General features: G+C 37.9%; 1 protein-coding gene across 1 annotated transcript; it reads right to left on the bottom strand.

The window, feature by feature from the left end:
• Positions 1–14,237: 14,237 nt before the first annotated feature.
• ARHGAP12 (Rho GTPase activating protein 12) lies at positions 14,238–70,926 on the bottom strand. Its single transcript, XM_087712552.1, has 18 exons — positions 70,823–70,926; positions 63,987–64,714; positions 50,083–50,346; positions 47,061–47,192; positions 44,318–44,398; positions 43,031–43,156; positions 41,573–41,647; positions 40,702–40,767; positions 39,978–40,055; positions 31,603–31,707; positions 31,306–31,404; positions 30,159–30,261; positions 28,130–28,249; positions 21,618–21,716; positions 20,582–20,659; positions 19,391–19,525; positions 18,326–18,428; positions 14,238–17,951 (listed from the first exon to the last, which is right to left on the bottom strand). The coding sequence occupies exons 2-18, from the start codon at positions 64,638–64,640 to the stop codon at positions 17,777–17,779; spliced, it is 2,493 nt and encodes an 830-aa protein (XP_087568678.1). The 5' UTR covers positions 64,641–64,714; positions 70,823–70,926; the 3' UTR covers positions 14,238–17,776.
• Between the last annotated feature and the right edge of the window lie 1,163 nt (positions 70,927–72,089).

The following is a 72,089-nucleotide window of genomic DNA, read 5'->3' as shown; positions in this document are numbered from 1 at the left end:
TCTTAAATGCTTGTGTTTACAGCTTGGAAAAGGTCTCGTTTTTAAAGCGATGGGGTTGTTTTTTCTGTTAAGATAACAGTACTTTAAGCAGCACCATAGTAGGGGCATAATTAATGTTTATTTATAATCAGCATCTTCCTTTGCCAGCAATCATGGCAGGTTGAAAAGAAGCCAGGAAAGCTGAAACCCTGCTGTGTTCAGCTGTCTGGAGCAATAATTACGCAGTGCCACCGCAGCTCTAGAAGTCTGGAACCATTTATCCTCCTTGCCATTCCTCATTGGCCGCTCACCGCAAGGCAATCGCTCAAGCAGCCAATCCGGGCCATTGTTCTCACACAAAAGATAGAGAGAATCGCTTGGGGGGAAGAGAAAATCTCTTGTCTTGGGGTTAGAAAAAGCTTCCTATCTTAAGTGAGCTTAAAATGGGCTCTAATCAGAATCCTTTAAAAACACAAGAAGGCTACTTAATGGAATCTAAATAAAGAGGCAATGTAAATGGAGGAGAGACAATGATACTTTCTCTGACTGAATTTCTCTAGACAATAATTATTAGCCAGACACAGAGCAGAGTGAACTGGAAGCCTGCTTAGCATTCATGCCCAAGTGAGTCAGGCACAGAATATCCTGGTAATTTAAATCTACAAGTGGACTTCTCCTGTTTCGTCTTGGTCTGCATCCCATTCATTCTTCCTTTGGATAGTGATGAATAAAATCAGTAGCCTTCTTTTATGCAACTAGTTTAGGCTCCAAGGGATGTATTACTGAGCAGTGATATTGCTTTAAGCTGCTGTTTAAAAATCAACTCAGGAAAACACAGCAGATTTTGAATATATTTTTTTGGTATTTTTTGGGGGGGTATTTTATTAGGATTTATAGGCCACCCCTTTCCCTGAGGGGACTCAAGGCGGCTTACAATCATTAGGGAGAGGGTGCAATTCAAAATAAACAATATGTGAACAAAATAAAATAATAAAAACACAACTTGCATTCAACATTCAACACTCGGGTGGGGCAAATTAGAGGCTTATCCCCAGGCCTGTTGGGATAGCCAGGTCTTGAGGGCTGCGCGGAAGGCCTGGACGGTGGTGAGGGTGCGTATCTCGACGGGGAGATCGTTCCACAGGGTCGGAGCTGCAACAGAAAAGGCTCTCCTCCGTGTAGTCACCAGTCGACATTGACTGGCGGATGGGATTCGGAGGAGGCCCAGTCTGTGCGATCTTATCGGTCGGAGGGAGGTAATCGGCAGAAGGCGGTCTCTCAAGTACTCAGATCCACTACCATGAAGGGCTTTAAAGATGGTCAATAGCACCCTGAAGCGCACCCGGAGATCAACAGGTAGCCAGTGCAGCTCGCGGAGGATGGGTGTTATGTGGGCGAACCGCGGTGCGCCCACTATCACTTGCGCGGCCGCGGTAAAATACAGAATCCTAAATACACTTTCTAGGAAGTAAATTTATTTCCAAATAGATTTGCTTAGAGTTATGCTAGAATGCTTTAAGAAGAATAGCAGAACTATCAAGAGTATTATTGAGTAGGGCATGCCCAGATATTGTATGATACTTCAACTGCTTCATCTCCAAGTTTAGTGCAGAATCTTCAGGCGAATCAGGAATCAATGTTGTGCTACGTATTCTAGCACTCTCTATCATGAAGCAGAAATGATGTTTTCCTATACAACAGCAAGCCATCAAAGGGCTTACAAAGTTACACTCAGGGGTAAAATTCAACAGGTTCTTGAGAACCGGTAGCAGAAAATTGAGTAGTTCGGAAAACCAGCAAATACCACCTCTAGCTGGCCCCAGAGTGGGGTGGGAATGGAAATTTTGCATTATCCTTCCCCTGGAGTGAAGAGGAAATGGAGATTTTGCAGTATCCTTCCCCTGGTGGTAATGAAGATTTTGCAGTATTCTTCCCTTGCCACGCCTACCAAGCCACCCCCATAGAACTGGTAGTAAAAAAAATTTGAATTTCACCACTGGTTACACTAATAATACAAAGGTTCTTACAAGACTGCAGTAGGCAAGCATAGCATTCACATTCATGTATATGATTCCTAATTACAGACTTTCTTAGACAGTGAGCAAAACTATGAAATAAAACTTCTTAGCTCCTCATTCATAGCAAGAAGTCATATTTGTGATTGCCATAAACAATTCAAAATTGATGGATTATTTTTAAAGGCAGTACTATCTTCTCTCACCAACAAGTATCAGCAAAAAGGTTTGCAATGTTTTTGATTCAATTCTTAATTTTAATTCTGATTCTCCCCCACCGCTCCAGCTTTTCTGTCTCTGTAGTGTATGTCCCTATGTTTGCGTGGCTGCCTCTGAGTATGTTATCCTTTAGTACAGGTGGATAAATCCTTTCATTCTTATACAGAAACAGATACCTTGCAGAAAATCATCAAATACTGAATAGTGGTTGAAAGACTGTTAGATGTGCTAGCCTTTCAAAAAAACCACAGTTTTTATTTGGCTTTGTTGTTATTGTTGGAAAAGGAAGAAAGAAAAGAAAAACTTGATTAAAATATTGCAATATTAGCTTTATTAGCAATTCTCTGGTATGTTAATTTGTTTAGAGAGATACAGGACCATTCTCATTTCTTCTTCTATAAAGCCTTAGTAAGACCACACCTAGAATACTGCTTGTTTTGGTCACCACACTATAAAAAAAATGTTGAGACACTGGAAAGAGTGCAGAGAAGAGCAACCAGGTTGATTAGGGAACTGGAGGCTAAAACATAGGAAGAACGATTACAGGAACTGGGCATGGTTAGTCTAGTGAAGAGAAGAACCAGGGGAGACATGATAGCAGTGTTCCAATATTTGAAGGGCTGCCACAGAGAGTAGGGGGGGGGGGTCAAGCTATTTTCCAAAGCATCTGAAGGCCAGATAAGGAATAATGGATGGAAACTGAACAAGGAGAGATTCAACCTGGAAATAAAGAAACTTTTCTGACAATGAGAGCAATCAATCAATGAACAGAGGTTGTGGGAGCTTCATCACCGGAAGCTTTTAAGAAAAGTCTAGATTGCCATCTGTGTAGGGTCTGTTGGATGGGGGGGGGGGGGGGTTGGACTAGATGACGTACAAGATTCCTTCCAGTTATACCTAACCATACACCAAACATGCCTTAGCAAATTCTTTTTTTCTGCAGTTCTCATGACATTGCTTTTCTTTATTTTTCTTTATTCGTCTTTATCTCACCAAGTATACATATTTCTTCCTCCTTCTGTTTTCCCCACAACAACAATAACCCTATGAGATAAGTTGGGCTGAGAGAGAGAGAGAGTCACTGGCCCAAAGTCACCCAGCTAACTTTCATACCTAAGACAGGACTAGAACTCCCACCGTCCTGATTCCTAGCCAGGTGTCTTAACCACTAGACCAGTGATGGTCATTTATGACACAAATGCCAAAAGTGACCTGCCATGGCATTTTTAGTGATACATCAGCATTCACCAAGACCTATTCTTAAAAGAAAACAATTCTCGGAGGCTGGAGAGACGTCTGGAAGGTCTGTGAAAGAGCCTCTGGAATCCCCAAAAATGAGACCCAAATGTGACACTGTCAATGCCTACCAATGTTGCTGATGCTGCAGGCCAAACTGGGACCATCCGCAGGCCATCTGTAGCCTATGGGCTATAAAAATCTCATGTCTGATTAAGGACACTTTCCAGGTGCATACAATATTTTAGGTCTCGGGTATAAAATGTGCCATGTCATATTGCTCTCATGTGATGTATCATAATATTTTTCCCTTTGCAGAATTGAGGTGGGTGTGGCCTGTGTGTGACATATCTGGCCCACAGGCTGCCAGTTTGACACCTCTACTTTAGGTCCTGTCACCAAGGAAAGAAATCAAACAATTACACTGCAGTACCATAAGTAGGAAAATAGGCAAACCTAGGACTAGTAAAAGAGACAAAAAATTTCAAGCCAATGTAGATTTTGTTGCTCTCTGAAGGATGGCTGCACAGTACTTCAAATAAGTAGTGACAAAAAACTCACTGAGTATGGTGGGGATATGGTTGTAGTTAATTGTAATCACACCGTAGTCTATGAAAAGTTGGAAGATTATTTGTGATTTACTGGTATTTCTAGGTAGTCTTAAGTAAGTCAATATATTTTATTTTCCTGTTGCTCTAAAATGAAGCCTTTTACTTTATTTTAGCACAGTCCTTGGAACTAAGGAAAGAGGATATCAGATGCTTACAGAGTAGCTCGAAAGAAATCATTGGCTTAAATCCAGCCAGGATACTTTTCTCTTTAAAAATTCTCAGAGCAATCTACAGTTAATCCTTGACTTATGACAGTCACAGTGGACCACCCAAAAGATACTTATGACCCAGATTCAAAGTCTTGATGGCCAGGCCCCCTATGGTCATGTGATCACTGTCAACTCACGAAGCTTTCCTCACCTGTTCCCAACTTGCCATAGGCAGGGGGATGGGAAATCGCGTCTAGCTGCTGCACCGACAATTTCACACTTCAGTCAAAAAAAAAATAGATCTTCACCAGCCGAAGTCAAGGCCATCTCCACGGAGATCTGCAACAGCTGGAGTTGACTTCTATGATGTGCAAAATTGCTTCGTCGGGGAATGTGACTGGTGACATACCTTGGGTGGAGTGGGAAACAGGATCAGAGGCAAGGAGCGAACTGGGTGAAGGCAGAGCTGGCTTCACTTAGGTCGTTTAGCGCTCCTAATAAAGAACTGGATTTTTCTTGCAAAATTGCTCGAGGCTCCTGATTTTATTAAAGTGTTGGTCGGAATGCAGACAATCACATTTTGGATTCTTGACAACTAGTTTACATTTATGGCAAATTGCAGCATCTGTGACTGGAGTTTATGATCTTTTTTTTCCAGGAAACGTAACACAACATGAAATATAACATAAAATATTCATTTTGTACAACAATCTGGCCGGTTAGATTATGGTGGTAAACTTGCTATGGACATTGTATTCCCTTCACAACTATGGTATTTTGCTTGAATATTGCAAAATCAGGCCAGCCACATAACAACCACTACGACATACAATTACAGACATTAACTCAAGGACTACTACAAGAATGCCATACAGAGCTGTTTTATTGGCATTAGCATGAATAGACATGGTGAATGCTTTGCAGAAGGCTTTGTGTTCAAAGAATTCAAGATGTTCAAAACAATACCCATTTAACTCAAATATTACATTATGTTCAATGCATTCATACAATTCTATGGTTTGGATTCTATCATATTGGTCAACAATATAAAAGGAGAAAGAACTCTAAATTCTATCATAAAATACAGGTATAAATATTCACCAATTCTATCACAATGTGTGTGTGTGTGTGTGTGTGTGTGTGTGTGTGTGTGTGTGTGTGTGTGTATGTATGTATGTATGTTCTCACAGTTTCCCATTCTTTAGCAGAAGCAAACAATTATGGAAGTGCATTTCTGGTTAATAGAACTGTTCGATCACATGTGAATCTGAAACAAAAAGTTCTACCAGAAATTTGTAACTTTTCTGGTCATCCCTAGATATGATTAAGTGGAATAATGATGTGAACAACAGCATGGCATTAACAATGTCATTATAACCTCATCATATAATTTTATTATTATTATTTTTCTTAGCAATAGTAGGTTTGAGAATTGTGCAACAAGATCTCTAGAACTTTTTGATATGGTCCCGAGGCAGGAAAATACTAGCAATAGAAATATATTCAAACAGAAATCAGAATAACAGATAAATTACTTTATTAAGTAGAACATGGAGAGCAATCCCATTGCTGAAAGTTATTCACAATTTTGAAAATAACAATATTGTATCAAGTTCATGTATGTTTTGGATTAAAGGTCTTGTCTTTGAATAAACAAAACAAGTCTTAAGTAGTAATGCCATTTTTGAGCAAAATGTACATGTAAAATTGTTAAAATGCAAAATCAGATATTTTCAAAGTGTATTAATTAATGTAGTGGGAATTGTCATTCACAGAATATAAAATTTCAAATTCAGAGTGTAAAAAAATCCCTGTAGTAATTGTTTTTGGCTGCTTGAGAATTATTTACTTAGATACTAATAAAAAAACAGAGTTAGGAGATAGCATATTAGATATTTCCGTGACTTATAAAGGAATGCAGTTGGTTATTCAAAGGGAAAATTCAATATCTATTTATTAGACTCTTACAGTCAGATATCAGAGTTAGATGGCTTATGTCCAATTTCATATAAATTGGATATAAGCAGCATTGACAAAAGAGAGTTTAGGAAAACAATAAAGCGTCAACAAAAAATAATAACTTCAAAACTCAGACACAATGCTAACAAAAATAATATTTGTAGAACCAGAAAGTAATTTGCTTCCACTTCAAAAACCTCTTGCAACAATTACCTTTTTAATTGCTTTTGTAAATCCAAATAGGATGTGAGTTAATTAACTGTCTGGGGGATGCTATTCCAGCAAAATGTATTAGCAGTTTAGTCATAAACAAGGAAAAGGCAGATGGTTATTGATATAAATTGACTTTTTAAAAGCAAATGCTACAGGTAAAGGTAGTTATTCTCAGATTCCATCAAAATAGAAGGTGTTGGTAAAGATTTGGTACAGTCTGTCCTAACTTTGGCAATCCTTGGGTGCTTTGCAGATTTAAGGAATTCTGAGAATTGTGATCCATGCATTTTAAAGTTCCCAAGGTTGGGAATCACTCATTTAATAGTGTCTCCTGGATGTCCTCAGAAAGCAAATGACAAATGTCCCATTGTGGTGTTACGTTGCATTACAAACTCTCTCTCAGTGAAATAACTTGCCTCCTGAAACTGGAGTGTTCCAACACAGGAAGATTTCAAGAAGAAACCATTTGTATATAATTGCCCTATATATGGTGTAAAATGGTATAAGATCTCTTGCTCGAGTAGGCGATTGGACCAGAAGGTTTCCCAACATGGTTATTCTATGTTCTTTTGCATTACCATGAACAGGCATGTAACGGTGGAGCCTGATCGACATGATATATGCTGATCTTGTTTATAGTAACTTTTTTTTTGCAGATGCCCCTTGAAATCAGATTTCTATGCAGACTTGTGGACCAGCAGTATTAGTAATTGTTTTAGATCCATGCTCTTCCCTTTGAACTTCACTAGGTGTCAGCAGAATCTGACCTTACTTGGGTTTAAAAGTTAAGCAGGATCGTTTTCCTGAGGGAGGAGTGATGTCACAATGACACGTGCAATCTTGGAGCTCCAAGATCGCGGTTGATATTTCTGCTGCTGGATGGTCCTTCTGGATCTAAACCATCCCATAGAGATGGTGAGTGAGAAGAATACATCCTGCTGATCTCAGGGTCACTGGAAAGTTCCTGATTGATCCAGGAGAAGCTCTTATTTTCGACAAAAGAAATCCAGCCATTGAAGCTGCTGAAGTTGGGACAACTCCGGAAGGGAAGGAAAGCAGAAAGAGTAAGAGTAATAATAATTTTATTATTAGAAAAGACACTACCGAAAAAAAATCAAAGCTAAATTAAAATTAAAGATAGAAGAGAGTAAGCGGCAAAATTAAGCCACATTAAACTTAGTATGTTATCTTATTTTTTAATTTTTCTTTTTATGGATGGAATTTTTGCAAATGTTTCCTATTTTTTAAATTGAATGGATTAGTTTTTCTTCTTCTATTTTTTATTTTTCATACCTATGGGTTAAAAATTGCTTTTTCTTTTTTTTACAATGCTTGATTGGACTGTTTTTCTCTCCACTTAAGAACTTTTTTCTTTAAGTTTAGAATATAAAGAAGATATAAACAGGAATATAAAGAGGGATGTAACAACAGAGGGAAAAGAAGTAACACACCCACTTAGAGGCTGGATGCTTGGATACATTTTTTTCTTTTTTCGCTTGGATCATTTGATTTACATTTCAAGCTTTTCAGCTCCTTTACTGAGAGTGATAGTAGGAAGAGCACAGGTTGTTTACACAGGTGTTCTTTGGGAGTTCTATCAGCAGCTGGATTGCAGTGAAGACAAAGCCTTGACTTGAAAGATTATAATGAACTTGCTTGAAATCTAACAAAAAGCCTTGACTGCTATAGTGGCAGTGTTTATAAGTTGGAAGAATGGTGCAACATGAAAAAGAAATCTTAACATTGCAAACAATTATGTTTGAAATTCAAAAAATATTAGCAGTAACAGAGAAAATTGAGAAGAGAATGGGGAATATAGAACACAGAAGAGCAAAATTTGATGGAAAAATCAAGGATGTTTATCAAATGATCGGCTGGGTCTTCTTCTGTTGCCCTGCACAAGACAACGGAGCTGGAAAGCAGGTTAGTGAGGTAGGGAAGGAATGGGGATTTTACAACATCCTTCCGCTGCCATGCCCACCAAGTCAAGCCAAGCCCACCAAGCCATGCCCACAGAACTAGTAGTAAAAAAAAGATGAATCCCACGACTGGATAATAACCCTAAGCATTGCAACCTTTTGATATGATTATAAGTGGAATGGTGACAGACAAAAATCCAATATTAAATTATTTGTCTTGGATCTCCCCCAATTAAAATAAGAACTGACCCTTAGTCTCTTGTTGTATAAAATAGGTTTATTTTACCTGAAAGTAAACTCCAGTGTAGACAGTAAGGATAACTCTGAATAAACATGCATGCATTTGCACCATTTGTGAAAGGCATCATGTATAATTTTATGAGCTATAAAACAGGAAGGAAGAATTATCCTGTCTCCAAGTACATTTGATTAAATTGTGTTTCTCATTTCCAATCCAGACTCATTAGGAGGCAAATGCAGAACTTGTTCAGTCTCTATTTTTTAATGCTGTCTATAGGCAAAGTGGCCAACTCAGAGTCCCTGCCAGGCAAAGCACATTCCTGCTGACATTCTCCATGAACAACATTGTACAAATAAGGAAGCAAACAATATCCAGTCACACTGACTTTCAGTGTAGGAAAGGAGCAGGTGGGAGGGAGACGAGAGAAAGAAAAAAAAACTGTGTTACCAAAAAGGGAGAAGGAATGACTTGCAACATAACAAGGGATTTTGAAACAAAAACAAGAGATGAAAAAAGAAATTCGAAAACCATATCAAAGTCCTCAGAAAAGCAACTTTAAATCAGCATATACAGTGGGGTATGAAACCCAGTTTCCAAAGTATTGCTTGAATTCAATTGATTCTCCAAATTTTTTAAAAAATATTAATATTATATGGCAAAGGTTTTTTTTTAATGTTGGCTCCATAAAGGAACAACTCTAACTTTCTCTTTCTACTTTCTGTCTATGCTTCCTGTTGCACATACATAATTTAAATAATTGCATTTGAATGACAAAAAAATAGAGGAAATACACAGGAGGCATATTAAAGTCTATGCATATTAATGAAACTGAGTTTTGCATTTTTCTTCAGCAACCACAGAACTTGAAATGTCCTAATCTATTTAGCCAATAATACTGTATCTTTTATAAAGGACGTGGTGGCTCTGTGCTAATACGCTGAGCTTATTGATCAGAAAGGTCAGCAGTTTGGCAGTTCGTATCCCTAGGGCCGCGTAATGGAGTGGGCTCCCATTACTTGTCCCAGCTTCTGCCAATCTAGCAGTTCGAAAGCATGTAAAAATAGAAGAAAAATAGGAACCACCTTTGGTGGGAAGGTAACAGTGCTCCGTGCATCTTTGGCATTTAGTCATGCCGGCCACATGACCACAGAGACATCTTTGGACAGTGTTGGCTCTTCGGCTTTGAAACGGAGATGAGCACTGCACCCTAGAGTTTGGAACGACTAGAATATATGTGTGAGGGGAACTTTTGCTTTTACTGTATCTTTACCTTGGAACTGAACTGAGAGGAATTACCTGAGTAGAATTTGTATAGAATTGCACTATGTAGATGCCTTTCTTGGCTAATCTTATGGTCTGTGTCGTGGATTGCTTCCCTTAAAAACAAGTTTTTGAACAGGAAGGATAGAGGATTTTCAGAAGGTCACTTCCCCTCGACTAAACTTCAGTCAAAATAACCTTTTGAAGTGCTTTTATGAAATTAATGTCCAAACATCACAGTGAAACAGCCACCATACTTCATCCTGACTAAAATGTGCATGCCATGATACCAAAGTGGAATGCATTTTATTGCATCCCTGCTCTTAGGGTACTTTTTTTTAATCTCTAAGAAAAACAAAACAATTAAACCAATTTTATTTTCAATTTAATAAATGTATTAAAGCATGGGTTTTATACCATTTTCCCATACAATCATAGGGTTTCATATAATGTTGAGTAAGAGCTGAAGCAGCTTCTTGGGTGAGAAGTGAAATGTCTTCAAAGAAAAACCAGAAAGTCCATTGCCTCTTGCAAAAAGCACCTTTGGGAAAACCATGATCTGGATGACTGAGAATCTCCATAGACAAAGAAATTGCTGGAAATTCATAAGAAATTGATGGAATGCTGTAAAACCTTAAGAGTGGACAAAAAGGCTGAAAATTCCTCTATCTGCATCTAGCAGAAAGTTCAGTAAGGGTTCATTACAAATCTCCTTGCAATTAAGTATGCAATTCAGGAATTGGAACATGAATTCATATAGTTTAGGCTTGTCCTATTATAAATAGTCCTTGAATTTCAACTTTAACTGAGCCTCGCAATTAAGGTTATAAACAGTGGTGGTCATAAAGCAGGTCATTATGTGTCTGGATCTGATTTTATTGCCTTTTTCTGCCATGGTCATTAAGCAAATGTGAGGTTGTAAACTAAACCACTAATGCAGTGGTTAAGCAGCAAATCCATTATTTGCTGTGGGAGTTTGTCGGAACTTGAAGTAAATGTGCTTTCCAGCAAACGATTGTAAATATGTGGCTTTGAGGCACATCAAACAGCCATAAATACTGGCTGGTTGCCAAGCATCCAAAAAGTGTTTCTATAACCACGAGTGATTGGAGGGGGAAGTTGGCATGAGAACTTTAAAGCTCAGTCCTAAGTATATTTTTGAGGTGTCCATTGTAACTTTGAATAATTGCTAAGAAACTAATTATAAGTCAAGTACTATCTGTATTACTTTGGTTTAATATGTATATTTTTGCTTTTATAATCTTGAATTATTTTTCTTTGTTTTTATATACAATTAATAAAACTAATAAGTATTTTTTTTGTTGGAAAAAAATATCATCAGTTCAGAGCTACAAACATTTAGATGACCACTAGATGGTAGCAAAATCTAAGATATATATATTCTGTCTTTTCTCCTTGCCATGGTCACGTGATTTTTTTGCAGTTCTGATAGTTAAAAGTCTACTCCGATTGCACTCTGCCACTTTGGCTCTAGTCCCTATATTGGCAATTTGACAATGCATCATATAAATGCATTGGAGAATAGATGCTAAAAAAAGAATTAATAAAAGAACATTGGTAGAATATATATATATACTTGATCTGCAGCAATTAATAAGATGTGATTACCGTAATAGCTTGTGTTTGTCAACTCTTCAAAAAGTGTTTTTTGACAGAGCAAAAAAAGGGTTTTTTAACTATTTGGTAAAATGTTCTTAAGTCTTTGATTCAAATTTCCAACTATTGTTTCTTTCAAAATTCAGAATTTAATCTCTTTATCAACATAATTAATTATAGGTTGTAGACTGTATTAGACATCTGTGGCCTTTTTTAAGGGTTAATACTGTTAAGTATCATATTCATTTTATGATACTTTCACCATTGTTACCAATATTTTATTAAAAAGAAAGAATTCATATTTTAAGTAGATGCTGTAGGGACATCTTCCATTTATGAGCCGTGGATGCTTCAAAATTTCTTCCTGAATAATTTCTTTATACAAACATTAACTTTGTAGAAATCTTAAGTCAGCCGAACATTCCAATACAGGTAGTATTCAGCTTACATAAGTTCATTTAATGACTATTTGACGTTACAATGGTACAGAAAGTGATTTATAACCATTTTTCATACTTGCAACCATCGTAGTATCCCCTTGGTCATGTGATAATTCAGACACTTGGCAATAGTCTAATACTTCTGGCAGTCTCAATGGAGAAACCAGATTAACAGTCATGTTACTAAATTAACTGCGGTGATTCACTTAACAACCGTGGCAAGAATGGTTGCAAAATGGGGCAAAATTCACTAAACAAATCTCTTGCTTAGCAATAGAAATGTTGGGCTCCACTCAAGGACTACTGTACTGTCTCTAGAACAGGCAATCTTCCAAATTTGGGGATTATTTGTATTGTGTGTGTGTGCACGTTATAGCCAGAATAATGCTCATCCACCTTATTTCAGGTCACTTTTATATCTTAATAGAAACCTTTCAACAAGACACCTAAAACAATATTGGTGCCTGAAGTTAAATTGAAGTAGATCTCTTCAAGCATTATTTAATTTTATCTAAAACCCAGCCACCCTCTTGCTCAAAAAGTTTTATTAGCTCCTTGGTAGTAATTTTCCAGACCTGCTTGGTCTAAGGAAAGAACATTAAATTGACTCAGAACTTGCAGAAACCTAATGATTTAAATGGAAGCTTCTAGCTTGATCATTCTTGACCAAGAGAAGGTATGAATAGTTGTGGAGATTTCTCACTCCATATTCCCATTAAAATCTTTTTTTTTTCTGGCTAGAATGCACTAAATGTATTTCTTGACTTATATGCATGTGTAAGAGTATAACCACAGACATGCCCTTGTCCGTATATCTTATATGGATAAAGAAAAACTAAAATGGCTGTCTCTGCATTCACACAAAACAGTTGTGTAAGGATGTGAAGAATACTCATAAGTTCACAAATACTGTTACGAATAATTTCATGGAAAAAGCTTTTAACAAGGCTTCTATTTGTCACTTTGCCTATGACGATTAAGAGATGGCTATTAGCTCTTCCTAAAATTTACTTACCGTATTTTTTCCAACTATAAAATGCACCCAACTATAAGATGCACTTAGATTTACAGGAGGGGGGAAAGTTTTTGCCTCTGCACATTGTGTTTTTTCCCTCCCCAGTCCCCACAAGCACTCTACAGTGCTCCACATGGCCCATTTTAGCTGAAAATAAGTCAGTTGTTGGGCTCCCAAACCTCTGCCCGTTGCATTTTCACTCTTCCCAGCCCCCCAAAACACTCTGCAGGCCAAAAGGGTGCATTTTTGGCGAAAACAGGCCATGCCAAGCACAGCAGTGCTTCTGGGGACAGGCGAGGGCAAAAACGTGACACACGGACAGTTTGGGAACCCAAAAATGCCCGTATTCAGTCTATAAGACGCACCTATAAGGGGAGGCAAAGTGTGTCTTATATTCCGAAACTTTATATAAGAAGCACTAAAATTCTATGTATTTCTTATGTAAAGGAAGTAATATAATGTATAATTTTTCTAGGAAGTAGTCCTTCTAATGCTCATTTCTCGTTTCTTGAAGAAAATAATTTCAATTCTGGAAGATGTTATATTGAGTAAGGTGTTTTTCACCAGAACAAGTTTAAACAGAGTCACCCACAGTATACAAGCTGAACTGGTTGACTGCAATCATGTTTTGCTTTTGCAGTATTTGAAAGAATGGAAGTTGTTTATGATTTTTAAAAAAATGTAATTGGTGGTCAACACCAAATACCTTTTAAAACCAACTTTCACTAAGCAATTAAATCTATCAAAATTCTAATAAAAGGCTGGATATAAAAGGGTAGTGAATGACCCTTCTAAATGGAAATGATGTAAAAAATATTCACTTAAGCTCCATTATAGGACAGGCTATTTTATAAAGGACTGATCTGGCAAAATACAGCCTCAGCAGCTGCTCACTCACATAGTCTTGCAATTGTGAGAGCTCATTAAGATTCTTTGGAGCAGCTCCCTTTCCTTGCTAAGCTTTGCTATGCCTCATTAGACATTCAGGAACTGGCCCCTTCCTCCATGCATTGGTCCTAGCCAACATTTATGGTGGGTAAATTAACAAGTCCAACAACTGCTGCTCTTTTCTGGCTGAGATGCAGCTATTCTTAGAGAAATTATTTACTGCTAATCATGTTTCACTTTGCCTATGACGACTAAGAGATGGCTGTGGGAAACTGAATCAAATCTGAATGAAGTCGGTTTTTTGCTCACCTGCTTCCATCCTTAAAAGTCAACAGGGACCCCACACACCGCTACAATACCAGAAAGAGGAATTGAATTTAAAAAATTTCCCTGTGCTACAGGTGGTTGGAGAACAAAGAAATGTCAAGAGCTGGTTATGTATTTCAAATGACTGTTTTAGACAATGCAAACACAGGTTGAGAGTTAAATGTTTATTTGTGTCAAAAAGAGCATCAAACTCATTGCCAGTAATGAGTAAAACTCATTTCACAGTAATCCAGTTTCTTAATTTAAAAAGTACAAGATAACTTGAATGCCACTAATTGTCTCCCTGCATCCCAGAGAAAACACAAACCATTTCCAACAAAGCAAATCCTGAATTAGCACAACTTATTTGTTCTGAAACACAGGCACACTTCTGGTAAATACATACTGATGTATTACAGCCAATGGCTTTGATATGTTAATTGCAGCATTATGTTGGCTCCAAATTCTTTTAAAATGTTAATTTATGCCAACATTTCATAAATTCAGTTTGGGACTTTTTTCACTAATTATTAATTTTTATTCATGTAATTTTAAACAATCAAATAGAAATATTTAAATAACAATTTATTTCTGGCACAAAACTTAAAGAACATTTAATACACAGTAAGAGATTTAGGAAGCAACAGTCATGGAAATAACACTATCATATATCAAAGCCAATTAATTCATTAACCATCTACCAAGGCAAATATAGTCAACTGCAAAAAGCAGAATACTTTCTCATTACACAACATCATTTCGAAATGACAATAATAAATTGGTCTATCTTCTTTGTAACATAAATGTGATTTACCAAACCTTCATAATCTTTGGAGATAGGCTGTTTTATATATATTATTGAAACAGATTCAAAACTAGGAATATTTACTGCACCTGTTTTGAGACATATTCCAATTAATGCAGTTCAGAATATTTACAGGATGCTTGAAGAAGTTTAAGAAGGTGATCCTTGCTTATCTTGACAAACTAAGATGCACCTTTAAAGGATGAGCTAATATCTATTATAGAGTGTTTCAGCTACATGACTTAAGAAAATTTCTAGCTATTAACAACTTATTTGGAGATGAATTATAAGAATATATGTTGGGTGATTAGCTTCCAGAAATATATTTGCAAAAGCCATTTATCACAAAGTTTGCTTGAAAACTATGTTAAATTTTCTCAATATCTGGCTAAGAAAGAAGAAGTAAAGCATGTTCTAGCAATTTTGATATTTGATACAAAGAAATAGTCTTTAATTTATTCTAATGATAATTTGCTAAGAGAACTGGGATGGGAGCTAATCTTCCATCAGATTTTTTTCCCAGCAATACTTTTTTTTAGTTTTATAACCAGTTACACAAGATAAATCAGAATATAGAAAATAAACAAAGTTTTATCCAATAAGCTACTATTTCTGGTCAGGAAGATTCTCTTCTGAAAGACAGATACAGGAAGAAAATAAATTCTATGATCATTTTTATGACTGAAACTAGTAAAGGAACATATTATATAGTTTCATTCTCAAGAAGTACATACAGTTTCCAGATGCCTTAATGGACATTTGATCTGCATGTTGTTTCTTCCACAAAAACCTCTATGGCCAATAATAAAACTGGGCCTTTTCCTACATTGAGGTCAATACTACAGAGTTTTTCTTCTCAAGAAAGCATTTTATAACAGTGCTTTTAAATAATGCCTTAATGTTGTTAAATTAATCAAATAAAATGATGAGGGCAATTGTCCCATCAATCCTGTAGAGAGAATTATTATCCATTAAGTCCTTTCCACTTCTTTTCTGGCCATCGGGACTGTTTGCCAACAATGAATTCATTGAGTCCTTGTAAGTCAAAGATAATTAATGCATTATAAAACCAGCAACCAAGAAATGATTAGTTGGTTTGTATTTATAGTTTCAATATGGCACAACTTGCATTTCAAATCTGAAGCACCACATTCCAAACAGCTAGCAGTTTTATTTCATTACCACGTAGCAAATGTCAGATACAGCAGTTAGTCTAGAAAAATACAATTTAAAAAAATCTTCTGCAGACCATGTATCCTGTAACAAAATCTTCTGAAATTATTTTACAAATCAATCTACATCATTAAAATCAAAAGGAATCCTTAAGTTCAGCATCTTCATTACATCCAGACATCCATCTATTCAAATATAAGTTTCTGCAATATATAGATGTTAGAATTTGCAATATATTTATCTAATATAGCTCCTGTACATATTAAATAACATCAGAGGTTCTGCTTGTAGTGCATTAACCATGTAAAGCAAGCAGTATTTTTCCAGTACCATTTTCATTAAAATTATTGGCGTGCAGATGTTAGCATCTAAAAAGTGCACACAGTTTTCCAAGTAACCCATTTTTCTGTAGGAACAAAATATCCACTGGAGGTACACCAAAATATCAGTTATTAATCTACACATTCAAAGTGTAGAAATAGAAAGTATACAACAGTGTATACACATAATAATAAAAAAATAAAACATCCAGTTAGGACTTCAGTGTATATTTACATTTGATTTCACTACCACAGATTCATACAAGAATTCACTACAATATCAACCTCCAGTTAGATTTGCTAAATATGATTTAATGTCAAATAACACATACACACACACACACACACACACCCCTTGAAAAAATGTTGAATACTCCAGCCCATCACAGATGTATCCTCCACTGGTTATATGCACCAATTCAGTGTCTGAAGCAATAATAATATGTGATTTAAAAAAATCTGAGCAAGTCCAGCAATATCAATGGCAAGTAAAATTGGTGTAGTGAAGGAATTTACACTGATTGCTGCTAGCACTTGTTTAATTTGTCAAATTAATACAGAAACCTGTAAATGAATAACGGGAATTCTATTGTACATTTTAATTTGTGAACTTGCACTGCATTGTTTCACTAAAAAAAGCTCACAAAGTTTTTCAAAGTCAGTTGATAAAGAGTTTATTTTCTCCAAAGCAAGTGTTAAGTCTAAGGCTACAGAATTTTTGATTTATGACCATCATTGGTACAGAACCTCTGTCAGTAAGCAATCATGCCCAATTTTACAACTTTTTGCCATAATTGTTAAATTTATTACGCAGTTTGTCAAGCAAATCCAGCTTGCCACATTGGCTTTGTTTTTGGAGGGTTGCAAATGTGATCATGCTATGCTGGGCCACTGCAACTGCTAGTTGGCAAGCATATAAACCATGATCATGTGACTGGGGGGGGTATTAAAACAGTCATAAGTGCTAGAGATGTTCAAGAGTCTCTTTTTCCAGCACTGTTACAAATTTGAGTGATCATTAAATAATGGTTATAAGCTAAGGACAACCTGTATTTAAAAATAAAGATTAAAATGCCATTCTAGATAATCCTGACTGAAATTAGCTTCTTCCACAAAAAAAAATAAAAATCCAGTGTGTACATCTATATAAAATCTTCCGTTTAAGTGTCACTAGAATCATATAAACTTTGTAATATTTCATAACATTTATTGTAAAAAAAATCAAAGTTAATAGTTTCCAAAACCCAGCAAAAATAAATCACACTCTTCTCTCCCCCCCATCCCAAAAGTGCAATACCATCAAGTGGCTGCTTGGTCCACGAAGACATAATATATATATATATATATTGAGATGCTGTTTCTGTCAGAGCTGAGTTTTTGTCCTTCAAAGGCTAGTCTGCCTTAGCAAATTTCAACGTCCAAAGACTGAGTTCAATTCTAGTAGGATTAATTCTACAATCTGGTTCTGATACACCGTGTGGATTGCTATATTACCAGTCTCTTTCTCGGGTTTTAATAAAGTTGGGCCAAAGACTATGGCTATACTTTGATAAGTCATTCGATTCTTCTCTCCATTTTCTATAATTCTGAGAAAGATAGAAAAATAATCATTCAAACCTGTTAACATCATGTTATTATCAAAACTATGTAGTATCTGATGTGCATATATGTGCCTCGTACATATCTTCCTCAAGGCACAATCCTGGGTCTTAGTACTACTTTATTAGTTCTGATGTTAACATTACTGTAGAGTTTTGCGTAACAAGAATTCTAGAGTCACAATTTCTCACTTTTGAGTAATGGTGTGACATTTATTAAGATACTGTACTGTGTTGATATTCTTTCCTTTCATAATGCTGGTTTCTTTGCCAAAATCACAGGCTTAGTTATACTCTAGTGGGTCTTAAAAGCTATACACTTATATACACTAAGTTACATTTCTTTTCTATTATTTACTTACTTCTTGAGGTGTCTGAACAGCACCTGCATCGTATCGTGATTTGGCTTTGGCAACTGTTTAATCAGCTCTTTTACAGCTTGAACACGTTGCCGAGGCTCTTGTTCTAGAGACAGAAGAGACAAATTCTGGCACAATGCAGCTTTTCATATATTGGGAGGACATTAGCTAATACCTAGCACCATCTAGTGGCGAACATAAACATTGCTGACACTGTTGATCTATTGCAAGTACAACTAAAAAGGGTCCTACAGCATCCAGAAGGCTGGTAAGATAAAACGAGCCATAATCCATTTTATTGGGTTAATATATACAATACAATAGCATGGACATTAATCTCCTTTTTTCCATCTAATAAGTATTTGGTTGTAATTCTATTTAATAGAATTTCATAACTTTTATCTCACTATGAAATTACAATTACCATATTTTTCAGCGCATAAGACTCACCTTTTTCCTCTTAAAAGGAGGGTGAAAATCTGGGTGCATCTTATACATTGAATACAAAATTTTTTGCCTCCCGAGATCCTGCTCCCTTCATGAAAATGGCCGTGCAGAGCCTCTAGGAAGCTTTCAGAGAGCTCCTGGGGGCAGGGGAAGGCAGAAATGAGCAAAAAAAACCTTAATTCCCCAGGCCGCAGGAGTACTCTATAAGCTTCCTAAAGGCTATCCATGCCCTTTGTTTTACGAAAAACAGGCTCATTTTTGCAAAAAACGCACGGTTTTTTGCTCATTCCCTCCCTCCCCGGAGCACTCTGCAAGCCCATGCCTTTTTGAGGAGGAAAAACATGTCAATTTCCATGAAAAATTGTGCATTTTTGGGAAGTTTGCAGAGTGCAAAAACTTTTTTAAAAATTTTGCCTCTTCAAAACCTTGGTGCGTCTTATACTCCAGTGCGTCTTATACTCCGAAAAATACGGTAATAATTGTCTTCCTATTTAAGGAAATCTAGTGACTGTTAAAAACTTTATATTTCATTTTGATAACAGTCTTGCGTGCAATGAGGACGCTGTTAAGAATTGCTGTGAAGTTCTTTTAGGATGAGCATATTTTCAAAGAAATACTTACTAATGGCATTGACAAAATCATTGAAATGGCTGAAAGTGAATAATGGTTCTGGCAATTCTCTAAAAAACATTTTCAAAGCCCCCGTGATGACATGGATATCTTCCCATTTGCTGTCATTCAAGTCCAGTTTTTCATCTGAAAGAAGCAAACACACAACCACTCGCTATGTCATAATAAACTTTTGGTGCTGTTGTTTATCCACATAGAAGAATATTCAGATAAAAAGGCAATTCTAACAACTATATCAATAAATCTAACTAATTGCAAAAAATATAGACTTCTATGTCATATCCCTAGTGCCGTGTAACGGCGTGAGCTCCGGTTACTGTATTTTTAGGACTATAAGATGCACCTTTTTTCCTCAAAAAAGAGGCTGAAAATCTGGGTGCGTCTTATACACTGGATACAGCATTTTTTTGCCTCCCAAAACCCCACCTCCTTCACCAAAATGGCCATGCAGAGCCTTTAGAAGACTTTCAGAGAGCTCCTGGGGGCTGGGGAGGGCAGAAATGAGTAAAAAAACAGGCCTTTTTTGCTCAATTTCCCCCCCCCCCAGCCCTCAGGAGTACTCTATAAGCTTCCTAAAGGCTATCCATGCAACTGTTTTGACATAAAACGGGCCCGTTTTTGCAAAAAATGAGCTGTATTTTTGCTTGTTTTGGAGGGGCCCCATCCCCCAGGAGCACTCTGCAAGGCCCCTAGAGGCTATTCATACCTTTTTGTTTCAATTTTTTTGGAAGAAAAACGGGCCGTTTTTGGGAGATTTGCAGAGTGCAAAAACCTTTTTAAAAAAAAAAAAAATTGCCTCTTCAAAACCTTGGTGCGTCTTATACTCCGAAAAATATGGTACTTGTCCCAGCTTCTGCCAACCTAGCAGTTCGAAAGCACATAAAAATGCAAGTAGAAAAATAGGAACCCTCTTTGATGGGAAGGTAACGTGTTCTGTGCATCTTTGGCGTTTAGTCATGCCGTCCACATGACCACAGAGATATCTTTGGACAATGCTGGCTCTTCGGCTTTGAGACAGAGATGAGCACCGCCCCCTAGAGTCAGGAACGACTATCACATATGTGTGAGGGGAACCTATACCTTTACCAATGTCATATTAAATATATAATCTGTTCAAACCTGTTACGATGAGCACTTATAAAGGAGCTTAATTGCAAATAAATTTTATGTATAAGAACATACCATGATTAACTGCAAATCTTAGCTTCTGTATTACTGCAAGATTACCACTAACTCTGTACAATCCATCAATGTCCAATCCTAGAAAAAAATTATTTTTTTTGTTCAGCAAACATTCTTACAACTTACATTAAATCTTACATTATACATGCATGCAATTTCCTAACAGCAAAAATAGAAAGCAAAAAAGTGAAAATTATAGGTATAACAAGCAATTTAAGAAGTAGAGTATTTCATTAAACTCTGCTATTCCGTTATTATTTAGAGAGTAACTGAAACATTTCGCCAATCTAAGAACTATTATTTTTGGGTCCATTTGGGAATGGGAATTTTTGTAGAAAACACCTAATAGAAAACTAGGTTTCTCATTCCTTTCACTCCTGAGATCTTCTGCCATCTGGGGAGAATACTGTTTCTACTTGGAATGTAGAACGTAACCACACTATGCTGAAACTGGGACACTGGAACAGACATTCTCACATGTCTGTCACCTAACATGAGGACAGACGGGTAAATCAATATAATATTGTTTCTTCACTGGATTAGTCAAAGTTTCTTCTTCAATAGACTATCTTCAGCAGCATTTATCTCCAGTCAGAACTGGCAATATAGAAAGTGAGAAAGCACAATGAACATCAATCCTAGAAAAAAATACTAAAACAAGCTATACGAAATTTAAAAAAAACAGAATTAAGTCTTTCACACTCCTCAGGAGAATTTACTTTGTACTACACTATCTAATATTAAAACAAAAGCTGTCTATTTCTCTCAGGAGCATTTTCTTTTTGGATTTATCATTATAGAGTGGAAACAGTTTTCAAACTTTTTCAAGCTTTTCTAGAAAAGTGTTTTTATAACTTTTTTATGTAAGAGGTTTCCAGCAATCAATAGAAAACTTGGGGTTATTGTTGTATTTTCTTTTTTTTTAAATGCAACCATATCTGTATCTTGGGACATATTTCATTTGTGAATACTAAGACTTTTGTTAACAAAAAACAAAAAAAATTAATCCTAAAATCAGTAAGTAGATTCTTCCTACCATGTTCTTCAACATGTTCAATGCACAGCTTCACAAATTTTGGCACAGTGTTATTTTCTCTTTGACACAAACTGCTTAGATTGCAGCCAAATACCTGATCTGAAGAGCAGAAAAATAAAAATGTATAGATGAGTGTGATGAATTTCTTAGCATACAGAATAAAAACTGATATATACATATATATACATATACATACATACATGCATACATGTATATATAAAATCATGAATTTGGACATATAACATTTACAATATCTCAGTCTTAGCATTGAACTATATTAGATCCAATAAATTCTTAGAAATTTTACAAGTTGATTTTTTAAAATCTCTAAATCAGTAGATAAACCTTTGGGGGCTCAAGGCATGTATCTGGTTTTTCTCTCTCTCTCTCAGAGAAATGGCAGTGTTCTGGATTTGTGGGAGATTTTGCCTGCTCTCCTGAGATGGACAGATTACTCACTGGCAAGACTCAATTTCTCAGTCCTAGCTTCCTGTGCAGAGAACCTGGGCCTATTGGATCAGCCCATCCCAGGCAACTAATGGACCCAATTGGGTTCCAGAGAAAACTTGGGAGTTATTCCAGAAAGCCTACTATGTGGTCCGATTGAAGCCTTGGTGACTGCGTGGAATAACAAAGCAGAAATGCCTTTAGATTGGATAGTGGAGAGCACCGGAAACCTTTCGGTACACGGGAGTTCCCAATGCGCTCCGTTGTACAGGTTGGAGTTAGGGGAACTTAAACAGAGAGTGTCGCCTAGAGTGTTGCTGGTGAAAGACAAGGAACGAAGACGATCAGACATGAGCGAGAGCCGCTATGAAGGTCTACCTCATGGCAATAAGGGTGATGAAACAACTATTTGTGCAGATAAATAGTTAGTGCATCTGCCGATAGTCACCCAGTGGCCCTGTTCTGGTGCTCAATCATTCCTTGGAGGAAGCAATGCCAAAACCTAGCTAAAGGATAGCTGTGAAGAATATGCTACACATCTGCAGATAAAATTGGCACATTTGTTCTATCTGCACATCTGCAGATAAAATTGGCACATTTGGACTCCAGTCTTAAGACCAGACTATGGAGGTGGTAGGGTGCTATATCTTTCAAGTTGACCTTGGAAGAGTTTGATCCCAATAAACCTGAGGGAATGAACAGGGCTCTCTCAGCTGGGTTGGCCATGTGTTTAAATCTTAATATAACTTATTAAGTCTTCATAGGAGGGAAGCATGTGTGATTCTGGGCAATAGTTAATTCCATCTTGAGAAAGGGAGTGGTCCTGTCAGTTCTTAAAGAGGAAGTGGCTCACTCCCTTCTCTCGTTAAAATGTTTTTATTTTCCATTTTCCATTTTCATACATATGTACTGTGCATAGCCGGGGCCATACAACATTAATCAATAATCACAGCAATTCCTCTTGTCTGCAATGTGCTCTACATGGGGCTGCCCTTGAAGAGCATCCGGCGACTTCAGCTAGTCCAAAATGCAGCCGCGCGAGTGATTGTGGGCGCACCATGGTTCGCCCACATAACACCGATCCTCCGTGAGCTGCGCTGGCTACCTGTTGGTCCCCGGGTGCACTTCAAGGTCCTTCTTACCATCTATAAAGCGCTCCATGGTAGTGGATCTGGCTATTTGAGAGACCGCCTTCTGCCGATTACCTCCCTCCGTCCCATCAGATTGCATAGAGTAGGCCTCCTCCGAATTCCATCCGCCAGTCAGTGCCGACTGGCGACTACGCGGAGGAGAGCCTTCTCAGTTGCAGCTCCGACGCTATGGAACAATCTCCCCGTGGAGATTCGCACCCTCACCACCGTCCAGGCCTTCCGCACAGCCCTCAAGATCTGGCTATCCCGTCAGGCCTGGGGATAAGACTTTACTCTCGCCCCTCCTGAATGTTGAATGAATGTTGGGTTTTTTATTGCAAATTATTTCTATTCACATTTTCTTTTTGCGTTTTGTCCCGCACTCCCCTCCCCTATTATTGTAAGCCACCCTGAGTCCCCTCAGGGAAAAGGGCGGTCTATAAATGCTTAATAAATGAAAAAAATTGTCAACAGTACCCCCCAAAATAGAAACCCAATATACCTCTTCCACTCTCCATACACCTCTTTCTTCCGCCCCACTCCAACTTTCTATCTTCCCTCCATCATTCCCCTCTACCCTACTTCCCCTCCCCCTCTACCACTCCTCTCTCCCAGTCCACTCCCTCCCTTCCTTCTCACCCCCCCTCCCATCCTCTCTCCCGCCCTCTCTACCCATCTTTCTTCTATCACACTCCTCCTCCCCTTGGTGTATTTCTACTATATGTCAATATACTCAACTTGTCCTATTTTTACAGAGAAATTAAAGAGAAACAGTATACATGTGAAGTCGCATTACATTGAAGTCTAACACATGGTATATATCCCCCCTCCCCCACCCTCCCCCCAACACCCCACCTCCCTCCCCCCCGACTTCCCAGAGCCCGTACACGGTATAGATTTTTAACAAACAGTCTAAAATATATTGGAAAAAAAGAAATAGAAAAAAAGAGGTTAATAACATCTCTACATTGATCTTAGCTTCTTCTTGCTACACTAACTTTGAACAGTTTAAATCATTCCTGATCTTAAGCATAAGCTATCTGGAATTTCTTAGTCCCTTATTTATTTTGTATATAGTCAATCCATTTTTTCCAGTCTCGTTTATATCTCTCATTTGAATGATCTTTGAGATATGCCGATATTTTAGCCATCTCGGCTAAGTTTGTAACTTTCAATGTCCATTCTTGAGTTGTAGGCAAGTCTTCCTTCTTTCAGTATTGGCTCACTCCCTTCTCAAAGGACCATTGCCCGATTCAGTTAGTCTGGACAATTTTGTCTGGTCTCCAACCTTTTCTTTATAGAGAAGGTGGAGTGTTCACATGGAAATTTCACAGAACTCTGGATGAAACAGCATTTCTCTTTGGATGATACACCCTTTCTGGCAGGAGTGGGATAGAGGTAGTGCATCCATCCTGGCTTTTCTTGATTCCTCAGCGGCATTCAATTCCATTGATCATGGTATCCTTCTCGGCCAGCTCTGGGAACTGCACTGTGGTGATTCTCCTTCCTTTCTCCAGGGCTGGTTCCAAACATTGACAGAGGGAGAGAGGTCTAGCCTGAAGCACCTTATGGCTCTATTCTCGATTGCCTCCTATTTAACAGGCCACAGCACGAGTTGATCCGTTGGTTTGGGTGAGCTATCATTAGCATTCAGGTGACACCCAGTTTCATATCGTTACCCCACGCTCCTTGAGTGATGCTGTGGATGCCATATCCCAGTGTTTGGAGCCCTGGATGGGGCAAATGGGCTCCAACTCAACCCTCCCAAGATGGTGTGGCTGTCCCTGGAGAAAAGGTTCTTTCATCTCTGGTTCTGGATGATGCCCCAAACAGACTCAATGCACAACGGGGGCCTGCGGCTCCTGCTCAAAGAACTGGTGGCAGCTGTGGCTAGGAGGCCCTTTGCACACCTTCAAGTGGTGCACCAGTTGCGCCATTACCTGGATCAAGAGGCCCTGCTCACATTAATTTGCACCCTTGTAACTTCAAGATTAGACTACTGTAACATGCTATATTGCAACACTGATCTTGGACTATTCAGAAACTCCAACTGATGCTGAACGCAGCTAAGCAGGTTAGAAAATGGTGGCAGATATATGGCACACTAACAATCACTCCTGCATGAACTGCACTGGTTACTGGTGTGTTTCTGAGTGCAATTCAAGGAGCGGGGGGGGGAGGGGAGGGAGGACCTATAAAGCCTTATCTGGCTTAAGACCGGGATACCTAAAGGATTGCCTTTTTTTTCAAAAATCTTTACCCGTCCAACTAGATCTGTGATGGTGAACCTATGGCATACGTGCCCGAAGTGGCATGTGGAGCCATGTTGCCTGGCTCACACAGCATCGGCTGTTCCTCTTCTGGGTTTCTGGTGTGCATGCGCACATGATGATCAGCTGAGCTTTGTGTGTGCGGCAGTACCAGAAACTGCTGGCTGGAATGCATGTGTGCGCTGGAAACCAAAAGTACATTTTTGGCCCGGGCATGCCTTGGGCAAGTCTTCTTCCTGGTCACAGCCCAGACAAGTGTGTTCGTGCGCACATGCAAAGTTCTCCTTTTTCAGCACTCAGTGCTTCCCTCACATGCATACTCCCTTTTTGGCACTAGGCGCAAAAAGGTTTGTCATCACTGAACTAGGTCAAGAAAAATGGCTATGCTGCAGATCTCATCAGACAAAGAATGTAGCTGGCGGAGACCAGAAGATGACCTTTTTTTCCTGGTGGCCCCTTCTGTATGGAAAACTCTCACTTTGGGGTTTAGAATGGCCTCAACCCCGTTATCCTTTCATACAGCCCAAAAACCTGACTATATTCCTGAGCCTGGGGCCCTGTTTTATGACTATATTGCTAATTGGTCAAATAATTTTAAAAAAATAGATTTTATGTATATTTATTTATTTATTAAATTTCTTTGCTGCCTATCTCACTATGAGATGAATTAGGTGTAATGTTTTTACTGTTTTAAAAAGAAATTTCAATTTTTAAAATTGCAATATATTTTTTGAATTAAGTTGTCCAGAGTCACTGACTGAGATGGGCAGCCGTGGGAATTGAACAAACAAATAAAAAAATAAACATGTGCTGAGAGGGTCACTTTCAGAGGGCACATCTGCCCAATATCCACATCCACACATACCCAGAAAACACTTTTCTGTACAATTTGTACATGGAAGAGATGTAACAGATATTGTAAAATTAATGCTGTACACTATCCTTCCTAGCTTGCTTACTTGTTTATTTAAGTATGGATCATTCTCCTCAATCAGGTGTCAAACTCTAGCCCTGCAGGCCAGATCCGGTCCGTGTGTTGCTTAGACACGGGGCCACCCTGAAAACAGCAAAGGACCAGTCTGTGGTGCCTCTGCCTGCAAAAATAGAGCTTGGAAGAGCTGCACACGGCCCTCCCGAGATCCATTTTCGCTCCCAGGGGGTTGCAGGAAGCCACTGCAGTCGAAAAAGGAGCTCAGGAGGCCACGCATGACCTTCCCAGTGTCTGTTTCCCTGGCAGAGAGTTGCAGGTGCCTGTTGCAGCCAGAATGGACTGTTCCGCTGGCAGAAGTTTTCAGGAAGCTGTTGCAGCTGGAAATGGCGATCGCAAGGGCCGCATGTGGCCCTCTCGGACTGTTTTGCTAGCAGAGGGTTTCAAGAGACCATTGCAGACAGAAATGGAGCTTGTGAGGGCAGTGCATGGCCCTCCTGGGCTCAGTTTTTGCTGGCAGAGCGTTGTAGGAGGCCATTGCAAGCCAGAAACGCTTGGGAGCCTGTTTTCGCTGGCAGAGCAGTCGGGCCACCACAGGCACCCCCAACACGAGTGACACCAAGCTAGCCATGCCCATCCTGCCCATACACACCCTGCCCCCCCCCCCAAGGTCAAGTACAAGCCTAATGCAGCCCTCAACAACACTCCTGCCCTCAATCCAATTTTGAAGGACAGACATTCCATTTTGGCTCTTTAGTTCATTTCAGTAGACAGAAACATCTGAACTTAAAAATGCCAATGGAGCAAACAGTGTAGATTTCTTTTTACTCTATTTTTAAAGAATTAATTTTATAACTGTTTTATGTTCTAAGTAGATCTTAATGATCTACTCTTTTTCAAAAGCCCTTCTATTATCCTGATGAAAACAAGAAAGTAAATGTCCCCCAAAACTTTTTTTCCAAAAGGCAACCAGACTTTCTTGATGTTTTCTTTCAAAATGTTTCGCTTCTTATGCAAGTAGCTTCTTGGATTAGAAGCAAAACATTTTGAAAGAAAACATCAAGAAAGCCTGGTTGCCTTTTGGAAAAAAATACCTTAGGGACAACCATGACATGGTTAATTGAGAATCTGCATAGACATTTATAAAGTAGCTGGATGATCTACGAAATTCCTGAATTTTGATCAAGTTTGATACCTGCAATGAAAAGTTTCCAAAGTGACAGGGAAATAAGTGACCCAACGAAATTAATTTTGTAGTGTTATTTTACCTGCAAATCTTAAAATTCAACATTCTTAATTTAACTTTCTCTATACTACAAAAATGTGAACAACTGAATTTTTTACAAGAAACAAATTACCATAATGTCCAATATCTTACTGTTGCATACTGATGGAAAACAACCATAATATTTTTGATAGTGAGGTCTATTATTTTTTTAAATTTCTCTTTGACAAATGTAACACTTAGATGGGAAATATTATTTTCTTTAAGTTTAATAGAAGCCTCTTGTTTGTTCTTTTATGAAATATAATATATATAATCAGCTTCTAACAGATATACTGAAATTCTGACTACGTTTCCTGTACTTAAGAGTAGCAGAAGGCTTAAATATATGCAGCTTTGAAGTCACAACGTTTCCACCATTTCCTAAGGAAATGGCTATTTCCTCATACAGAAGTAATCAGCAGGGATCACTATTTCCTAATTTTCTTGATTAACAATTAAAAAAGCCTTACCCTTAATGTAGCCCTTTTCACGGACTGCTTGTAAAGTAGGCCTGCGGATTAAAAACTTCTTCAATTTCGTTTTAGTCTTCTTTTGTTCTGAAGAATCAATACTGCTAGATATTTTTAGTGCTGAAAGACAAGAGCAATATTTCAAATAACGTTCAACAATCATTAAGCTAAATATTTTCTAATTTATAAAAGCAAGTTAATAATGAATTCCACAGGGACAGAATAGTGTGATCATTTGGAAGATGTTTATGGGAAAATATTGAAATGAAACATAATGATTAACAGAAGTACAATAGCATACTTGACTTTTTAAAATTTCTATTTATATTAACAATTATTTTCTTTGTATAACAATTCAAGCATCATGTGGCCCTCTTCCTAAAATGTTTACATAAAAAACAAGTATTTTAAAAGATATGTTTACATTCTGTCAGAAGGACTTTCGACCAACCTCTATTAAACACCCATATCACCATTGGCATATGGTGAAGACAGAACAGGAATGAACCAGTAATGAACTGACATGTGGCCAATCAAGCAATGAAGTAAAAGTTCTATCCTGATATCCAGAGACTGTTAGAACTAGGACAGTGATGGTTAACCTTTTCGGCACTGAGTGCCGAAATTGGATTGCACACACACACATATGCTGGAGCGCTGAAACCCAGAAGAGACCAGCTGGCCAGCGCGCTTGCGTGCAACGGAACTTGGAAGAGCAATTGGCGATGGCGCACGTGCCCAGAGAGGGCTCTGTGTGCTACCAGGGCTCACACATGCCATAGGTTCGCCATCATGGATCTAAGAAGAAACAGGCTTAGACTGAATCCTAGCAAGATGGCATGGCTAGCTTTTAAAAGCTGATTGATACTGAAGAAAATATGTCTCTGGATGAGCCACAGCTTCTGCAGTCAGAGCTGTTTCATTCAGGAGAGCCTCTGGACAATTACATATTCTGTGTCAATTTCACTGTTCCTGGAATGAGGAACACTTTGCTGGTTATCATTCATGCCCTTGATGTGTGACTCAGTTTACATGAGGCTGTCCCAAAGGGCCATCTGGAAGTGGTAGCTGATTCAGTTGCATTATGGAAAGGATTTGTGGCATAAGGGTTTGCTTATGTGACATCTCTACATTGGGAGCTGCACTGGTTGATTGTTGTTAGTTTCCAGGTTCAACCAAAGATGTTATATTTCAAGCCATACATGACTTAGGGCCTAGGTTGCTTCAAGATGATCTTATCCAGGTGGAATCCAGCTGTCCAGTATGACTGGAAAGAGAAACAAATGAATATTTCCATTTTTGAAAGTGTGTTGTCATCAGACTCCATGTGTGAATCTTCTGAGGGATGGCCACTCCACTTTGAAAAACGTTTCCCCAAATATAAGATGCACACTTTCAGTAATAGGACAGAAAAGTTATTCTGTTTCCAAAGATGTAGGCACTATTAATAACCGAGTTTATAATTTATTTTATTACTTTTGGTTTTTGAACTGTTTTATCTTATTTCCTCAGATATAATTATTTTGGAAATAAGATTTCCATACAAAACAATTTCTCAAGTTCTTTGCCTTTAGAAGCTGCATTGCAGTCAGTGAAAATTGATTTTATTCTGTGTTGAAAAAGGCATATTTCTAAATATAACAATGGTTAATTCATGTTACCCACTCTGGGTAAAAGAAAAGCATTGGTGTTTTGTCTCTACAGTTTCAGTTTTTGGAATAAAATATTTATTAAGGGTAAAAAATCTCATTATATTCATTTCAAACCTCATAGTGTATGATGATAATAATATTTCCTGAACTTCTGAAACAAGCACAGGCTGATTAGACAAGCTGCAATACTACATCAAGTGTTAACGACTGAAATTTATCCTATAAAAATCTGACTAAAATGAGACTTGGTATTTCTTTTAAAACTGCTGCAATAATGAAAAAATGTCTAATTTTTTATTGTGTTCAAGAGCTAAAATATTTTTTACGGTGATAATGAACTAGAAGCATGTCCACTTATCTATGGAAATGAAACTTACAACGAAGTTTTTTAGAATCTTTATGGTCCTTTTCTTTATCTTGTTTTTCCAATCCAGGCGAATCTGGTATTTCATCATCCAATGCTTCTTCAGACTCTACTGTCTAGTGTAATTCCACAACAAGAATTAATAAGTTGTCTTCCTACAGAATTATGTTACAAGGTATGTTTTATAAAGTGTATTTCTTCAAACAAGATTGCAAAGTTGAACATCACTTTATGAAACTGGGTATATTGATGTTAAAATTGATAACAGCAATTTATATAATGCAAAAGTCACTAATCTGAGAAGAGAGATCTGAGAAAAGATTATCAATGTTGTTGCCAAGAGTCAACAGTGAGTTAATGATAATAATACTATCTGTCAATATAATTTAAGATTTCTTTCAGATCATTTTAAGTTCAAATCTTTATTTTCCTTGATTCCATAGGCAAAAATAATATGAAATTATAGAAGAATAAGTCTAATAAATAAGCTACATAAAATAAATCCTTCCAAATTTAACAAACTTACTCTGGTCATGAATGACTTCGTTATTAAAGGAGCTTGCCCAACACCTCATGTCTTATAATATCACATACCATGGAACGGAAGCAAAATACAACTTTACAGGCTTTACAACTTCATAGTATAGTAGAGGTCATTCCACTTCGTCTAGTGAACCTTTTATTACAATCATTTGCATATAATGAGTACTCTGTCCCTGATTCTCATCTATCAAAAAGTTCACATGTGCACAGGTCTTCAATCCTTTCGAAGAGCTAGCAACTCTTCTGCTCCTAATTCTTCCTCCATCATTCAATTAATCTAGCAAAAAGCATTCTAAATAAAGCCAATACAATGTAAATGCAGTTGCTTCATAATATTCATTTGGGTCTTAAATAGAGGGTTTTCTAAATATATATATTGCCCTTTGGTTTTAGTTAAATCATCATTGGACACCCATGGCCCTAATGTATATATTTATTCAAAATGGGTGTAGTCTTCATTTACCATGCATAAAGGCATCTCACCTTTTTCCTCTTTGAATGTTCTAGAGCAGAGGGTGGTTCAGTTCTATTATCCTGGTTTTTAAAAAATTCTTTACATTGATTCAAACATTAGGCTATAATTCTGGATGAAAAAATGTTTACATTTAAGAATTTACCTGGTTACTGGTTACTGATTCAAGAATTCTAAACCATTCCATAATAGATATGTCATTGTCTGATTGAATTAATAGTTCAGTTCCCTGGCGTGTTTTCATCTTTAAAATAAAAGAAATCATGACGTTAAAATCAAGATTCATATTTTATGTGTTTCCCCAAAATAGCCTGATAACCACAAAAACAACATATTTCATATATTCTGAAATGATCCAAACTTGCTTTTTGCCTCTATATGTTCTTCTATAATTTATAGTAATAATGGCTGACTCAGAATCTCACTTTCCTATAAAGTTTACCTCAATCACATTTTTCTTGCTTGATTTCTCCTTTGAAGCCCAGTCGATAGATGCACCTCTGAGATCCACTGTGAACTCTGGTTTAGACTGATTGACCCCAAACTTCTGAAATATTAACAAAAATGCATTAAAGACATAGATATAAGTGATATTAGAAAAGACTCTTGCACAATATATTTTAAAAGACATGAAATAAATAGGATGTTGCCATTTCAGTTAATCTTTGACTTATAATTAAGCTCAGCATTACGGCCACAAGTCATGCTGTTTATTAAGCAGATCACCATGTGACTGTGCCGGATTTTACTACCTTTTTTTGCAGTGTTTGTTAAGTAAATATTGTCATTATTAAACTAGTACCACTGTCTTTAAGCAAGTACAGTGAATGATGAGCAAATCCATTGTACCTAAATAGTTCTGAGTAGATCTTTTGAAACTTTGAACAGTGATAAATCAAGGACTACTTGTACTTAAAATAACTTGTTCGCTAGGTTTCCAATTTTAATGTCAGTGGATTGTTCTCCTCTTCCTCCCTTTCTTTAAGACCTATAATATGTTTGTATTGGCTAGAAGAATAAGGTGGGGGTCTTGTTTTTTTTTGCAAATTTCACAAAATGAATAATCTTATTGCCATTGAAATATCTCTGGACCGTCGGAGATATCAAAATGCAGAAATCAAGATATCTGGAAAGTTTTCAGTAGTTGGACAGATTACTAGAGATATGATTAAATCTAGGGGATAACAGCCACGGCTTTAAAACAAAACATTTTGAAATATACAAAATTGTCCAATGATACATAGAAGAAAAATAGGTTTACCTATACTAACACTTATTAAATATACTGGAACCATCAGTGACACTACAATAAATGACTGTACTAACATTTTAAATTAAATTATATTTATATATCGTAGTGATTTTGGATATATAATTGAAAATCAGCAAGGAAACTGGCTGAGAAACAGGTTAGGTGGAAAACCCCTTCACACATATTTTCAAAAGAAGCTTGCATGATGCTTTCAAAAGGAAATCTTTTACTACCAACATTAATTCAGAAAAAGCATACAGGAAACATTATCAGCTTATAATATGATATTGTTAACATTCTTGTATTCAGATAGAAAAACTCTGCAAGGCTGTCAATTATTCAGTCCAAAATGTGAGACAAAATGCTAGACAAGGAACTTTTTATTTTGCCTTAATCAAAATTAGAAGTTGGATACTTATCAAGATTTAAGACAATCATTAGGTCACATCTGAGTTCCATTGATTTAAAGTACACCTTGGCAATTTGAATTGAAAAATGGCTTCTCCTTTAATGAGATAATTTACATTCAATTAACTACTAAACTGATAAAGGAACAGCCATTTCCATGAGTGCAAATATTTTTTAACCCATGAGTCACTTCTGCATTATTGCAGCTTATACCAACTGCATTGTTGCAGTTTATACCAGCTACATACAATGTAGCTATGTATAATTGTACTATCGTATTTCCCCATAAATAAGATCGGGTCGTATATTCATTTTTGCTCAAAAGATGCATTAGGTCTTATTTTCCAGGGTTAGGTCTTATTTTGGGGGAAATACAATACTAAAATATCTGAATGAATACGATGGGACTGCCCTGGAGGCTGAGGAACACTCTGGGGGTTTTTTGAAGTCAAAGCAGGGACTAGAGATGCCTGTTGGTCACCAAATGGTGTCTGAGTCAGGGAGCAGTGAGGAAGAACAAAGGGAGGCTGTCCCTGACGTTCGTATGTGTAGGGCTGAGAGGAGAAGGGAACAGCTTTGGAAAAAGGCTCATAGAAAGAAATAGGAACAGGTGGCTACTGATTGGCCCTTCCTGGAGACCTTATAGGTAAGGCAATGGGAGGGGAGTTTTGCAGGAAACAACAGTGAAAGATTGGGAGAATTTCGTGAGTTCAAGTCTTGTTTTCATAGATAATTTTGTGGGCTCCTAGCCAAGGGATTGCTTATCTCCCTCTTTAGTTGTGGCAGACAGCCAAGTCTGCGTCAGTATATATTAGAGGCTTGGGCCAGAATAGTTTGTTTCCTGCCTTCTAAAACAGATTTACATATAATCTACAATGGAGCAGCTTCGTGCCAAAAATGCACAGCTCATGCAACAGGTAGCTGTGCTGGCTGCCCAGGTGGCTCAGCTCCAAGTTCACACTGCTCCACCACCAACTCAGAGGAAATGCTCGATTGCAGTGCCTGATAAAATTGATGGCAACCAAGCCATGTTTCTGGCTTTTTTGGGACAATGCCAGCTGTTTATCAGTTTGAGAGCAGAGGATTTCCCCACTTACCGAGATAAAGTGGGGTTTATGATTAGCCTTCTCTCCAGCTCCGCAGCTTGTTGGGCTACTCCACTGCTGGTCCAGGCTAGCCCTTTGCTGGATGACTTCATGGGGTTCTGTGACCACCTCAGGTTAATGCAGTGTTTTTCAACCTTTTTTGTGCAAAGGCACACTTTTTTCATGAAAAAAATCACGAGGCACACAACCATTAGAAAATGTTAAAAAAATTTAACTCTGTGCCTATATTGACTATATATAAAGTAATTCTCTTGAATAGGAATCAAATAAATATGTAGTGGAAAATGGGAGCAATGTCAAAATAGCTTTGTTTGCCGGAACGGGGAACACCTTGGGTGCTGCAACGGTCGCTAAGTGTGAAAAATGGTCATCAGTCACTTTTTTCAATGCCATTGTAACTTTGGTCACTAAATGTTTTCCCCCTCCTCGAGACTCCTCACTTCTTCCTTCATTCCCCCTGCTTATCTACCTTCACCTTATCTGTCTTCTGTTCTTTCCCTCTCTTCCTTCCTTTCTCCTTCCATCATCTCTTCTTTCCTCACTCACTCCCTTCCTCCTTTTTTCTCTTCCTTCCTCCTTCCATTCTTTCATCTTCATTTCTTTTGCCTATCTACCTTCTCTGTCTTTCTGCTCTTTCCATTTCTCTCTTCCTCTTCGCTTCTGTTCCTTCCTCCTTCCCTCCTTTCCTATTTCTTCCTTCTTCCTTCCTTCTGCCTATCTACCTTCACCTTCTGTCTTTCTGCTCTTTCCCTGTCTTCCCCTTTCCTCCCTCCCTCCCTTCTTTTCTTTCTAGTTCCATCTTTTCTTCTTTCCTCTCTCCCTCTTTTTCTTTTTTCCTTCCTTCCCCCTTCCTCTTGCCTATCAACTTCATCCTCTTTGTCTTTCTCTTTCCCTCTCTTCCCCTTTTCTTCCTACCTCCTTCCCTCTTTTCTCCCTCCCTTCTTCTTTTTCTTCCTTTCTTCTTCCATCTTCCTCCTCCTTCCATTCTTTCTCCTTCCATCCATCTTTTCTCCTTCCATCTTCTTCTCCCCTCCCTTCTTCTTTTCCTCCCCCCCTCCCTCCTTCCTTCCTCTCCTTCCCTTTCTCGCACACAGGAAGGGGAGGGGGGCTTTCTAGTCGCTTTCACAGCATAATTTCTTTATCTAACTTTTTAAAAACTGTGCAAATCAAACGAGATTTTTGTAACTTGCGAAGCACCAAGTTATATTATGTTGTTACAAATTCGCAGCTACTCCATTCTTTCCGATAGGGAACTGCATTTCCCAAGATGCCTCAGGTCCTCAAAGCGCTGAACGCGGTTTTGCAATTGACTCCAGCGAGGCCCGGTAGCTGCCGGCTGGGGTGGCTGTCAGGGCGCTGCGGAGCGGACACGCCGTTTGTTACTGCTTCCAGCAATCGAGACGGACAAGGGAAGTGACTGAAACGGCCGCAGGAGAGCGAGGCTTCTGCCGGGCGCCACAACTGGGTGTTTTTCCCACGGCACACCTTACACTATGTCACGGCACACTAGTGTGCCGCGGCACAGTGGTTGAAAAACACTGGGTTAATGTATGAGGATCCCATTAAAACCGAGATGGCTACCCGACATCTGAAGACTCTGAAGCAGGGCCGGCGTTCCTTGCAGGAATACATCAGCAAGTTTAGACTACTTAGCCAGGATTCAGCTTGGAATGAGGCAGCCCTCATGGGCACATTTCAAGATGGGTTGTCGGAAGAATTGCAGGATGAGCTGGTACCTGTGGATAGGCCACTGAATTTCAACACACTGGCCCATCTGTGTCTCCAGACTGATACTCGGTTGCAGAGGCAGGGAAGTCACCACACATCCCAGGAGAACAGAATGGTTCCGGCCATGCGTGAGACTTCAACTCCATGGGAGAAGCCCATGGAATTAGGTGCAGCCAAACCCCACTTGTCGATAACGGAGAAAAACAGGCAGCGCTCAGGGGGGTTGTGTTTTTATTATGGGGAACCTGGGCACATGGCAGCCTTTTGCCCCAGGAAGAGACGAGGGGCATCAGTTACTGGACCTATCCCAGAGCCCCAGAACATTTTGTCGGGAAATGTCCCAAGCCCGATCTAAGGGAGACCTTGGGTTGGGCGCACACCGATTCAGAGCCAGACTCGGAGACAGTGACTTGCGGGCCTCCCCAAAATCTGATACTAGTATCATGAATAGTCCTGTCCAGTAGTCCACAGGGGATTCCAACGCACGCTCTGGTCGACTCCGGGACTACAACAAACTTCATGGATGAGGCGTTTGCGACCAAGTATGCAGTCTTTGTGTCCGGTAGATCCTCCTATGCTTGTGGAGACTATTGATGGCAGGGTGCTACGGTCTGGGCCTATCAAGGCTGTCCCACAACCCTTGCACTCGATCGTCAGAGCTCATGAGAAAGCCATCCAGTTCTACATTACCTCTGGCCTGCATTTCCCCGTGGTCTTGGGCTTGGCTTGGCCAGAACTTTGTCACTTTTCCAGCCTTGCAATGTGTGGACCACACCCATCAAATCTGTGCAGGCCAGTTGCTGAGTCCACCCAGGGTGTTCTTGCCTTCCGACATAGCAGATTTTGCAGATGTGTTCAGTGAACAAGAAGCAGACCAACTGCCACTGCAACGGCCATATGATTGCCCCATCAATTTTATTCCGGATGTGCCGCTCCCCGTGGACCGTTTGATGTCAGACCCAGAGTTGGCTGCATTGCGGGACTTTTTGAACAAAAACCTAGTTCGGGGTTTTATCCGACTCTTTTCTTCGCCACTGTCTGCCCCGGTCTTGTTCGTCAAAAAGAAGACCAGAGATTTGAGACTATGTTATGATTACTGTAAACTTAATTCTATCACGGTGCGCAATCAATATCATCTGCCTCTTATTCCTGAACTGTTGGAGTGGCTCAGAGAGGCTACGGTTTTCACGAAATTGGGATTTTCTATAAGCCTATAATTTTGTCCGTATCCGGCCCAGGTTGAATGGAAAACAGTATTCAGCACCAGGTACAAGCATTTTGAGTATACGGTCATGCCCTTTGGGCTGATCAATGACCCTGCCGTCTTCCAACATTTCATGAACGATATTTTCCAAAACCTTTTGGACCAGTTTGTCGTTATTTATCTAGATGACATTCTAATTTACTCGTCCTCCCAAGAGAGCCATCGGCAGCATCTACACCTGGTCCTACAATGGCTCCGTGAGAATCACTTGTATGGGAAACTGGAAAAGTGCCAGTTTTGGCAGTCCACTATTGAGTTCCTGGGGTATCATCTCTCTCCCGAAGGCATTGCGATGGAGTCGGGCAAGATTTGCATAGTTGGCAACCTCCTCGGTGAGTAAAGGATGTCCAGCGATTCCTCGGGTTTGCCAACTACTATCGGACCTTCATCTCTGGCTTTGCTTCCCTGACTGTGCCCCTCACTCGGCTCCTTCAGAAAAAAGTTCCATTTCACTGGAATGCCCCTGAGCAACAAGCGTTCCAGGCCTTGAAGCAGGCCTTCATAAAAGAGCCCATTTTGAAGCATCCTGAGCCCCACCGTCCATTTGTAGTGGAGGTGGATGCATCAGATATCGCTGTTGGAGTGGTATTACTTCAGGCTCACGCCTCCGGTGGTACCCTTTTCCCTTGCGCTTATTATTCGCAGAAACTCAATTCTTCTGAGCGCAATTATACCGTTTGGGAGGAGTTACTAGCCATTAAGGTGGCGTTTGAGGAATCATTTAGAGAGGGCCTGACATCAAATTGAAGTCTGGACAGACCATAGAAATTTGGAAATTTTGAAGACCGTGAGAAAATTAAACCAGCGTCAGATCCAGTGGTCCCTTTCCTTTTCACAATTCGATTTCCATGTGACATGCATCCCCAGTGCACGCAACCAAAAGGCGGATGCACTATCGTGGAAACCTGAGTATTCTTGTACCAAAGACCAGATTCCATCCAGTTTTACCCGTAGAGTCCTTCTCCACAGTTCATGAGCCTGTAGACTTACGGCCTCAGATATGGGAAGTGCAATGGCATGACGATTGGGTGGAACAACGGAAGGCAGAGGTGGGGCCTGCCTCCCTATGGACATTCACCGATGAACTCTTGCAGTACCAAGACAGACTCTATGTGCCAGTGGGGCCAGTTCGGGGACTAATTCTATCCCAGTGCCATGACAATCCTGTGGCGGGGTACTTTGGCCTCTTCAAGACCTTGAACCTGGTCTCCCATACCTTCTGGTGGTCCCGATTACGACATGATGTACAATCTTATGCCACGTCTTGTGTACGGTGTCAGCAGGCCAAGTCAGCGATGGGAAACACCCCCCCCCAGGGCTGCTCCAGCCATTGCAGACACCGGAGAGACCCTGGGGGGGGGGGGGGCATTTCTATGGATTTTCTGACAGAGTTGCCTCCATCTTCTGGATTTACCAAGGTGTTCGTAGTAGTAGACATGCTGAAGATGGTGCATTTTATCCTGTGTTGGAGATTACCGACAGCCTGCGCCAATGCCCACATGTTTATCCAACATGTTTTTAGGCTGCACGGCCTACCTGACAGGTAGGACAGAGAAATGCAATTTATAACCCAGTTTTGGAAAGGGCTGATGAAGGCCTTGGATGTAAAAATCTGTTTGTCCTCAGCGCACCATCCAGAAACCGACTGAGGGACGGAGAAAGTGATCAGGATCTTGGAGCAGTACCTGCGCTGTTTTGTGAACCATCAGCAAAATAATTGGGCGGACTACCTGGCAGCGGAGGAGTTTGCATTCAATAACTCACAGCACACATCCACGCAAACGATGTCATTCTTGGCCAATGTAGAGTATCATCCTCAGTTCTTTTCCCTCACACCAATCAACTTATCGGTCCCCCAGCTAAGGACTTTTTGTCAGAACTACAGGCGGTCCATCAAGTGGTGCGACAATATCTGGATAAAGCCAAGGAGGAATATATGAGAGTCGCAGACAGGTTTCGGCATGCGACGCCAGCATTGACTGTGGGGGATTGAGTGTAGCTGTCCGCTAGACACCTTCCGTCAGACCGGCCGGTCAAGAAGTTAGACCACCATTACCTTGGCCCATTTCCTGTTGAAGCAGTCATCAATCCGGTCGCCTATCACCTCACCTTGCCACGTTCGATGCGAGTCCATCTGGTCTTTCATCAATCTCTCCTTGTCCTCTTCGCCAACCAGATCATCTCCAGCCAGAACCTCGTGACAACGAGGAGCCACCCGAGGACAAAGTTGCCAGTATCTGGGATTCCCGATGGCTGAAAGGACGGTTTCAATACCTGATTGAATGGAAGGGTTATGGGCCAGAGGATTTTACCTGGGAGGATGTGACCTCCGTGCACGCACCTGCTTTGGTGCAGGCCTTCCATGAGAAATTCCCATCTAAGCCACACCCTGAGCATCAGACCCAGGGGAAGGGCCTTGCGGTGAGGGATAGTGTTGTGGCCCAACAGCGGCTGGCTGAGCTGTTGCTGGAATCTGACAACGATGAACACTATGGGACTGCCCTGGAGGCTGAGGAAGACTTTGGGGGGTGTTCAGAGTCAGAGCAGGTACTAGAGAGGCCGCCAGATGGTGTCTGAGTCAGGGAGCAGTGAGGGAGAACAGAGGGAGGCTATCCCTGACGTATGTATGCGTAGGGCTGAGAGCAGAAGGGACCAGCTTTGGAAAAAGGCTCACAGAAAGAAATAGGAACAGGTGGCTACCAATTGGCCCTCCCGGAGAGCTTATAGGTGAGGCAACAGGAGGGGAATTTTGCAGGAAACAACAGTTTACTAATCCAGGCGTAGTGAAAGATTAGGAGAATTTCAGGAGTTAAAGCCTTGTTTTCATAGAGATAATTTTCTGGGCTCCTAGCCAAGGTGTTGCTTATCTTCCTCCTTAGTTGTGGCTGACTGCCAAGTCTGCATCAGACTTGGGACAGAACAGGCTTAATATGGCAATCCTAAAAAATTATGCTAGGGCTTATTTTCTGATTGGATCTTATTTTCAGGAAAACACAGAAGAGGAAAAGTGATTTGCAAAATGCATTCTTAGAAAATCTGACAATCTTTTTAGTACTTACCCAACCAGTTCCACTTCCTTGAGTCTTGGTAAACAGTAATGAGGAACCTTGCAATACTGCCCAAGATGACATCCAATTCTTTCTATAAAGGAGGTAAATATTTGTACATAGTTAAGAATGCAGTGCCAAAATTAGCCAATGGTAACTCAGCAAACAGTATTGTTGTGTTTACAGACATACCTCTTACTGACAATGTAGACACTTGTACAAATCATAGAAATATGAAGGTTGCAGAAAAATATTTATACATTTATTAGACAAACTCATCACACAAGGTCTTACAAAATATATTGGGCAATATATTGGGTATTATATTCACATGTGTAACTTAGTCTATAGTCCAAAAAGATGTAAATAAAATGGTTCCGTATCTATGAAATTCACAATGAAAAAAAATTGGAATTTAATGAAAATTATTACATTTAAGGCTGAAGACTGTTCATTATACTTCTTATAGTAAATTTTAATCATCTCTTTAATTTCCACTGGAATCAATAGAATTTGCTTTGATAAAGATGTGTTAATAATGTTCTGTCACATTGACTAGTTCATACATTAGTGTCACACTCGAACAAATCAAAACTATTGCTTCAAACGCCTTGAATTCCTACAAAATATTTAATATGCAGCCTGAAGTAGATTAGTAAATTTATATTAATTTTAACTCAATAATGTACCAAAAAATCCCCTAAGATTTGAAAAATTATAAACACTACAGTAATACTTGCCGGACTTTTTTTCCATTTTCTGTCATTTTAGTTACATTTAATAAACCATACTTCTCTTGATCCTGGAGAAGAGAAGAAAAATACATTTAATAAAGATTTCTATTCCTTTAAAGAGAAAATGAGTTATTTCATTTTACATGTACTCTCCAAAAGGGAAAACCAATGGAGATTTGATTTGCAAATAGAACTCTCTGAATATTATCTAACTTTACAATCCCAGTATAGACCTATTGAAAAGTAAAATTCATAATGTTCAGTGTGGATTACCCACATGAAAATAAATTCACTAAAGGCGTGCCTCTGGGTCAAATAATCCTAGTTTATGCCTAGTGATATAATCTAAAAAAATATTGCCAGAAGGAAAGCCCCTCCCAACTTTTCAGAATTCTATGATTATTGCTAGAAATAGGCCCTCTCAAGTATATCATCTTTAAATTACATAATCATGGGGTTTTTGCCACCATTAATTTCAAGAGGTAATCAACTTTGTTTTCAATGTTCCAATTGAAAATAAAAGTTCAAGGTCCACCAGATGTGCCAGATATATATTAAAAGATGCTATAGAGTTACATGATCCCTAGTTTGCTAACCCTTAGTTGTGCCCTTCAAAGCAATGGCTAATCTGGGTTGGCATATAATTGGCAGAGATTAATTTCTAACTATTGACTTAGTATGCAGGGACAGATTTGAATGTCTCAAACTTTTAACCTGGATTAGGAGGCATATGCTGTTAAAATTCTGATTAATTAATAATTTATAATATACATTAGCAAATGTATTCAAGATGCAGACATATGTAAAATTATATAATATATATACACAGAGAGAGAGAGGTTAATGGTCTCAAATATTTGTATTTGTACTGACTGTGGTTTGATGCTTTGGTGAGGAAGGAGACGATCCATTCTCAGGAAATGCAACCTTTGCAGGAAAAGGGAAATCCTAGGAAAAGAAAAATGTATTTAATTATTTATGTAAGGGAAATAAAACAAGGTCAAAGCTCATGGACTTTTAAATGGATGGAAAAGGTAGGAATACTAAAACAATGGAATATGATTAGGATTTTTATTATACTGATTAGCTTATTTCTATAATTTAATTTTGGAAAACTCAGTTTCAGTTATCTACTAAAATAATCCACAAATAAATCATATTTCAAATACTAGCTTGCTCCTAATATTTTGGGAACAAGCAGGAGTTCAGAAGTATTTTGAGTAATATAAAATTCAAGAACTAGTTTTAGAAGCTATTTTACTAAGAATGTTTATGTATGTGTTTCAGTCTAAATGACTTACATCCTTTACAGAATATAGTTGAATTTTTACAATTAAGTATGATTTACATGTTCTAGGGCTGTGCAATGCTTCAGATACAATCTCAAAGAGGTACTTCAAAACACTAAGGAGCATTTGTATGCAACATCTTTAGTAAGGCATACCCTTTCCTGGGATGAGACTGTGGTCCTTGGAAAAGTACAATTGCTTGCACTCCAAAGCACTTTTTAAAGATTGCAACCACTTTTACATATTGGAACTGAGGTGTTGCACAGCCCTAGCAATCCAATAGTAAGTTACTAATGGTCAATAAAAAGCAGAATATAATTATTTACAGATAAATACCACTGCATATATGTATACATTTGTAACTTGTCTTTCAAGTTACAAGGAAGAGGCATATAAAACTTCTCTTTAATTTTCATCTTTACAAATACTCTTATGAAGTAGGTTGGGTTGGACAACAAGTAATAAATCAGAAGTCACTCATTGAATTTCATAGTTCATTAAGAGCCTAAACCTAGTCCACACTTAAAACTAACAACAACTAGTGTGACATTCTTGTTTCCATTGATACTGCTTACTATTGTTTAACTCTTGGTATTCTTTAATAGCTTCGTATTGTGTATTCTTTATCTTGTCTACTGAACACTGTTACCTTTTGCTGGTTAGGATGCATTTTAACATTTTAAACACGATTCCTCAAATACCTACTAACTTCAGAAAGATAAAGCAAAAAAGCAACCATTAGCCATCCATTTGAGATAACACTATATTTCTAAACTCTGAAAACTAAGATCTTACTTTACATATGTTCTCAACAACCCTTAAAAAACATATTTGGAGAAAGCAAATACAGCTTTTTATATTTTTTAATTAACACTAGGCTCTATATCTGAATGTAATGCAAGTTATTTCCAAAAAGTAGAAAAAATATTTGAAATAAAGAGATTATATTGCATGTAGATATTAATATGGTATTAGTCTTTATGGAAATCAGTGTGATTATGTAGTAAGTAGAAGGCCAAACAGTTATTTAAAATATACCTACCTTGTCATTTGTATCCAACACAACACAGCTGTGCCTCCATTTTGTTAAAACTACTGGTTCCTGAAGTCTCCTTTCCAAACTTCTGCTTTTAACTATTTCTTTTTGCTGTTGTAGTGAAGCATTATACTAATGAAAATAAAACCCGTATGTATATGTAATGAAATCTGCACTGATAACAAAACATAATATATGTACAATCTACTAGCAAGAATATTAAGTAGTATTTTCACTAACTTCAAGCAGAATATGTATACGGTATACCTGTCTTCTGAAGAATTGAAAAAATATCTAGTATCTTGGACCTCTGTTACATTCAATAGTATTTTATTTTTTAAGAAGCCCTATAAATTAATCCAAGAGTCCTGCAGGATACCTAAAATTAACATTTTTGTCATTCATCATACACATCAGGCCTTTGGCATTTATATCTGATTATACCAGAATGGCATTTACAACTGCATCCAGCCAGAAAGAATCTAGATTAATTCAACCTACGCAATATTTTACTTGTTTTGTTATTCATATCCCAAGAAACTGTTAATAGAGGGAAACAAAAGGCAAATTAAAGAAAGACATCTATGCCTACTGAATGACTAGTCCCAAAAGGCTACTTTCAATCACAATGAAGAACAACAGCTTATGTTGTTTTGTATCAGTTGTTTTATAATTGCATATTCTCCTTGCATTCATAATAACAGGAAAACGTGGAACCAGCAGCAATACAGTACAAGCAGTTCTCACAACTGCAACTGGGACCGGCAATTCTATCGTTAAACAATGTGGTCACAAAGTAAAATATCACATGATCGTACTAACTTACAATGTCAGTTCTGGCTGTGGTTAAATTAATTACTCATGGTAATTAAGCAAAACAACATGTGACTGAGAATTCTGACTTATTGCCAACGTCCCATTGACTTTGCTTATTGGAAGCCAGTTGTGAAGGTAACAAACTGTGGTCACATGGCTGATGATCAACCATTCTGTAGGTATGCTAATTGCCAAGTGTCAGAATTGTGGTCACATGCCTGTAGGGAGGCTGCAATGGCCATAACTATGATTGTGGGAAAGCTGCAATGATCATAACTTTGAGGACTAGCCATCAATATTTTTCAGTGTTGTTGTAACTTCAAACAGTCATTGAATGAGAGGTTGGTAAGCTATTAATTTTTTATTTAATCAATTAAATTAAAATGACCTCCTCCACCCAATTTTTTTTTAAATTTAAAAATATTTTATCTTTATACAGAACTAAAAATTAAGTTGTGGTTGAATTTGTTTACTTACATTTGGCAAAGTCCATTCTGAGCGTGTTCCATCTGCATTGCAATAGTAGGGCCGACCTTGTTCATCTACATGTTTTACCCACTTCAGAAAAAAAAAGTTAATAGTGATTACTTTAAAAAGCAGAGCAATGAATATCTTTCATTTTTAAATGCTGCCCTTTCAGTCAGCTGAAAAAGATCTAATATTCTTGTAATAGATGTAGATGAATTTGTTATTTTATTAAATTTAGAGACCACCTAATTCCAATGTGACTCTTAAGAATTCTATCAATTCCACATTTTCTTCCCATGTAGCCAGATGAACAAACCACATGTTTATGGCCTGGTATTTCTTCCACAATCAATTTATAATATGATTAACATCATGAGTTAAATTATATAACCTATTTTAACATCGTTAACAATTTCCAGAGGATAAAAGATAGTTTTACTTTGTTTTACATAAAACATTTGATCAAAACACCTTGAGATAGGGAGTTTTAAAGAAAGTATTGAAATATAATTATTTTATATCTGGAAATCTTCTGTGTCAGGCGTAAAGACAGTTTTCACTGACTTCAGACAAGGCTAGAAACAATTGAAAGAGAAAACTACAGGAATTCCTAATTTAAGGAATATTCACTAAATATCTTACTTTCAACAGTCAGGCAATGCCAACGCAATCAAATTAAATACATAGTACATACAATTTTACAATGAATATAGTTTGTAGCCACATGCAAAGCGGAACATATTACTCTTAACAAAATAGTAATGTAGCTGAATATTTTTCAGTATTTTCTTCCCAAGGACTGCATTCACAAGGAAATACCAAAGAATTGTAAGAAATATAAGAAATGTATTATAATATAGAGAGGGTGTCGCATTTTCATCCAAGTGAAAATGGGGCAGGCCTGAAATCCAGAAGGTAAAAGATGGCTTCCAAGTCTAACAGGGAATTGTTATCATGATGGAGAGCATTACAGTCCTTAATACATTCCCAATTCTTTTGCTACATACAATTGTAGATGGCAATCTAATCTTGCTCTAAAATGGGAGAAAACATAGATTCCCTTTTGGCTAAGCTGATAAACCTCCTTCATTTTGTTCAAGCAAACTGGAAACAACAACTAGACCAATTTTTAAAGAAAAGTTCAAGGAGACAATAGAATTACTCTTATAAGCTCCCTGACGGCATGTGGCGGCTTGGATGAATAGAGTGAAAAACTAAACATAGCACTGTTCATTCCCATTACATTTTCTGTCCTGCAATTTTACTTGAAGAAAAGAAAAAGAAGGAACACTATCTGCCTTGTCTGAACAAGAGGGTTCATGCACAGTTTGTTTCTGTATTTGCTTCTATTTTCTGTATCCATGATAGCGGGAAAAGGAGAGGAACAGAATTAAGTCAGGCCAGATAGATGGATTCAATAAAGAATCCTATTCTAAAGGGAGCACACAGGATCCCTATTCCTATGCCACATCCCCATCTTTTACAAAGATCCCACCATACATGGAGACTTCTAAGTATTCTTGTTCTGAGCTGGGTTATATAATCACTCCTTTCACCATTTCACAGGACTTCATACAATACTGTTTCAAGGAGGACAGGATATCTAATTATTCATATAGGTTAGTGTTTCTCAACCTTGGCAGCTTTAAAACGCCCAGCCAGCATAGGTGGCTGGAGAATTCTGGGAGTTGAAGTCCATGTGTCTTAAACTTCTCAAGGTTGAGAAATACTGAGATAGGCAATTTACTATCCTTACTGCTAAATGACATCAGTAAGTATTGAGGGGACAATTGGCAAAAGAAAGCTCACGACCATATTGTTTGAAAACATGCGGAAGAGGCCTTCATCCTGCAGTGGATAGATAATGGCTAAAATGATGACTGCTTAACTGTTTTGCGCCAAGACAATCAAACAAATTTATTTTTGAAACTGATCTCTTATCAATCCTAGAAAATGTTTAGAAACTGTGCTTTTTAAATTTAAATATAGTATTTTATCCATGTAAATATATTGATACTCAGCTGTTCAATCTCACAAAATACCTATTTCAAACCCATTTTAGAGTTACTCTTAAATAAAAATGCTCCTGCAGTATAATACATATGAAATGTAAATTTTCATAGTTCAGAGATGAAAATACCACTAGAGTTAAGAGCAACTTTGCAGGGAACACAAAGCTAAGAATATATCATTAGGTCTTGTTTCTGACATTAGGAGAGTATACAGATGGTCCTTAATTTACAAATGTTTGTTTAGTGACCACTCAAAAGTTACAATGGGACTGAAAAAAACTATCCTTCACAGCATTTCCTGTCACATGATCAAAATTTGGGTGCTTGGCAACCAGCCTGTATTTATGATAATTGCAGCAAACCAGGTGGTCATGTGATTGCCATTCGCAAGCTTCCCAGCTGGCTTCTAGCAAGCAAAATCAATGTGGGAAATCTGGATTCATTTAATGAATATGTGTTTTACTTAGCAACTGTGACAAAAAAAGATTGTAAAATGGTGTAATTCCCTTAACAGCTGCCTTACTTAACACAAAAATTCTGGTCGCAATTATAAGTCAAGGACTATATGTAAAAATCAGCAATTATAAAACTTTTATTTTCAAAACAAAAATTCGTAAGAAATAGGAGGACACTGGCACTAATCAAAACTTTATTGATAGTTATAAGAGGTCATACCTATTGGAAATAATATTGACTAAATTTCTATCACCTTGGTAGATATGTGATGAAGAACTGTATACCTTTTCACTGGTGACATCACTGGTATATTGTGTTTGGCCATGTTCATCCATCTCCTTTGACCAGCCTTTGGGAAGAGAATCATATTGACCGTCTGGCTGGCTGTTACAAGAGTTTTCTTGTGATAAAATTGTCTACAACAAATAGTCAAACACAGAAATATTGAGAACCGAAGACATTAGTTTAAACTCTGTAGAAGACTGGAAACTATAACAGTAAATCTTTGAACAAAGAATGCATTCTAACATGAAACTGCTGAAACTTAAATAGCAACTCAATTTAATCTGATTACTTAGGATAGATTACTTTAGTAAAAGATTAAAGTCCTGTTTCTCTCCTTCCCTCCCTCTGTGTGTGTGTGTGTGTGTGTGTGTATCTCTCTGTATGTATAAAAGTTAGCTTAGTTTAGAAGCATCATTTACAAAGACTATGACCTAATCTGTACAATTAGCTCCTTTAACCAAAATGTGAGCTAAAGCAACACTTCAAATCATCTGGGATTTGCATAATTCTTAATTCTACTTCTGTTCTCCTGGTCTTTCTATAAATTTCCTTCCATAAACATTATCCATAGACTATTTAAATTTGTTTTGTTTCTCCTTATAAGTGGGTTTCCGAATCTAGAAGTCTGATTTCTACATTTGTGTATCCAACAATTATTTTTTAAGCCACTATTTCTTTCTCCTGTTGTATATTATTAAGTTATGCTAGCATCATAAAAATTCAAAATGCAAAATAATTCAAAGGTAAAAAAGATAATGTCATTCAGATATAAAGTAAAGAAATAATAAATGTATTTAAAAATAATAAAAGAAAGTTGTGAAACTTGAATATGCCTAATTATTACTTATTATTGTGAGTATTATTACTCACAAATAATATTCAATCACAGCAGTTGTTTTGTTTAAAAAGGCTGTACTTTCATACAAAAGGAAAATTTAGCTCAATAAGGAGGACAAGATGAGTATCTGTGATTTAAATAAACCCAATTTAAAATGCCAGGCCGATCCAGAAATCTTAAAATGGGCCAAGATGATCTAAGACACTGAGACTCAATACATACTTATAATTGTTTGTGTACTTATTAGGTCATAAAAATTAGGTCTTTTTACATTAACCTATTATTTAAATAAATGAATCTCAAAGCAAAGGCCCAGAGGCCACAAGAATTAACTAAGGGCCCAAAATATACAAGGAATATTAGTATTAACAATACCAGTAACCTTAGTTCTAGAGTTATATCCAGAGAAAGACAAATCTTAAGGTTAAATCTGGTTATTTAATGCTGAAATAAGAGCACTAACACTGAGAGCACATCGTAGGTTTCACAACAACATTCTCAAGGATCACACCACTGAGCTTCTCAAATTAGAATTATTCATTATTCTAAAATTAACATAACAATCCATCATTTATGTTGTTTTATGATAATTATTCTCCTATTCCAATTCATGTTGAATATATCTGATTAAAACTTTATTAATCTCATTTGCTGTTTATCATTTTTAGAAGCACAGGATGCATTAATTATTTATTTAAAAGGCTTAAAACTCAGGGAAAGCACAAGCGTAGCATGCAGAAACTGCCAGGGGTACTTCTTTTTGCACAAGCATAAAACTGGACAACTTCCTGCCTGATACCAAGTTACTAATAAGGTTTCACATTAGTATTGCACATTAGTATGGAAAGTACAGTGACAGGCAGACAAAGATAGAACTTCTCCAGGTGTGGATCATGATCCCTCTAGAAGGCTGCAAAAGAATGAAGGGAAAGGAAAACTGCAAGGGAAAAACATCAAAACATAAGTCACAACATCACAATACAAACTCTGCCCCTTTCACTCTTAAGTCATAAAGTCGTGTGTGTGTGTGTGTGTGTGTGTGTATGTGTGTGTGAGAGAGAGAGAGAGAGAGAGAGAGAGAGGGAGGGAGGGAGGGAGGGAAGGAGGGAGGGAGATGGAAGGAGGGAGGGAGATGGAAGGAATTTGTGTAGAGACATCACAACACATGTTTTGTTTTGACAAAAACTTTAGTTTACTGTAGATGCCTGTAGATGAAGAGTCATCTTATTTTCATGTTCTTTCTAAGTAGGCTTAGCAGCTCATTGAAAAAGTATGCAGAACACAACACAACCTAACAATTCAAAAGCCTTGTATGAAACCTGAATGATTTTTTGTTTGCTTTCCTGAATACTCTGTTTTTGTTTCTGGATACTCTGCTTTTGACTTTCAAAGTAGGAACATAATCAGGCCCAGAAGTTTTCTAGGCAAAGCTCTGAGCATTTTGTCTGACGCTCTGCAGAAGGAATTACTGCAGAGTAATATCATACAACCGTGTACTTTTATTTTGAATGTTCATACTGCATCTAAGAAAGATGATAGAAAAACCTGAAAGGCTCAAATAGGTGCTAGTAATAATTTTAGTGTTCAATATAAATAATAAATTGTGGTGGTCAACATTTGGAAGAACAAACAAAAGGGAAGGGGAGAAAGTGTTACTCGAAAATCTTCCCATAATATTTTTATTTATATTTGTCAACTATCGCTTGCTGTGTTATTCAACTTTCATATGTAATGTAGACTTTGTATTTCATTATTATAACAATTTAAAATATATTTGAGGAGACCTTAGTGCTCTCTGGGCTTGGTGCTCTTCTTACAAACGTTTTATTAGCCAAAGTAGATAACATCGTCATCACAAGCACTGATGATATATCTAGTTTGAATAATGAAATGTCTGCAAGGAAGCAACCAAGCTCAGAGAACATCAAGGATCCCTCATTTCAATCTTGAATTACAAATACTTTCCATATTTTTATGATATATTAATTACATTTTTAAAAACACAATAAAGAGGTGTGCTCCAAAAATACTGAAGCCTCCCTGTAACAAGATACACATGCAAGATCTATCTGCAAGTCATTTTATTTGTATTAACCTCAGACAACTAAAGTAAGAAAAGGCATATGAAACGGTTAAACAGCAAACATATACGAATGTTTTGTTCATTATTATCACCAACTTACCTCTTCATCTACTTGGTTCAAACAATCTCCTTTTGTTATGCTTGGATCCCGAGTCCAACGTGGCGGTTTCCAGGTTCTCTCCTGTGTTCCTTTGTTGTAATAGTAGTAGCGTCCTGTGATATCCTTATGGGTCTCCCACTCCCCGCTAATTTGGACTGCAGGATTTATAGGCACAGGTGGTGGTGTAGACTGAGAAATTTTCAGTTCTTGTAAGTTAGCATAAACAGGTGAATCTGGTCTTCCTTGGCTTGGTGGTGTCACTGGCTGCAATAAAACAAATTGTAAACAGTTTTTAAGACCACTTTGTTGGGAATAAATGCTATTATGATATATATGGTATATAGTATATGCAAGTGAATCGTTTAATGCTTTTATAATAAGGAAACATAATTCAGAAATGCAGCAGTCTAGGAAATTAGAAACAAGTAACATTCCTTAAATCTAGTGTGGGGGGGGGGATAGAGGCAATCATGGATGAGGGAATTCTGAGAGGTGGCCCATCTTAAAGTTGCTTTAGAAAAACACAACTACAAATTCTAAAGCATGTGCCAGAAATCTCATTGTATCTTGAGAACAGAACAGAAATCTGCTATGTAGCGTGTTGTGGGGTGTTCTGAAAATCCGTATGGGAAAATAATTCTAATTAATCTTCTTGTGTTTAAGCTCTTCAGTAGGGACGCTGAATAAGAGAATAATAGAATTGGAAGTGACCTTGGAAGGTCTTCTAGTCAAATCCCCTCTTCAAGCAGGAAACCCCATTTCAGACAAATGGTTGCCCGATCTTCTTAAAAACCTCCAGTGCTCACTATCTGTAGCATTCTACAACAATAAACAAATCGTGCATATGGAAAGTACTGCTTTTAAGCAAAAAGTGACAGCCAGCAAGAAAGAGAATAAAGCTAACCCAGATATCCCCACCATCTAATGCCTGATATTGCTCTAATCATCAGTGAGGATAAAATTGCAAGCAGGTATGATTTAGTGGTAGGAATAGGCAAATCCCAATCCTTTTTTAGACACAGAAATCACCTGGTAGATCTTGGCCAATGACTTCCTCTCGGCCTATCAGCATCAGGGACTGCATCAAACCAGCACAAAAAAGCAAATACCTTGCCATCTCTTTGCTATGTGAATTGAAGCCAATCAAAGTAAAACAAGCGGGGAAAATCTTTGGAGCCAGAACAGGATCTTTGGAACATATAAAACATATATATATATAAAAACAAATCTATGCAGATTTATAATAGGTAGTTCATTATTTGTTTAAAGTTTATCAGACTCATGTTTGCCACCAGATGTCGCTATAGAGTTCAATATAACCATAGAGGTTTGATTTATCCAACTGCTTTTGAAATTTTCTACCCAAACTGTAGTATAGCCAGTTCTTGACTTAAGACCACAATTGAGCCCAAAATTTATATTGCTAAATGAGGCATTTGTTAAGTGACTTTTGCCATATCTTACAACCTTTCTTGCCATAGGTGTTAAGTGAATCATTGCAGTTATTAAGCTAGTTACACGGTTGTTAAGTGAATCTGGCTTCCTTATTCACTTTGCTTGACAGAAGATCACAAAAGCTATTCATATGACTCCAGGACTCTGGAACCGTCATAAATATGAGTCAGTTGCCAAGCTTCCTAATTTTGATCATGTGACCACAGGGAATGCTGCAATGGTCCTAAGTGTGAAAAACTGTCATAAGTCACTTTTTTCGGTACCATTGTAACTTTGAATGGTCACTAAGCAAACTGCTGTAAGTCAAGGACGACTGTAAATGTTGCCCATCTGGACTGTGCAACCAGTTATTTCATCCTGAAGCAAAACCAAACATTTTAACAATCTTAAGTAAAATTGATTAAATTTTGAAATTGTGACAAATTCAGAGCAATTATTTCACACAATTGTGACTGTGAAATCAAATTACAACTAATTTTTCTCATCTTCTTCTCACTGGCAGGTTATCATTAGAAACATATTTGCCTATTGCTTACAACTTAAACTCAGGCTTCTTTAACTATTTTGTATCTGTTACACTGTAAATCTTAGTCAATTAAGGCTTTTATCAAATTAAAACATGTAATTATAATGAAATTAAAAAAAACATTTTAATATTAATTATTCTAGATGTCTTCTTTTCCTCAAATGATAAAAGATTGAATAGGCTTAATTAATATCTATAAATTGCTTGCTGCTATTTAGCAAGTGAAAATTTGCTGCCTGTATCGTTTCATACTGCAGGTGGTGCTCAATTTACAACAGTTCATTTAGTGACTGTTGGAAGTTACAACAGCATGTATGATTGTTGATTATAATCCCTATGATTATGTGATCAAAATTCAGACACTGGGAAAGTGATTCATTTATGACGGTTGCAGTGTCCCCGGATTATGTGATCACCTTTTGCAACTCTCTGACAAGTGAAATGCCAGATTCAGTTAACAACTATTCATTTAATACCTGTGGTAAGAAAGGTTGTAAAATGGGACAAAACTCATCTATCTGTCTGTCTTGCTTAGCAATAGAAGTTATAGTCACAACTGCAGTTGTAAATCGATGTTGAAATTAGAGATGAAAACTGAAGCAATGTATTTAAGAAAAGATATATGGGCACCTGTATTCATTAAAGGCCCAGTACTCTTCAATATCTTCATCAATGATTTGGATGAGGGAATAAATGGGTAATTTATCAAATTTGCAGATGACACCAAGCTGATAGGAATAGCCAACACTCCAGAAGACAGGCTTAAGATACAGAAGGATCTTGACAAACTTGAACATTGGGTACCATCTAATAAAATGAAATTGAAATGAAATGAAGATGAAATTCCATGGTGAAAAGAAAGGTTCTACATTTAGACAAGAAAAATGAAATGCATAGGTACAGTATAGGCAGTACCTTGCTCAATAGTAGTAATTGTGAAAGGGATCTTGAAGTCCTAGTGGACAACCATTTAAATATGAGCCAGCAGTGTGTAGTAGCTGCCAAAAAAGCCAATACAGTTCTAGGCTACATAAACAGAGGGATAGAATCAAGATCACGTGAGGTGTTAATACCACTTTATAATGCCTTGGTAAGGCCACACTTGGAATACTGCATTCAGTTTTGGTCGCCACGATGTAAAAAAGATGTGGAGACTCTAGAAAGAGTGCAGAGAAGAGCAACAAAGGTGGTTAGGGGATTGGAGACTAAAACATATGAAGAACGGTTGCAGGAACTGGGTATGTCTAGTTTAATGAAAACAAGGACTAGGGGAGGCATGATAGCAGTGTTCCAATATCTCAGGGGTTGCCACAAAGAAGAGGGAATCAAACTATTCTCCAAGGCACCTGAGAGTAGAACAAGAAGCAATGGGTGGAAACTATTCAAGGAGAGAAGCAACTTAGAACTGAGGAGAAATTTCCTGACAGTTAGAACAATTAATCAGTGGAACAGCTTGTCTCCAGAAGTTGTGAATGCCCCAACACTGAAAGTCTTTAAGAAGATGTTGGATAGCCATTTGTCTGGAACAGTGTAAGGTTTCCTGCCTAGGCAGGGGTTGGACTAGAAGACCTCCAAGGTCCCTTCCAACTCTATTGTATTGTATTGTATTGTAAAATGCCCATATATCTCTTCTTAAATACATTGCTTCAGATTTCATCTCTAATTTCAAAGACAGAAGCAAAATATGACCCTGAAATGTTAAAACATTGGAGGTCCTGGTGAATTAATACTTAAATATAAGCCGACAGTGTGCTGCAGCTGCCAAAACAGCCGATGCAATGCTAGGCTGCATCAACAAGAGTGTCGCATCATCAAGACCGCAGGAAGCAATAGTATCACTCTATACTGCGCGAAGGACACCAACTTGGAATGCCACATCCAGTTCTGATCACCACAATTCAAAATAGGGCTGAAGGCCTAGAAAGGTTGCTGGGAAGAGCAACCAAAATAATGAGTGATCTAGAGCAGGAGTGTCAAACTCAAGGCCTGCGGGCCAAATGTGGCCCATAGAGTGCTTAGATCTGGCCCACTGGGCCACCCTGGAAACAGCAAAGGACCAGCCCGTGGTGTGTCTGCCGGCAAAAACAGAGTTTGCACACAGTATTCCTGAGCTCTGTTTTCACCGGCAGAACACTCGGGCCCCCACAGGTGCCCCAACACAGGTGACATTAAGCTAGCCATGCCTAACCTGGACACCCCCCTACCTCCTAGGTCAAACACAACCATGATGCGGTCCTCAATGAAATCAAGTTTGACACTCCTGGTCTAGAGGCTAAATTGTATAATGAACAGCTAGGGGAACTAGAAATGTCAGCCTAACGAAAAAAAGACTTAGGGATCACAAGATAGCTGTCTTCCAATATTTGAAGGGCTGACACAGGGAAGTGCAGGTTGATTTATTCTCTATAGCATCTGAGGACTGGACAATAGATGGAAGCTTGTCAGAGGGAAATCCAACCTGAACTAACGGGAAATTTTCTGAAAACAATTACTATATTTTTTGGATTACAAAACAATCCTGACTATAAGATGCACATTAGCTGTAGAGGAGGAAAACAAGGGGGAAAAAATCTGCCTCTGCCTGCCAGCATCCATCCGGTATTCATCTGGCTATCTTCCTAGCAGTAAACAGAAAACAGCCTGATCAGCTTCGGCATGTTATCGTCACCGTGACCCATTCACTGCCGCCGATCACCACCTGTTCACCAATCGCCACAATCGGTGGCAAATGGGCAGTGGTCTCCCCCACCTAGAACAGATGATTGGTGCCCCACCAACTACCTCCCCCGTCACAATATTCCCTTTATAAGACGCACAGACATTTCCACCCACTTTGGGGGGAGGGGAATGCATCTTATAGTCCGAAAAATACTCAGCTTGCTTCTCAGACTTGTGGGTATATCAGCATTGGAGGTTTTTAAGGAAAGATTGGACAACGATTTGTCTAGGATATATAAGGTGCTTGGGCAGGGGGATGGAAGCTCTATGATTTTATGATTCTCAAAGCAAAAAAAATCTAGGAAGGATAAATCACTGCTCTGACAGCTACAAAAAAAATAGCAAAATCACCAAGTAAAGCTGATCTACCATGAGAAAGACATAATATTAATGTAGTAGAGGTTAAACAATATAAAATATTGGGGTGACTTTGGGGACAACAAAAAATGTATTATACAATCTTATAGTATTTAGATATATACATGTGCCTTAAATTTTGTGCAACAAAAAATAAGTCAATGTTGTATTAAAAACTTCCTTATTTGTTTCCAATTTCTTTTCTATTGTAAAATCATGAATAAGTTATGAAATCAACAATTAAGGAGCGTTTAGACTATGACTAGCATTAATGCAGTAGTCAGGAAATGTAGCTACTGAATTAAGTTTCTTTTTCATTTAGTCATACTGCCAGAAACAGAAGATGAAATTATGCATAGCTGCCCAGAAAGAAAACAGAAGTCAGTAGCAAACTACTTCTATATTTTGCCAAACAAATATCATGGATTAGTCATTAGGATTTAAACTCAATTATGGGGAAACATTAATAATTTATTGAATAATTCAGTGATGCTGAATAAAATGTTTAACATTGTTTTGAGCAGACTATAGAGATTATGTATATTTCACATGTACATCAACTTTTAAGAGTACGAAATCTATTTAACTATGAATACCTGCATTTATATAAGAAGTTGCTTAGAAACAGTATGTATAGAAAATTATTTCAATTACCAAAAATAATAAATACTTACAAATGAAATTTGTAAGCAACTAAAATGAAGGGGAAATTTAAATTTGAACTTAATTTTAAAATATTAATTATTAAGAGAAGCAGAGTTTAAAATATCTCTTAAATTTATTTTACGTCAAGCATACCCTAATTAAAAGTAAACTGAATTTTTAGGTACAGCCTGGGAACACTGACAATAATCTAACTAGGGTTTTTACTCATTTGCTTAAAATGGTTGTACTAAAATCACAAGGACTGCAAAGTGCTCATTTTTTATGTAGCCTTGCCCATACTGATATGTAATTAAGGTATTCTTATAAATAGTATATGAATACAATACTATATACTTTTATGTTCACCCGTTTCCTCCCTTCTGTTTTTTCTGAATCATAAATGTTCACAATCAAGTGGCAAGGGTCAACTGTAAAGTCAAGAGCGAAAATAAAATTTAATAAATGCATTAAAAAATGTCTACAAATCCACTCACAAACCTATCTGCTTCCTAACAAGAGTAAGAAAATACCTTTTTTTAAATGTTATACTTGTTTTGCCATGGCTCCTTCTCCTCTTCTGCTAGTTTACAATCAATGCATATAAGAGATACTATGGCTAGCCAAAAACACAATACTATACAGATTTTATCTGTATAGATCTATGCGGGTCACCCAAAATTTTCCCACCATCTACCATCATTTATGCTACAGCATTCTACTAGAATCCTGGAGGTTTGAGAAAATATTTTATTGCCCTTTTCTTTACTAATAAACACTTGCCAGAGTCAAAAATGCCTTCATTAGAATCCACCAGGAATCTGTAACTTCCTTGGCTCAGATATTCCCCTTCTCTCCCCATCATATCTTCATTAATCACAAATAATACTAAGCCGTAACCTATGACCTACAGGCTATCTACAGAACCATCCTCATCCCATTACATCAGCCCCTCTAACACAGTCAGGCAAGGAAGGCATGTTGTAGACCCGGCCGGATAAAGAACTCTGACTGGCAGGATCTAGAGAGAGCCTTTTCTGCTGTGGCCCCCCACTTATACTTTCCCAGAGGTGAGATACTTTCCTGGCCTTCCAAAAAGGAGTTAAGACATGGCTCAGCAGCCTCATGTGGAGAGCCCAGGAGAGCACGCAGGCCTGGGGCTGGTTAGTCCCCTGAAAGCCGTTCCTTCACCCTTCAACTAATTTTAATCTCTAGCCTCCTTTTAAATGTTTGAGGTTTTTATATTCTAACATTTCATTGCACACTGTCCAGAATCTTTCACTGACGGAGATGGGAGAGATACAGAAATGTGTGTGTGTGTGTGTGTGTGTTTGTGTACACACACATTTTAATCAATTTCTGTGTGTGTGTATACACACACGTTTCTATTTGGGGTGGGAAGAGGGGGAGGAGAGGGGAGGGGGGAGAGAGGGAGGGAGGGGGGTGGGAGAGAGAGATGATTCCTGCAATGAACTATGAGAGATTCTAAATATTTAACAATATTCAGAAGATGAAGAGATATTAATTCTCTACCAAACCTAATTGCCCAGTACTTTCCAACAACAAATGCTTATAAATACAAGGCATATTAGCAGAGCTCATTTGCACAAATCATAAGACTGATCTCTCAACTACATTTAAGTGATTCATCCCAGGAAATTTATGATACATCTCTGAATCAGCTGCAGCATTCTAATGCCTACAACACATTTCTTGCTGTTCATAGTTATAATGCTCAAGATTAAGGCTTTTTAAAAACAACAACGTGAATAAAATATCACTTTTATTTTATTTATTTATCAAATTTATGCTCATCTTGTGTTCAAGGGGACACTAAGTGGCTTACAACATAATAAAATATATAGAGCTAAAACAATTAGACAAACAGACATTAAAAAAAAAACAACCCACCACAGGTTTAGAGCAGAGGGATGGTGGTAACTTCTCTTTTACTACAATAGCCATCTCCAGCCCACAGGTTCTCCTTCAGGACACCATGCCAACTGGCATAGCAAAGTTTTAAGTCATTTCCTAGAGGGCCCCACCTCCTCCAGCAAGATGTTCCAAAGGGCAGAAGTCGTGGCAGAAAAGGCTCTTCTCCTGGATCTTAATAGCTACAATGCCTTGGTTGATGGGCAGTGGCAGATTCAATTTTTTTTACTACTGGTTCTGTGGGTGTGGTTTAGTGGGCATGGCAGGGGAAGGATACTGTAAAGTCTCCATTTCTTCCTGATCGTCTGGGACTTGGGGAGCAGAGAATAGATGGGGGAGGAGCCAGTCAGAAGTGGTATTTACCGGTTCTCCGAACTACTCAAAATTTCCACTACCCGTTCTCCAGAACTGTTCAGAAGCTGCTGAATACCCATCTGGCCTGCTCTATGCCTCTCCTGCCAGCTGAGTGGGGCAGGCCAATCCCACTGGGGTAAGATGGCACCTCAGATATGTTGGACCCATGCCATAAAGGGCTTTAAAATAATGACCTTGAATTTAATCCGGAAACAGATCAGCAGCCAGTGCAGCTCACATAACAGTAGTGTTTTAAACGTTGCTGCATTGTGAGGCTTTTTCTCTTTATTAAATAAGAACACAATTTGCTCTTAAATCAGTATTACTACTGTATCTATTAGAGAGGAACTAGATTAAAAATAGAAAACACAAGAGCCCAAATACTTTAACTCTTCTTTTGCTAAACACTGTGTTAGAAGAAATGTCCATCAGGGTTCAGTTCCAAACGGGGGGGGAAAGACACTGAAATATGGGAAAGAATGGCTTAATGGTGGACAGGATCACACAGCTTGAGCTCCTGAGCAGAAAAGGGGGATAACATGCCTCAAAAATGCTGCAGAAGGAAAAAAGGGCCGGCTTGCTGACAGTCCCTGGGTTTTATGCCATCTGTTGGGACCCGCACTGGGGCCTCCCGCTCCTGTGCAAGAAATGCACTCTGTTTGGCTGTCAGAGTCCCATGGGCTATGCAGGGACATCTCTGTAGGCTGTGCTTTGAGTCCAAGTTTGGTTGAGCCTTGCTGATGACATAATGAAAGGACTTTGGTATTCCTATTGTAGCTCTGCCTGTAAATCTTTATTATGTAGAATAGATTGGCTTAGGCCCTAATGGCCCATTGACAAAGGAGGAGATGAGTTTCTGCCTCCCTTTTAGGGGAAAATATCCTGCCCTTTTAATATTTCCTAAAATATTTCTAGGAGAGAGGTGGGTTTTAACTTCCTACAACTCTTTAAGTGTTAACGTCTATTTTCTTTTGTTTCTGATTTTAAAAAAATGGATTTAGGAGGAAATTTAATTTCATTAAACATATTCCTCACAGTGGAAGAGCTGTAAGAACCTAAAATTAGTTTACAGTTGTGACAGTAGAAAAATAGAATGAAAAACTAAGTACAAATTTCTTCACTTATTATTCTCCAATATTATTTTGGAGAAGCATATCAGGAAGAGATTCTGAACTCAAAAGTCCTTTCTCTCTTATTGATTTTTTCTGACATTGAGACCATCATAACACAATAAACAACCCGAAAGAAAATGTTTTGTTCTGAAAAGCCTTTTAAAGAAGATAGTACATCTATATATATTTTGATGAACGATTTCAATTAAAAAGGCTCTGTCTGTTTCAAACTTATCCCTGTAAACACATTATATAATCCTTCTCACAGTCGATATTTCCAGCAAGCGGTCACTAATTACTTTTTCTCATCCTCAACCTCTTTCATTTCATCATTTCATTAAGCATTATTTTTCATTTTCGCGGCAGCATGTAGCACCACATATTTCTGTGGAACTCTGCACTAAGCAGCTTTCACACCCTCTTTCCTTACTAATACTTAAAATACATTCTGATAGATCCATTATGGCGATTTATCCGGCATGTGTCCTATGGCATGCGTGCCGGAAGTGGCATGCAGAGCCATCTCTCTGGGCACACAATCCGTTGCCCTTTGCTCTTCCAGGTTCTGGCCCCCTGGCCACCTGGTCTTCACACACAGGGGAGCGCCCTAAAACAGAAGAGAAGCTGCCCGGTGCGCATGCCGGGAAGATGGTCTTCTGGTTTCTGGCACGCGCACCAGCCAGCTGGTCTTCGTGCATACACACGCATCAGAAACCAGAAGACCAGTGCGCATGAAACTGGAAGATCATCTTCCCAGCATGTGCATATGTAATGGGTAGCTGCTCTTCTGGTTTACGGTACACACATACATGCTCCTGTTTTGGCACTCAGTGCCGAAAAGGTTCGCTAACACTATGATAGATTGTTTAATACTTTTGCACACAGGACTCATGCTTTCTATTTCTGTAGTCATTTTACTTTGACTGTATAGTTTTTCCCCCACTCCTCTCTTTTTTTTCTGTGTCCATTTTTCAACAAGATAGATTTTTAATACCACCAAATAATGAAATGTTTCAAATTTAGAACTCACAATGTATCTTTCAATAATCCTCACAATTTCTCACTGTAATCACTCAAAATAATTCATTTTTTCTAACTATTCCTTTCTCATGAATCTGAATGAATAAACTGATATTGATATTTTTATTTTATTTCCATGGCAAGATAAATTAACCCTTTATTTGTCTTGCATTTAAAGTCAAAACCTGTTGTATGCCATGGTCATAAGCAGAAAGGCCTACTTTGATCAATCATACATTTCACTTTTTTTTTTTTACACAGAAATTATAGAGAAGGTTACTATTCTTAGTCATTACTCCAAAAAAGCTTTTTTCAAATGGCAACTGGACTTCGTTTTTCCTTGAAGACGTTTTGCTTCTATTGTGTTGAAGAAGCTTCTTGGATAAGAAGTGAAACATCTTCAAGGAAAAACAAGGAAAGGCCAGTTGTCTTTTGAAAAAGCACCATTTGGGCAATCATAACCTGGATGAATGAAAATCTCCATAGACATTCTTACACCATATGTAAAACTGCCTGCTAAGGAATAGGGCTGTTAGAGCAGGGGTTCCCAACACCCAGTCCATGGACCACCATCAGTCTACGGCATGTCAGAAACCGGGCCGCGCAAACAAGCAAAGCCTCATTTGCAGGATGCAGGCAGCATGTGAAATCACACCCCCACCGATCCGCAGAAAAGCCTCTCTCCACGGAGCCAATCCCTGGTGCCCAAAATGTTGGGGCCACTGTGTTAGGGAACACTTTAGCCAATATGCCATAAATTGCAATCAAAAACCAATTTTAAAGGTAAGTGCAAATGCTGAACAACAAAAACTTAAGAACTTTGGTTTTCCTGGAATGATAATCAGTATAAATCATAATCGTAATCAATAAAATAAATTAACAAAATAATTTAATATTATTTTGCAAATATGCTTTTCTTAAGAAATCCATATAATTAAGGAACCATATAAATTTTCACTCACACATATGAGACTTGCATTGCTCAAAATACTTTTTTTTAGCATGATTTCCAACTGAACTAAAAAAAATAGACTTTTTAATGATTTTAGTCATTAACACCTTAAGCCAATTCAGCCACTATAGTGAACCATATGGTTGGCTTAGCAATAAGAATGTTTACATACATTTGCTGCCTCAACCAGTGAATATCTACAGCTAACAAGCTATATATAACTTATCTACCAAGGCTTAACATACTAAATATTGGACTGGTTTTTCTATAATAAGCCAGAAAACAGTTATTAACACTCATCTCCCAAATAGTGTCTTAGTCTTTGTTTATTTTTGTAAACCAAACTTTACCTATAGGTAAACATGTTCCACAGTCATAAATTAAAGACCTACATTCCATTTATCCAGAGAGAAGGGGGGAAGGAGGGGGGGGAAGGAAAGGAATATTGTACGATAAATTCAGGGGATCCAAAATATCATTACATAAATGAAACAAAAAGTGCAAAGAATACAATATAGTGAGTAACTCAGAATAACCTAATTACTGTAAGTTCTTAAATCTCTCTGCTTTCAAATCCATCAATTTTATCAAGAATATTATTTGTGACAGAAGAGGGTTTACCATCTGCCATTTGATATAAGGTAAAGGATGGTTCTCATCTCAGTTCCTCAAAGCCATATGTCAGCATCAACAGTTTTGACATAATTAGCATTTGTGATGGCTCTAAGCGCAAATACAGTCAATAGGAAGGAAATTATCTACCAGATGACATAGGAACAAATTGTATTACATATCATAAAAACATTAATACCTTTACACATTACCAAAGATGTATTAAAACAATTAGAGATGAGAATGGTCTTGCTGAAATTTAAGAGATTTTAAAAAGATCTCATAATGTTTTATGATTTTTACAGATAATTTTGATATTAGCAGAATGATGAGGCATATAAAAATGCCTCATCGTTCTGCCAACATCAAAATTATCTGTAAAAGTCATAAAACATTATGAGATCTTTTTAAGTCTTCTCCTAAATTTCAGCAAGAGCTGGTTTTCTTCCTCTGCAAAATTAATGTGCCCATAGTGAGACCTGCAAAAAAATGCTCTATTGTATATTTAAAAGTAGAAGGCAAGCAAGCAGCCTTACTGGTAACTTGGCCCTAACCACAGTGACAATGCTGAAACAAATATATTTAGAAATTAACTGGCAATCACAGTTATTGACTAACAACATTCAGTTTCCAGTTTATCAAGTCCTGCCCCATGTAATGCATGCTGCCACAATAAAAACTTAAGGATAGCAATGTTTGTGTTATCACTGGCAAAAATATTTCTTTTCTTAAGGAAAAGGTATATCTATTTTATTAGCAAAAGCTGAAAAAAGGCCTCTTTTCCCATAAATGTTATACAACTTAATATCTATACTGAATTCAGAAGGATCTCAGACCATGAACCAATCTTGCAAATCCACAAGAACCATACCATCCAAAATGAAAATCACCACAAAGATCATTTAGGTTTTAGTGAATGTAGAAAATTTATGATATTGTGTTAAGAGAAGGTCTCTGCTATCACTCAAAAGGACACTAACTTCTTACAGGTATTGCAGACTTAGTAAATCTGCAAGATAATATATAATCATACAAATATATACATGACTTCCACAGGAGCCAGAGCTATCCACTTTGTCTTGTTTCAACATACCCAAACCTTAAATGATGACAGGAGTATGGAGCCTGTCATCAGTTAAGGTTTTAAGACAATTACATATTTTGCAAGGCTTATGGGGATGATTCCAAAGCTGACATTGGCATCCATGTGCATTTACAGCCACTTCCCTGAAACCTGCGAAGTACTTCTTTGCGCTACCCTAATACAACAAGGTAAGAATAGTTGCAATACAAGTCTTTTTATATCTTCTTTCTTATTACAAATGATCTTCTAGTCCATATTTTGCCATCTTTGACTATCAACTTTCCAGACTGAAACCTGTACGAATTGGGGACAGAATCTCTATAAGAGCATTTGAAGGCATAGGAAGTACCTGTTGTTCAAGTAATCAATTTCTATCCCTCTATTATTTCAGAAAGAATAAGACTGGAACATGCACTTGCCAAAGTAATATGTAGTTCTGCTTGAATTCTGGCTTAATCAGGCTGCTTGTCACATGGCTTTTAAATGCAGCGTGTCGTGGGGCTATAATTACCTACAACTTCCTACTCTTCCACAAACTTTAAATGTAAAGTTCCACTTTTTAGCTGTATTTTTGCTTAGATATTAGTACTAAAAACATTACCAATCTTGCCGTGTCTTAAAATTAACTTAATGCAAAGCTTTAGCTATACCAATATATCCAAACTAGAGGATATATGTTCCTCCCCATTGGATCTACAAGGAGATAGAGCCTTGATTATGCTGCCAGGACTACTATCTCATCATTTTTAGTCCGTCCGGCCCCTTAGAAGTTATTGTTTTCTCAAAGGTTAATTATTGAGTCCCCAGTTGTCTTCCATTGAAATACTAGCTGATTTTGCATAGGTTTTCCAAGATCAATCAACTGTTGACACCTGCTTTTGGTAAAAAGGATTAAATTCTAGAAATCATAATTGACAGAATAGACAGAGATACGCATACACACACATAAAACCAACACTAAAGTTTTAATATCCCAAAGAAAAAGTTACTTAACTAGAAGCAAATTGTATTTATTCAAATCTTTTATTATAGATCACTAATAGAGCAAGTCTGCCCTGTCATTTTAGTTCACTTACATATTTTCTATTTTAAAAAAAGGTTTATTGAATAGGTGATTTACTGCAGTGCACCTCATTTTACCTGTATTTGTTCTGTGGAACTGCTGCTGAGATCATCTCCAGACTCTGAATCTTGGTGGATTTTTTCTGATCCTTCTCCTACAGAATCACAGGGTTGTTCTTGCAAGAAGCTGGTCTTCTCAGTTTCCAAACATTCTGAACAATGAAAGTGAGACCCAGATAAGTTCACGTTCTGATTGGAAACTTTAACAAACTGTAAATCATTAAACTTCCCATTGTTTGGGGCAAGTTCTATGCTAAATCCAGTATTCTGACCTGGGCTATTGTTTGGTCCCAGATTCTGGTTGGCATCCTGAGCTTGAACTAGATACGATTTCCCTGAAGTTGAAAGGTCTGGAGATTTATTCACATTTTCTGTTGACCTCTGCAAGCCATGTGCAAGTTTTAGAGAGTTGTTTGGCAGTCCAACTAATGGCCTAATAGGTGGCATTAGTGCTTTGCGGGCTATTTCTTTAACATATTGTGCTGGCACATAGAAGGGTTTGGAATTTTCATCCTTTTTGACTTGCCACCAGTCATCATTAGTCTTTTTTACTAAGATGTATTTCTCCCCTTGTTTTATCACAATCCTTTTGTCTTTTGCTTCATACTCATAATCATATTCAACTTCAATGAATAGTGGGCCTGAAAGATTTTTCCCAGCCTTGTCAGCCATCTCTTTTAAAAAGCTATGTTTCCAAGTGAAAGGTTAAGCCACATGTTGTTTCTTCCTTCTGATTCTTAGAAGACCTACAAAAAAAGGCAAACATATTACCATATGATTATATAATAAATGTGATCTTCAGATTATTTATATATTAGAATCCTCTGACAAATCTCATATTTGGGAGAAATTAGCTTACCAAATTGTTCAGCTAAATCTCCCTGTTGGGAGATTTGGGTTTCCTTGGCAAAAAAACCCTATTTTTCCAGAAAAAAATTTAAGTATAAACTTACAGACTTGTTTCAGCATCTGCACCTTACATTTAAGAAACAAAACTAAAATATTTTATTATTTCACATGTTACTTATATCTGAATTTTCCTTTAAAAGTCCAGAATACAGCATTGAAATATGAACATTAGGGAAAAATTAAAACTGGTATGATTTTAATAGTAATTAATATTTTTGTGGAGATGCATATGGTATGATATGAATACACAATACTTCCATTATATTATTTAAAATTTAACAAAAAAAGTGATGAAAATAACTTAAAAGTATTGATTTTAAAATATCTTAAAAGAGTGGCATAATTTTAAGAAAAATAATAGTTACATTTTTAAATTTAAAAGTAAAGAAGTATTTTAAGCTTCCTAATTGTTCTAGGGTTTTTTTTAAAAAAAATCAGTATAGAAAATATATAGTGCATATCCTTTAAATTATTTATCATAAATTCTGCAATAAATTGTTTTTTGGTTCAAGACAATCTCTTACTTATCTAGCAAATTATTTAGCCCAGGTAATACTATATCTTAGGAGGAATGAAAGAACAACTATCTTGATTTTCATCTTCTGGTCACTATCTCTTTATAAATATATTTTGAAATTTAGTAGTACCTATTATTTTCCTGAAACTATTCTATCAATGTAACATATCATGAATAATTATTGGAATCAGTGAATCTATTTTTTATATATAATGGTAAGAAATGCCATAATATTCCTTTACATATTATATTTGTATCCATTTGTATTATATTTGCTTATACTGTCCATATACTTATTAAAACAAAGTAAGATAAAGCCTTCTAGCAGCTGGTAAAGATCGAAGTTATTAAATGTTATCAAATACAGTATTTCGTTGAAATAAATGAATCATGACCTGCCATTTCAATCTTCTTAATTTCTAGATTATTTATCTATACCTACACAATCTATTTGGACACTGACCAGATTCAGAAATGTCTCACAGGGTTACTGCATAATCTGCCTTAAGCCATTTTTATATTTTCTTTTATATTACCTTTAAAACAAAAATAACCAGAGTGATTAATAATAAATTAAAAACAAATAATAATACAACAGATGAATTAGCAAAATGAAAATCAGCATAAATTGTATTCAATCATTCAGATAGTGAAAACAAGGGGGGAGAGCATTGCCAGAAAGTAATTAATATAGGAACCAAGCCATAGAGGGAGGAGAAATAATTTGGTTACAACAAAAGAAAAATTCCTCTATTCAGAAAGTATAAATCCATTAACCTAATCAAACTACCCAACCAAAAATAAAATAACTGAAATCTCATAAAAATTTGTTCTTAACAAACTCATGCTGACTTTTTCCAATTATAGCACTGTGCTTCGAAGGTATTTACAGCTCAACCTCATGGTCTGCTCTAGAATTTTCCCAGGAATCAATAGAAGACTCGTTGGTCTACAGTTCCTGAAACTTTCCTTTTTCACCTTTTGGAAGGCAGGATCAATCTATCCAAGCCAGTTTCTGTTTTGCCGATTTTCTAGAAATTCTCAAGGATTATTTTAAAAGATTTAGTCAGACCATCAGAAAGCCCAGGATATAATCTAGCTGGCCATGGGATTCAAACATTGCCACTTTTCTTTTCCCACTTATATTAACTCAGATTTAATCACCATTGCCACCAAGTTCATTCCCTTTGATTTCATGCAGAGATACATTTTTAGCCTACAGTACAACTCCTCCTTAATGTTGCTTCTGCTGCTTTTGAATAAGTTGTAGCCTTTGGTTGCTATATTCCAATTATGGGAATCATTCCATCAGATCTCAGTCACACTTATTAAATAATCCCTCAGATAAAGAAGACTATGACCTCTACAGGAATGTTGTTTATGGTTTATTGCAGATTTTAAAAAGCTCAGTTTAATTATTTTTCCAGCTATTCCTGTATATTACTACTCTTTGTTAGTTCTGAGGTTTTCCCTTCGTTTCTCACATGATTCAATTTAAGTCCTTCCTGATCAAATTCAACATGTTTTAGTTAACCACATTCCATAATTTTGGTGACAAGGAATCTATCCCTTACTAATTGTCCATCATACAGGTAACATAGCTATGAGTCTAAAATCAAATTTCTTCAGCAATTTCAAAGCCACTGATTCTCCTGCACTATTATCATTTTTTCCTTTTCCATTTCTTTTATGGATGAAAAGGTTCTCCAGCTTCATTCCTAGCTTCAAGATCCAAGTGATGTACGTACTTGTAGCTGCTCATGTCATTATTTGTTACCTTAAGATGTAAACCATGATTTTAAATCAATAATAGCAAAGTTCATATAATATTTTAAGGTAAAGACAAACAAGCATATAATAGCTTATTTGTGTGCTAAATGTAAGGGAATGGAACTATGCTATAAAAAATAGTACTCTATTATTTTAAATTCAATGATAAGTATAAGTAATATGTCCCATTTATCAAATAGATATAAAGTATTAGTCACTGAAAAAGGTGGCATTAAAATTCATATTGTATAGGTAGTCCTTGACTTACAACAGTTCATTTAGTGACTGTTCAAAGTTCCAAAAAAGTGATTTAAAGCTATTTTTCACACTTATGACCGTTGCAGCATTCCCATGGTCATGTGATTTATATTCGGATGCTTTGACAACTGGTTCATATTTATCACAGTTGCAGTGTCCCAGGGTCATATGATCACCCTTTGTGACCTTCTGACGAGGAAAGTCAGAGAATCCAGATTCACTTAACAACCGTGTTACTAACTTAACAACTGCAGTGATTCACTGAACAAATATGGCAAGAAAGGCCTTAAAATGGGGCAAAGCTCACTTAACAAATTTCTCACTTAGCAGCATAAATTTTGAGGTTCTAAATTGAGGTTCTGTATTAAACTAATGCAGGTCAGTGAGGAGTTTGAAACACAATGTCTAGAAGCAACATAGAAGTCACACTACCTCTTTAATTTTCAAAACAATACATTTCAGGAAACAATACACTTCAAAAAATTTAAAAGAAAATTATAAAAGTATGACATGTTTAGATCCATTGCATTTGGCTGATTTGTGATGTTGATAGCATTAAGTTAACTAAAGAAATTATCAACCTTACAACGTTTAAAGAAATAAAATTTAAAAACTCTAGTCTACTGGAGATTAGACAATAGATACTATTTATGTCTCACAGACGTGCTACTCTGTGTGTGTGTGTGTGTGTGTGTGTGTGTGTGTGTGTGTTATTCCCTTCTCACCACTCTATAGGCGATCCGTATCTTCCTCAATTGCAGGTCCTCTATCAAAGGCCTGGGAGAGTTCTGTGCAGGATCTTAGCTGTTCTTAGCATAGCATTCTTCCTGACAGTGAGCTTTAATTTTGTTCCTGGGAATAATCTGAATTTAGACATCAATGCCCCAATGCTCCTGCCTCTAGATAGGACCAAGTAAAGGTGAAGATGGGACCATCTTGGCCTTTACACACACACACACACACACACACAATGGCAACACAATAATATGCTTCTTGAACTGCAGACTATTGTGCTGGCAAGCATTATCCTCTGCAGCTGTAATGAACACATTAATGATGTTGTCAGACAAACAAAGTTAGTCATTGAAGCTGTAGTTAGAAGACATTTTGATTTTCATTTGTTATAAGATTTTACCAGCTGAAGGCCAGATGAAGTGAAAACCAATGAACTGGCCTTTATACAATAGGCATTTTCTCTTATGTTGTGAATTGTCAGCATCTGAGAAACATTTCCATTAAACCCACGATTTCTGGGTACATATTGTATGAGAACAAAATACACCCCCACCGGCATAACTACTTTACTTGTGCAGATTTTTCTGCATTTCTAAAGCTTCATTTCAAGCAAGCCAGCAGAGTAATGTAGACAAAAGGCCTGCATTATTTTCCATGTTTCACATTAAAAAAAAAATCTGACAATCATCAAGCACATAGAAGTCTGGGGAAATGATAGCAGCGTTTCTAGTCACCATGACAGAAAAGCAAATGTACTATGGAATACCAAGTCCGTGATTTTCGTAACAACATTATTTTCACATTTTTTAGAAAAAAATTGATTTTACACACTAAAATTTCATAAGAATTTTACTTGACAGCTGGCATGACTCATTTGTACTCAATTTCATATGAAATAGTTTCAAAATGAGCATAAAGATAAAACAATCACAGATGGAAAGCACGGACTGTCAAAACCAGTTGGAAAAAAACAGTATAATTCTTTTTCAACATATTTCTCCAGCAACTTGGCTTTTCAAAAAATAGAATCGTCCTTAATTTGGAAGGTGACCACTGATTTAGATTTGGCATCTTAGGATGCTCAGAATTTTTAAATGGTAAATAACATTTCACAAACGTATAGACCTTTATCTGTTTGTCTAATCTGAAAAAGCAAAAATATATGGCTAATATATTGTATTGAAAGCAAATAAAAGAAAGTTTGAAGTTTCTTATAAACAGGATAGAAACCTTTCACTAAAAACAAATGACTATGATGTCCCCCACATACATATTTTGCATTATATTTTATGGAATGAAGTAAAATTATACAAAGCTTCTTACTTTATCCTGGATGAGATTATGTATTTAACCATCAATACTGGAATTCTTAAATAGCATATTAACAACTATGCAGAAGCTTTTATGCAATATGTTCAATGCAGTAACCTGCCTTTAAAGACAAATCAACAACTTCCCATCTAAACTATGCTTTTCAACAAGCACAAAAGTAGATTTCTCCATTTTGGAATCTTTCTCTATATAGAAAGTTTGTCAAGAGGAGTTGAGGAAAAGCAGAAGAAAGACATCCACTCCGTGCAGAAACAACATAAGCGTGAACACTTCCGGCACAAGCCAACACTGACTGTCAGGACAAACAATCTCCCTATGAAGGCTGGTATCCCCAGGGTTTCTACATATTTCCGGAAACAGGTTGTATTGCCTACAGAAAGAGAAGGCAGAATTATGCCTGGGCCCAAGTGGGAAGGAAGTGAAACTATGGCACTTTTCTGCTCTCCATAACACGTGCCATTGCCAGACTGCAGTGTGTGTGTGTGTGAGAGAGAGAGAGAGTGTGTGTGTGTTTGTGTTGATGCATATGTGCCTGTAGGTAGGTAGAGTTAGCTAGATAGCTACTCATAAAAATAAAACAGGATCAAGAAAGGCTTCCTAAAAATTGTCCATCAAAAACAATAAACATGCTCTGCACCTATTTTCCAGAAATAAGTCTGATGCCAAAACTATTTCAGGCTAAACTCAGTCAGTACTAAAGAGGAAAGTGTGAAACCCCGCACCCACACACTGTGAAACGCCCCCTCCCCTCCCACCCACATCCACAAACCCACTACCATTGCTCAGAGCTTTCTCCAAACGTATCCTCCAGGTTCAAGAAACTGGTGGATTATACAATGGGTAAGCTCAACACAGGAAGAAAACACTACTTCCAAAAAACACTTGTGCGAGCAACACCATGCAGCGCACACAGGTCAAATGTGCAATTCTTCCACCTCGCCCGTCATACTTCCCAAACTTTGGGGCACGGACACACAGGGACACACACAAAGAAGGTTCAGCGCATTGGAAAGGAGTCTACAGGAAGCCTTTCCCGCTGCCTAATCGCCGTCCGGATTTCTCCGGGAGCCCCATCCTCGCCCCCCCCCCACACACCAAAAAAAACCAAAAAACATGGGAAGGGGGGAGCGTTACCCCTCATTATCAGCCCCGGAGGGAAACGCCGCGACCCTGTTGTAAAAGGTGGGGCGAGAAGGCTACGAGGAAGTTCGTCCGATGCTCCTTTCATCCCCCGCAATTAAGCGGCGGGGGTACCACGGGAGCATCGCCGTGCTGGGAAAGGACCGCGGGCGGCGGTGACGCCCCCTCCTCAATCGAGAGAGCCCCTTCTCACCGGAAATCGGAGCCCTGGGGCTGGCGCAGGTCCTCTTTCCTGGCTCCGACGCGGCGTTGTGCGGAGTGGCAGCCGCGGCTTCCTTCTCCTCTAGCTCCGCCCCTCACCCGTTCTGCCTTTTCTCCAGCTGCGGCTCGGGCTGGAAGCCACACCCCCACCCCCAGCAGCAGGGGACCTGGCAGGGCGGCATCAGAGGTTGCTGTCACGTGGTGTGGAAGGAGGAAGAGAAGGGAGGGGGGAGGGGGGAGAGAGAAACGGGCGGGAAAAAGTAAACCTGTGGAGATGGGGGGGGTGGGGAATGTAATGCCGTGTTTCCCCTCACAAAAGCCGGCTTCTCCATCTCGGTTTGTAGCGCGCGCACGCACACCCAGACGCCTCTTTCGCGTCTTGTTCGCCTCAGGCGGGAACCGGTCTTTACTGAGCCCGATGCTCACCTTAAAGGCGTTGATTGTTTCGTTTTGGACTCCTTTTGGGCCACATAGATAAGTGTTTCCCAACCTTGGCAACTTGAAGATGTCAGGACTTCAACTTCCAGAATTCCCCAGTCAGCTGGCTACCCATAACCTGTTCTTTCAGGTGTTGCTATGGTGAACCCAGCAGCTTTGGCTGCTGGTCTTGCTCTTCTTTTGTCTTCTCTATTTTCTTCGAAGAGCACATTATTCCTTGGTACAATATGAATAATTTATGCCTGGAGGGAGGATTTTGGATTGGTTTTGTTCCTTGGTCCATTGCTTTTATTTTCCTGAGTGCCCATGGTGGTCTCAGGTGTCTTTCTCCAACACCAAAATTCCATGTGCCAAGCCATAAAATTGTGCTTTGTGAACCAGTTCATTAATTGATTGAGGTTAAATTATTATAATCTTTGCCTTTGGTGACTTTAGTCTCTCATCCCCCTCTTGAGAGGAAGCTAAAGTTAAAGGTGGCCATTTGAACTTGTGATGGGGCTGAATGGTTGACAATAACGACTTCAAGAGTTCCAGCTGGCGTTCCTGAGTTCACGTGATCGCCAATTGTGACCTTTGCCAGCTTTTGACAAACAAAGTCAGTGGGGAAGCCTCAGGAGGTCACCAATATGACGTCCTCACCTAACAACAGCTTGGATTCAATTAACAATGAAACCGGAAATGTTGGGACTGCTTTTGCTAAGTGTCATATGACATCATGCTTTATGACAGGGATGATGAAAGTTGCAATTACCCTTGTTTTGTTACTCAATGTAATTCTGAGGATACATGTTTATTAACTAAAGCCCATTCATTTATTAACA

Source organism: Thamnophis sirtalis, unplaced genomic scaffold, assembly GCF_051295495.1.
Source record: "Thamnophis sirtalis isolate CommonGarterSnake01/CBP01778 unplaced genomic scaffold, rThaSir2_p1.2 scaffold_4, whole genome shotgun sequence".
NCBI classification, from domain to species: Eukaryota; Metazoa; Chordata; class Lepidosauria; order Squamata; family Natricidae; genus Thamnophis; species Thamnophis sirtalis.
The sequence above is the reverse complement of the archived record's forward strand: the minus strand, read 5'-3'. Positions and strand labels throughout refer to the sequence as shown.

Bases quoted from the DNA above. Each gene is read 5' to 3' on its own strand.
- ARHGAP12 (XM_087712552.1), bottom strand. From the start codon at position 64,640: ATGGCTGACAAGGCTGGGAAAAATCTTTCAGGCCCACTATTCATTGAA. The intron at 44,399-47,060 runs GTATACAGTTCT...TTTTTTCTGAAG, and splicing joins GTGATGTCACCAGTGAAAAG to TGGGTAAAACATGTAGATGA. The intron at 19,526-20,581 runs GTATGTTCTTAT...TGCTTCTTTCAG, and splicing joins AAGATTTGCAGTTAATCATG to ATGAAAAACTGGACTTGAAT.